The sequence below is a fragment of the Haliotis rufescens genome, unplaced genomic scaffold (genome assembly GCF_023055435.1).
Source record: "Haliotis rufescens isolate VD_foot unplaced genomic scaffold, xgHalRufe1.0.p SCAF_21, whole genome shotgun sequence".
NCBI lineage: Eukaryota > Metazoa > Mollusca > Gastropoda > Lepetellida > Haliotidae > Haliotis > Haliotis rufescens.
In genome coordinates, this window is record NW_025963902.1 from 12,497,076 (window position 1) to 12,569,164 (window position 72,089).

The 72,089-nt window shown below is 40.2% G+C and overlaps 2 protein-coding genes across 2 annotated transcripts; one reads left to right on the forward strand and one right to left on the reverse strand.

Annotated features, from left to right (window-relative positions):
- The first annotated feature begins 2,835 nt into the window (after positions 1 to 2,835).
- On the forward strand, positions 2,836 to 3,774 carry LOC124117341 (pheromone-regulated protein PRM7-like). Its single transcript, XM_048401343.1, has one exon. It carries the CDS (start codon positions 2,836 to 2,838, stop codon positions 3,772 to 3,774), a length of 939 nt encoding a protein of 312 aa, XP_048257300.1.
- A 5,605-nt stretch (positions 3,775 to 9,379) lies between these two features.
- Positions 9,380 to 9,964, reverse strand: LOC125382959 (ribosomally synthesized cyclic peptide ustiloxin B precursosr-like). The gene has a single exon (XM_048401344.1). The coding sequence runs from the start codon at positions 9,962 to 9,964 to the stop codon at positions 9,380 to 9,382; it is 585 nt and encodes a 194-aa protein (XP_048257301.1).
- Positions 9,965 to 72,089: the final 62,125 nt, after the last annotated feature.

Sequence of the window (72,089 nt, forward strand, 5' to 3'; positions counted from 1 at the left end):
TGGTTTTATTTGTTTTATTCATAACAAATGTAAATATCAGAACTTATTCCTGAATCAGCCGGTTGAGATTCCGGGTTAGAAAAGGTTTGTTTGTTTGCCGCTCTCGGCAATATTCCAGCTTTATGACGGTGGTCTGTATATAATCGAGTCTGGACCAGACAATCCAGTGATTGATGTGATGAGCATCGACCCACGCAATTGGAATACGATGACATACATCAACCAAGTCAGCGAGCCTGACCACCCGATCCCGTTAGTCGCCTCTTACGACAAGCATAGTCGCCTTTTACGGTAAGCATAGTCGCCTTTTACGGCAAGCATAGTCGCCTTTTACGGCAAGCATGGTTTTCTGAAGACCTATTCTACCCCAGATCTTCACAGGTCGGTTAGAATAGGTCAATTGCAACCCATGCTGGTCTTTAGAGGCGACCTAATGGATCGGGTGGTCAGGCTCAGCGACTTGGTTGATTGCGTGTCATCGTACCCCGACTGAATTGTCTTGTGAAGACTGTGCAGAATATATAGACAGCCGTCATAAAGCTGGGTGCGTCGTTGAACAAATATCAACAAACAAACATCTCGAAGTGAGATGTGTTTTGTACAACAATGCAATCTCTATTTGCCGATATCGTATCACCGAAACGTAACAATACCGAACAACTTCTAACAAAAAGATGCATTTAAAATAAAAAGTGATGGGAACGACCTGCGTTACAATTCGTCAGTTGCTATGAACAGTTGGAAATGTTGGCTAATTCTCTGATCTTGTCATTCTGTGTTGAGGGATCTGGCATTTGTCAGGGAGTCAAACATAATTATTACTGGGCTTCAGGAATGTTGCACTGAGCAATATATCTACATTGAAAGACCAAACACGTTGACATCCAGTCAACTGTGTCTTCATTGTCTGAGTGTGTGCGACCGTTACATATCACAATATTTGGGGAAATTCTGCACTTATCAACTTCATCTGGTATCTGACTGTTGCTCTAGATTACAAACTGGACCGAAGCGGAATCTAACAAATGTTATATTTGGGATAAAACTTTCTTAGTAAAGTACAGATTCTAGTACTTTTTTAGGTTGAGTCCCATCCGGGATTCGAACCCACCCAGATTGAGGCATCTAATCGCCAGCACACAAGGTCAGCGATCTAACCCACTCAGCCACTGAGTCTTCCACAAAAATGAAAGCCCGACAACTGTTAGTCTAGATCACGTACGTTGCGTACCCATCTGACAAATGTATATTGGCACGGCTCCTATGGCCGAAAGCTATGAACACACAATGCAATTTAGAAAGTGGTCAAGTGTGTTCATGTCTAAACGGAATCTTTCGGAAAATTCAAATTCACTTACTTTAACACTACTTCTGTATGCGTACATACACTTACGAGTCAGTTATATAGAAAGACATGTACAATATTTCATAAACTTTCACTTTGCCATCAGTACCATCAGACCAGCAGAACGTTGTATAAGTTATAGAAGTATTGTACCAATAGGTTACACCCCAGCATCTAAATGTTTTTCATTTGCATGTCTAGTAGACTCTAAGGTAAAATATATGTACCAATCCATTGGAATGATATTGGGACTCCCCGCCTTATTGGACTAATACATTTAATCAGTGTGGAAGAGTGGGACAGAGGGGTCAGGTGGCAAGAAGGAAAATCAATATCAACCAAGGTCCGCAGACCAAGTACTCAATGTCAGAGAAAAGGTGAGGTTATTGCTAGAACCCGGCCCCATAAGGCCTGCCACCTTTGGGCTATATCCATTGAGAGACCCATCAAGCTCCATCATCAGATCTCAATGGTTCCCCCAATATGAATGATCACTGGCGAACATTCTTGCTTACTGGGCATATATGTGGCGCCAGATCTTTTTGTGTTTCATAACACCTCTTTCCATCATATTATGAAATAACGCCCTTACTATCAGGCTCCTTACATCGGGTAAATGTCATCGGTTTTCTTCAAAGCTATTTTCTCATTTCCTTAAAGAGACAATTTCCTGACATGATAAGAAGGCCTATTAAGGAGCAGTGAAGGCTAATAAACGAACTCTTATTTGCTGGAAGTCCAAACTTGAGTTTGATTGTACAGCCCTGAGGTTTAAGGAGATAACGTCAAACACCTGTTAGTGGGAATTTCTATAGCAGTCAAGGACTGAATTCTTAAGAATTGTGTATTCTGTTATATACTGGCTTAGGATTGACTTGTTTTATGGCAATATACATTCTTGTACATGTCAAGAACATGATCAGTTTTATTGATAATTATTACATGCTGGTAGTTTAGATATAGTTTTTATGGTATGCTTAAACTAGTATATTAGGCTTGGGGTTGTTGTTAGATAATGTCAGGTTATATCATGGGGTTAGTTACAAGGAAGCGTGACCAGCTATGACTGAAAGATAGTGAGTTAATTGGTATAACAATGGGGAGGTTAGGGGTAACTTAGTTGATAGCTTCGTGCGGGGTCTTTAATTTGTCAGTTGAGTTCGTCGTATTAGTTATTTCGGATTTACGGATAGGTATTCGGGTTAAATTGCATGTTAAGGTACGGGAGAAGTTATAGAATATTAAACTTCCGAATTACCAGTCTCAACTTAATAAATTCCATTGGGCGTACAGGGCAAAAGTGCGGCGAAAATTGTATGAATGGACCTCTTTATGTTATGTTTATATAAACAAACGCTTAAAACGGGTATGTACAATACAAGCGACAAAACCCTATCCATCAAAGCAGAGTCCATTGTACGAACCCGACTATTTTATAAGCATGTGTTTATGAATCACCATCAAATAGTGATGGTACCAGTGTTTGCTAAATGGTGAACGTTTCCTGTCCCACCCTCGAAAATGGGTACCTATACGCGTTGACATACGCTGGAGTCCCCGTACCTGCAGAAAACGTTGAACTCGTATTTGCCAGCGCACATACAGAAAACAAGATCCCCGTTCTTGCCAGCACATATACAGGAAAAAAGGTCGCCGTCCTTGCCAGCACACATACAGGAAGCAAGGTCCCCGTCCTTGCCAGCACATATACAGAAAACGTGGACCCCGTTCTTGCCAGCACAAATACAGAAAACAAGGACCCCGTTCTTGCCAGCACCTATACAGAAAACAAGGTCCCCGTTCTTGCCAGCACATATACAGAAAACGTGGACCCCGTCCTTGCCAGCATATATACAGGAAACGTGGACCCCGTCCTTGCCAGCACACATACAGAAAACGTGGACCCCGTCCTTGCCAGCACATATACAGGAAACGAGGACCCCGTCCTTGCCAGCACCTATACAGAAAACAAGGTCCCCGTCCTTGCCAGCACACACACAGGAAACGTGGACCCCGTTCTTGCCAGCACACTAACAGAAAACGTGGACCCCGTCCTTGCCAGCATATATACAGGAAACGTGGACCCCGTCCTTGCCAGCACCTATACAGAAAACAAGGTCCCCGTTCTTGCCAGCACAAATACAGAAAACGTGGACCCCGTCCTTGCCAGCACATATACAGGAAACGTGGACCCCGTCCTTGCCAGCACATATACAGAAAACAAGGTCCCCGTCCTTGCCAGCACACACACAGGAAACGTGGACCCCGTTCTTGCCAGCACATATACAGAAAACGTGGACCCCGTCCTTGCCAGCACACTTACAGGAAACGTGGACCCCGTCCTTGCTAGCGCCTATACAGAAAACAAGGTCCCCGTCCTTGCCAGCACATATACAGAAAACAAGGTCCCCGTTCTTGCCAGCACATAGAGAGAAAACGTGGACCCCGTCCTTGCCAGCACACTTACAGGAAACGTGGACCCCGTCCTTGCTAGCGCCTATACAGAAAACAAGGTCCCCGTCCTTGCCAGCACCTATACAGAAAACAAGGTCCCCGTTCTTGCCAGCACATAGAGAGAAAACGTGGACCCCGTCCTTGCCAGCACACATACAGAAAACGTGGACCCCGTCCTTGCCAGCACACATACAGGAAACAAGGTCCCCGTCCTTGCCAGCACCTATACAGAAAACAAGGTGCCCATTCTTGCCAGCACATATACAGAAAACGTGGACCCCGTCCTTGCCAGCACACATACAGAAAACGTGGACCCCGTTCTTGCCAGCACATATACAGAAAACGTGGACCCCGTCCTTGCCAGCACAAATACAGAAAACGTGGACCCCGTCCTTGCCAGCACATATACAGGAAACGTGGACCCCGTCCTTGCCAGCACATATACAGGGAACATGGACCCCGTCCTTGCCAGCATATATACAGAAAATTTAGTCCCCGTAATTGCCAGCACATATTCAGGAAACGTGGTCCCCGTACTTGCCAATTCATTCAAATGAGGAGTGAGTGAGTTAGGTCTAACGCCGCTTTCAACAAACCTAGAAGCATACCCGGGGCGAACCGGGATTCGAACCCACACTCGTAGGGTTCTGGCGTGCCCAAGGGACGCAACTCTGCACAGCGAATTGTGGCGCCTTAGCCAACTGGGTCATCCGTTCCCCCTTCATGAAATGAAGTCCTTGTAATTGGCAATACCTGTCCCAAAGGCCATAATAGTACAGTGAGTGAGTGAGTGAGTGAGTGAGTGAGTGAGTTGGGGTTAACGTCGCTTTTAACAGTATTCCAGTTATATCGCGCCGTGTCAGCTTAATGTGGGAGGAAAGCCCGAAGTGATGCAGGTCTCAGACGTTTACCACTTCGGTGAAACCCACTAGCACGGGTATGGTGCTGACAAACCTACAAACAAAATCGTGGCGAACCGGGATTCGAACCCACAACCATAGGTTTCTGGCATGCCCAAGGGACGCACTCTGCACAGCAAATCGCGGCGCCTTAGACGACTGGGCAACCCGTGCCCCCATATGAGTACAGATAAAGACGTCGTTTGCAAAACAAAATATAGGACTCCTATATGGTAAAAGAGCTCGACCTTTGTCTTGTCCACATCCATACACGAAAAGTTGCCGTCACTCGACAACACCTAGAACTAACACATGAAGACGCTATCTTTCACATAATGGTGGTATAGAACTTGACACCGCGATCAACAAACGCGTCTATCACTATTCAATGTTGAAGTAAAGACGTTACGTGTGAGAGTTATAAGTGATAGATTCTGTCTGTTGCGGCATGATAAAGTGCTATGATATGTCAGTTACGAATCTCTTGGAGCATTGATTAGATCTACAAACGTGTTAATTCGGACAATCATCGAACCATCTGACGTAACTGGGTTATTCTCATTCATGAAGTACCATCAGCGCAATGTCGTATTTACACTGCAGAAGAAATCGTAGGATTTCAATACATACTTCATTGGATAACTGGCCTGCTTCCAATACACTGACTCCTCGGGAACCGGTGTAAGACATGTCCAACAACATATGTACTGGAGGCACATACGTCTAGATTTGTCTCTTGTTGTGTTTCATTGCCTTTTGTAATGAATATTATCGTGAGAATACATTGTGTTGTGACACTTGAAATTTGACGTCGCATCGGAAGTATCTAAGCCCCGGAGCGTGTAGTTGGCATGAGGGTTGGGGTTTGGTTTCAAGCCACTTTCATCAGCATCTCAGTTATATCACGGCGTGTCAACTTGATGTGGGAAGAGGGAAGAAGCCCGAAGTGATGCAGTTCTAGATGTTTTCACTGAAGTGAAGGCAACGAGCTGACAAACAATGAGACCTCAAGGGAGTCCACGATCATAGATTTCTGGCACTACTAGTGAGTGAGTATGGTTTTATGCCGCTTTTAGTAATATTCCAGCAATACCACAGCGGGGGACACCACAAATGGGCTTAAAACATTGTACTCCTTTCCGGAATCGAACCCGGATCTTCGGCGGAACGAGCGAATGCTTCAACCAATAGGCTACCCGATCGCCCCCTGGCGCTACTGAGGGACGAACAGAGAACAGAGAATTGCAACGCTTTAGGCAAATTGGCCACCCGAGTCCCCTACCTGTACCCTACGTTATGGGTATGATTACACCAATGATCCTACATTGTAACGAAGTACTTAAAGTGAGATTTACTTCAAAGAGCACTACCAGACACATACTTCTCCAACAAGAGTTTTACAAAGCCGAGCATCCGAACTTGTGTAATGAGATGGCTCTTAAAGTTCGGGGTAAAGAGTGTCCCGAAATGAGTGGTTGACAGGTTTGGACCCGCAAACATTGGACACTGTCAGTTTGTGATATCTATAGAAACCCATATAGTTGTTGTGGTCATCTTTCAGCGTGACCAAACCCAATCTCGGACTGCCCTCTGGTGATGCTTTGTAGGAAGAGTGACCCCAGGGAAGACATTCCAGTCTATTGACTTCCCTTGGATATTAAAACGGAGTTGCCGTAGGGCCACAGCAACAATGATCTCTGACCAACGAATGACACCGTCTGGTCATGATTAAGTAGTTCCAAACTTATATAAGTTCTTATTTTCCATTCTCGTACCGTTGTGGACAATAATTGTCGTGCATGGTGAAAGTGCATATTGCATACACAATCAATAACTTTATTTATTCAATATTGAAGGCCATGGGTTTGTGAGTCCTATCCAGTTGCATCCTTGAACTGCCATAATATTGCTTTTCAAAACCATAAACATTGCCAGTCATCTCTTGTTCTGATGTAGTCATACTGCTCTGCATTTCGTGGATAAACTAACATTTACGGGAACAGTTTCGTTTCTTCACCCATTGTATTCCTTGTCATCAATAAATGTCAAGCGGACACTTACTTCTCTTGCTACATGCATCGTCATCACCCCGCATCTGCACTCAGAACCGACCCTTCCCACCATGTGCTGTGTAGGAGTGACAACCATCAACCCCATCCAACCTTATCCACTTTGGCGGGCATCATGCATCTCTCCACAGTCTTTACAAGTTCCATGCCCGCCATCTCTTTATCCAAACAGGCCACTGTACAGACAAGCAATGGCAGTTTGTTCCAGCCTTTATGCTTAGTCGGAAGCGTGAAATCAAGAACTGGCAGCACAATGAATAGGCTTGTCCAAATTCAGGGCTATGACTTTCTCACATAACAGATCGATGAGAAATATATATCAGTTCTAAAGGCTTGAAAGTAGCATTTGAAAAAGAATGATTCCTCAGCACATAAAATGAACATTTGAATACAGCGAGGGGCATGACACCAAACATGTGCCATTAGTGGATGTCATACAAATACCTAAATTATTGCATCGTTGGGTCAACTTATAAAGTGCAATAGACATTTGAAAGGATTGCGTTTCTCACAACGGCATTCACTGTATATTTAATGGGAGATATAATGGATAGAGTACAATTGAATAAGGCGAAACATTCGAATGGCTCAATCTGTATAGACAATTTGTGATACATAGAGTTGAAAAACACGGACGTTCTGCATATCGTAAATAAACAAATATGATTGTTGCACGGTTAGGACACTACGGTGATATGAATACAGTAGGAATAGCTGCATAATGTTAAAATCGTTAACATTGACAACGCTTATGTCGATAAATACAAAACACCAGCCACATTTTCCAGGTTATATGTACAAGTCGTTTACATTTGGCAATATTGTGGCAGCTATTCATTCTCTGTTGTTTCACCAACAATCACACCAGTGTCCACATCCATCACACCAGAGTCCACATCCACAGCCGTATCCACATCCATGATCCGCTTCGACATCCACAAACACATACACATCTACACCGACACCGACATCAACACCAACACCGCTGCACGTATATAAACCCAAACCCGCATTGACGCCAACTTCCAAAGTCAAATACATCCACTCCTACACTTGACCACATCATATCCTCTCTTGACCAAACCAACACTTGTCCAAATCGACATCACACTTGTCCACCCCCACACCTGGCCACACCTGGCCACACTTGTCCGCATCCACATCCACATTCTCACTCACACTTGTCCACAAGTGTCCACTCCCACACTTGCCCACACCAACATCCACCCTCACATCAACACCAACATTTGTCCATGCCCACGCCTACATCACACTTGGTCACACCCACACCACCCTTGTCCATATTTGTGCTCCACACACACATGTGCACGCTTACGCTTTTGTACACACACACACACACACACGCACGCACGCACGAACGCACGCACACACGCACACAGACACACACACACACACTCGGCCACACCCACATCTACACACTTGTGCACATCCTCACAACCCATGTCCACACTCGCACCACACTAGTGTACACCCATACCACAACACTCACACCACACGTGTCCACACATCCACCACAATTATTCCACAACCACAACCACACGCATACCAACAGCCATACCACACTTGTGTACACCCACAGCCACATAATTGTGCACACACACACACACCACAATTAGCCACAACCACAACCACACCAACAACCAAACCACACCTGTCCACACTCACACACCCACCACAATTATCCACAACCACAACCACACGCATACCAACAGCCATACCACACTTGTGTACACCCACAGCCACATAATTGTGCACACACACACACACCACAATTAGCCACAACCACAACCACACCAACAACCAAACCACACCTGTCCACACTCACACACCCACCACAATTATCCACAACCACAACCACACGCATACCAACAGCCATACCACACTTGTGTACACCCACAGCCACATAATTGTGCACACACACACACACCACAATTAGCCACAACCACAACCACACCAACAACCAAACCACACCTGTCCACACTCACTAAACCCACCACAATTATCCACAACCACAACCACACGCATACCAACAGCCATACCACACTTGTGTACACCCACAGCCACATAATTGTGCACACACACACACACCACAATTAGCCACAACCACAACCACACCAACACCAACACCAACAACCAAACCACACCTGTCCACACTCACACCCACACCACAATTAGCCACAACCACAGCCACACCAATAACTACACCTACAACCACACACTTTTGCTCACCCACACCACAATTAGCCACAACCGCAACCTCACCCACACCAACAACCACACAACAATTGTGCACACCCACACCACAATTAGTCACAACCGCAGCCACATCACACTTGTCCAACAACCACACCACACTTGTCCACACCCACGACCACACCAACAACCACACCACACTTGTCCAAACCCACGACCACATCAACAACCATATCACACTTGTCCACACCCACGACCACACCAACAGCCATATCACACTTGTCCACACCCACACCACCAACCAAAATTATGATGCTCACCACACCGCAGTTAGCAACTACCACACCCATACCCACAACCATATCACACTTTACCACACCCACACCAACAACCACACACTAATTCTGCACACCCACACTACAATTAGTCACAACCACACCCACATCCACACCCACACCACACTTGTACACACCCACGACCACACCACGCTTGTCCACACCAACAACCACACCACACTTGTACACACCCACGACCACACCACACTTGTACACACCCACGACCACACCAACAACCACACAACACTTGTCCACACCAAAGACCACACCACACTTGTCCACACCCACGACCACACCAACAACCACACAACACTTGTCCACACCAACGACCACACCACACTTCTCCACACCAACAACCACACCACACTTGTCCACACCCACGACCACACCACACTTCTCCACACCAACAACCACACCACACTTGTCCACCCCCACGACCACACCACACTTGTCCACACCCACGACCACACCAACAACCACACCACACTTGTCCACACCCACGACCACACCAACAATCACACCACACTTGTCCACACCCACGACCACACCCACGACCACACCACCAACCACACAACACTCCAAGTTAGTTTGTTTCAGATCATGCGTATTATTTACAAAGGGAGAGATATGACAACTCACATCCCTCATCCAGTATCGATCATAACACTTCACAAAAGCAATCTTTAAAACGCTATCCTTGTTATACTCACTGGTACGGAATTGGAAAAAAATGGTTTTGCTAAAAAGAATTATGGCTTCCGATATGTATACACAAAACACAATGTATACGCTTTGATACATATTTAATCAAAGTCACTAATGTCCAGTACTAACTGTGAATAAAAAAGGAGGTGAGGTGAAATGGGATTTAACGTCGCGTCCAAGATTATTGCACTTATATAGCATGCACGTGTATGTGTGTGGCTACTTGTACTAGTCCGGACTGTTGCCGATTAATAGTGCTAGCACACTGAGATACCATGCCTCGGTTTAACATTAATACCCCACTCAGACACAGTATACTGACTCCGAGCCGACCAGTCCTTGTTTTAGCCCCTTAATGCCGAGCGCCAGACAGGGTTACAACAAGTACCATCTTTTAACGTATTTTGGTATGGCGCGGCGTGGGATCGAACCCCGGACCTTCCGCTCTCCGGGCGGACGCTCTTCCATTAGACTACGGAGGCGGTCGAATAAAAAAGGAACTGGTATCAAAGGTTCAAGAGGTACCGTAAGCCTGTTGTAAATGGTTATAAACCCAATTCATTAGACAGTTCCTTCTTACAAATGAAGCGTTTATGTAAAGTTTTAAGCAAAGAATGGGGCATTATTTACCGGGTCCGATGCGACCAGGTGTTCGCGAAAAGGACAAACACGTTCTGCTCTACCGGGAGCACCCACCACACATACAATTTGCACGTTCTCGTTAATGTCGTCCAGTTTGGACCAGTTCAGGCATTACAGTGATCAGTGGACCGCATGTAAGTGGATCTTGTGCTGGATGATAAAAGCTGGTGTCACGTCCCGGTAACCTTGAGTAAATATGGTGATTGTCATTTAGAGATCTCATAGATTGCACTGAATTCAGAGTAAACACAGGCAGAGAGAGCAGTGATTTAATGGAAGGAACAATTCTTGTCTCGTGATGGAGGCTGATCTACAGCAGTCTGGTGAGAACTGACTTTGAACTCAAATAAATTTCTCATATTCTGTTATATCAGATTTACAGTGGATATAATTATGTTACATGTTCATGGGAGACAAATAAGCATGCCTGATTACCACAATCAAGTAAACATATTCCCTTTATTGGCGTGATGAAATGTACATCAAACCAATTGAGCATTCGTTAGGACTGAACATCTTCTCATGTTTAAAAACACCCTATATTCTGAGTTAATTATGTGACCCCGAATGGTATATGTAGTGAAATAAAAATTGTTTAATTGCTGTGCTTTTATTAAGGCAATTAAACAATTGGAAGCTGGATTCTGCTGTTGGAAACACCATAGTGCAAATTTGTTTTGCAGGTGGTAGTTGTTATGGAACTGTCACTGAATGTTGAGATTTGAGAACACATACAATACAACTACACATATACATTAAAAAACACTACAGTTGTGTTAAGAAGGTTCCATATTGGTTGGTTGGTTGTTTAACGCCGCACTCAGCAATGTTCCAGCTATGTGACGGCGATCTGAAAATAATCGGGTCTGTACAGACAATCCAGGGATTAATATCATGAGCATCGATCCACGCAAATGGGATCGATGACATGAATCAACCAAGTCAGCGAGCCTGACCACCCGATCCCGTAGGTCGCCTTTTACGACAAGCATAGTCACCTTTTACGGCAAGCATGGGTTGCTGAAGAACTATTCTACCCTGGATTCTTCACGGGTCGGCTCCATATTGAAGACTGTCATGTCGAAATTTGGTCGACAGCGTGAAGTGAAAACTCCTTAGAACGTACAACGATGAAGTAATTGATGAAGGAATACGTTAATATAGACGTAAGGGGCGGTCGGGTAGCCTAGTGGTTAAAGCGTTAGCTCGTCACGCCGAAGACCCGGGTTCGATTCCCGACATGGGTACAATGTGTGAAGCCCATTTCTGGTGTCCCCCGCCGTGATATTGCTTGAATATTGCTAAAAGCGGCGTAAAACCATACTCACTCACTCACTAATATAGACGTTACATGTCCGAAGGCAGCAGCCAGCTTGTTTAGGCATATCATGTGAAGTGGTCGGTTCTCATACTATACTTTTGATTAAGTTATCATTACCCATGTGAACAAAACTCTAAACTCATATCAAAATTATACTGGAGCCATTTAATCAGTATGTCAGTGGATCTCCAAGCATGGGAGTATGTTATTGGAGGCATGTAACCAAACTTCAACACGTCCCTAAGGTGTGTAACGACGAGCAAAGGGCATTGTGAGGCTGTAGTGTCCTATGGGTGTAATTACATATTCTTAAAGACGTTGGATACCATTGTTCATGCGCATACCGGACGCGCATGTAAGGCCGAGTATTTGTAATGCGGTTACGTCCCTTTGACTCGCGGCTAATTGTACTTCCGCCAAAATAGAACTCATAGAAATGTAAATTTGGGCAAAAGTTACCTCCCCTGATTCATTATTTTAGGGGTATGCTGTGTTGATTGAAAATAATTTGAATATCCTCTGGTAACATGTTGTTTTTATTTTATAATTTTATTTCACAATGAATAAACATTAGAAATAAGTCAGTTGGAAAAATATCTTGATTTTGTAAAATGCTTTTTTGACTGATGAATCAATCTTTTGGGAAAATGTGTTTTTTTAAGTTAAATGATGTGTGAAATTAAAAATGTTTTGACTTGAATTTTCATTTTTCTGTTTAGTGTCATATCAATACTGTAATATGTCTATTTAAAAACACTCAATTAATAATCAAACTTTAAAATGACCATTTTATTGGCAAAATGATTTTATCATCCGGTGCCTCTAGATGGCGCCACTTAATCAAAAAATGTCGTGGTGACTCGGTTTTTTTATTGCGTAATTTGATTCAGGACATATTTTCCTACAAAATGATACCAAATATACCCATTTCTTGATTTTTTTTGTTTTTTGTATGCAACCTCTTTGATATAGCGTTATACAATATTAATACCTTACAATATTATACTGGGATACATGGCCAACATCTTCTTCATTAGGTTCGAATGTGCACAAACTGTACTTCCTCAATGATTCGTGTAACACGTTGGAGCTGATATCAAGAATGTCTTTGGACTATATGTGTAAATGTGCCTGCTCGAACAAAGGAAGCGAACGCCGTCATTTAATTTACACAAAAGTAATTCTAAGTTAATGCATTGTTTAAATTTTAACATAATTGGTGTACGATTTCTGCACGCTCAGTCGAATTGTGAGATTAGATATGCGCTTCTCAACGGACAGGTTGCTAAATCAAATTAAAGTAACGAATTAGATTACAGTTTGTGACATTAAAGAAATCTTACATTACGTTACGCAAACGAGGGAAGTTTATATCACGTAACCATGCAATCAATAATATGCCTATTTGCCATGTTTAAATATGGATCGTCGTGTTGGGAGTCTATAGTGCCCTTTCCTGCTGTTTCGTTTTGATAACAGTACATTCATCAATCTCACCGTCTGTGTGTAAGATTGCTCCTTTCTATCTTACATCTTCTTATCTTTTGCTGGCTGAATCCGAGACATTAGATACAACTTGCAAAACACGGAAATGATGTTTGATTTTCTTGTGGAAATTGCTTATTTACACATATTATATAAACATCAAAAGATGACCTGCTGTAGCAAGCACACATGTGTTATAACATAGGCATTACAACAACCAACGATCAAAGGGATGATAACAATGTTGAATGGCATGGGAAATCATATTGTCACATGTCTTTGAAGCGTCATATAAATCATTAGCAACTCTTATTGATTCTTCTGAGCGTTCACATCAATCTTGGCTGTGGCTGAGGTTTGTGCGGAAACATCTTAATGCTGAAGAACTTTTGTTTGTTTGTTGTTTAACGCCGCACTCGGCAATATTCCAGCTATATGACGGCGGTCTGTAAATAATCGAGTCTGGACCAGTCAATCCAGTAAATGTCATCATGAGCATCGATCCACGCAATTGGGATACGACAACATGCATCAACCAAGTCAGCGAGTCTGAGGTGAGGTGAGGTGAAATGGGGTTTAACGTCGCGTCCAAGATTTTGTACTTATATAGCGACGTGCATGTACGTGTATGTGTGTGTGTGGCTGCTTGTACTAGTCCGGACTCATGCCGATTTATAGTGCTAGCTCACTGAGATACCATGCCGCAGTTTAACATGAATACCCCACTCAGACACAGTACACTGACTCCGAGCCGACCATTCCTTGTTTTAGCCCCTTAATGTCGAGCGCCAGACAGGGTTACAACAACCATCTTTTAACGTCTTTTGGTATGACGCGGCCGGGGATCGAACCCCGGACCTTCAGCTCTCCGGGCGGACGCTCTACCATTAGACCACGGAGGCGGTCTCAGTGAGTCTGACCACCCGATCCCGTTAGTCGCCTGCTACGACAAGCATAGTCGCCTTTTACAGCAAGCATGGGTTTCTGAAGACCTATTCTACCCCGGATCTCCACTGCAGAGTAAGACGTGATCGTCATCTTCACAAAGACACATGTTTTTTGTATGTTTATGTGAGTTTGAATAAAACTAAGTAACCGATTCATCTTAGCAAGTTCAAAATAATCTGACAGACAATATATTTTTTACCATAGTTTACTCAATGGTAAAAAACAAAGCAAAAGATAGATGCATGAAATAATTGAAAAGATAAAAATCTCAACTAAATCATAATCTAAAATGACAGTCATACAGCATCCGATATTGGCAGGACAGCAGCACTATTGAAAAAAAAAACCCAAAAGAAGCTTTCAACGTAATGGGCAAAGGGCACACACATCTGAAATCGCTCAAGTTCATGGACACGTCAAGTTAATAGCGTGTGTGACTACCCCCCGCTGCAAGACACGCAAAAACTCGCACATAAAAGTCAGTCCTCTGATGACGTAACGTGGGATACGTCGCCATTCTTTCTTGGAGGACCTGGATCAGTTCTTGTCGGTTGGCTTGAGGACGTGGTCGCTGTCGAACACGATGAGGTATTCTCTGTGGGACATGTCTGGTGAGCGTGCAGGCAACGGTAACACGATGACGTTGTTGGCGGCAAGATAGTTCTGTATGAATCGGACTGATGGGGGTTTGGCGTCATTATCGTGCTAATAAAGGGCACCACGTGGCAAATGTTGTAGAAGTGGGAGGACTATCGGACGAAGAATGTCCTCCATGTAACGCTGAGCTGTCAGTTTCCGTAAACGGTGACCAGTGGTGTTCTCTCCTGCCCTCAAATTCCTTCCGGCACCATAACACCCCCTTCACCATACGGCACGAAGTCACGGCAGAAACATGCCGCCGTTCGTTCTCCCCTGTCTTTCATCAGCTCTGAGCAGACAGATCCAGCTTTCATCAGTGAAACGACGATCTGCAATTCACGCCGCTGCCAACGGTGTACAGTCCGCGCCCATGTCAATCTGTGAAGACGCTGGTACGCTTTCAGTAACTGTCTTCTGTAAGCCCTAATTTATTGAACCCTTCTATACCCTTATTGCACGTGTAGTTTCAGCTGCCCAAACGGCACTTGTTTTTCATTCTTTTCGCATTTTCTTCAAACACAAAACGTGTCGTGGAAATGAATCATTTTCTGCATAGAGTATTATTTTGTTAAGACGATGTGTTTAGTTTGAACATGTGTTTTTAATTTTGTGCATTTTTTTTTTAAAGTGGAAAAGTTTCGTTTGGCCGCCAGTTCAGATGATATAGTTAGTGACTGTATCAGTAAGTTTGATATTCAATATGAACACAGGAAAAACATTTTTTGCACAATGTTTGTGCAATATATGCATAGGTATTCTTTTTATTAACTATTATGTGTGTAACCATTGCGTACGCATATAGTATATGCATGTGCATGGGGTTCTCTGAAATTCTTGGTGCTTGAAATTGTGACGAAAACTCATATACAAGTTCATGTAACTTATTGCAAAAACCATAAACTTCTTATTTTTTTTGTCTGTCAAAACACAGTAATTAATCATATCTGAAACTATACAGTATCGGTACTGATTTCGTGTAAATTCATGCTCTAAAATCAATAATCTCATAATAATTGGTGTTGATAATGTTAAGACTCCCTTGAAACTATAACATTCATGCTCGGGGCACACATGAGAGGGTAAGATTTTTAGGCGATGTATCCGTCAATCATCTGCTGAAAAAAATCTGCAACTGATGATCTTCACTGAAGATCAACTTGTAGGAGTCCCTTTTGACGTTCATGAAACCGATGTGTAAATACCTGAACTGAAGTCAGAACAAACGCTTCATAGATTATATGACATCCGACACAGAGTCCCAAAGGCGAATAGGAAAGATGATTTAATATTTCCCGGATCAGAATGCCTTCAGTTTCAATACCGAATACCCTTTGACAGGCAATTTGGAGAGCTGCCGAAAATGTGGTCAGAGGTCTTTGCTAAACACGATTGCTGCCAAAGAACGCATGTATTTGTTTTAGGAGTTCCTCTGGCGTGACCAAACTTCATCTTCATCATTCTTTAGATGTGGAAAATGATCTTAAGTGAGACATCGCCTTAAATCTCCTGCCTCTTCCGTTGATGGATGCTGGACTTTAGAGATCCAAGAGCCAACATGCCTGAAGACTTGATGGATGCAGAATCTTTTCCACCCAAAATCCACACATATTTCAGTTGAAGCGTTCCACACAATTTGTTATGTTTTTTTCCTCTGGAGCAGTTCCAGCAACGGTATAGTTATCTGGTGGTTAAGGATGCAATAAATGTGAAATAAGCAGCATAGATTACAGCTGCAAACTAGATTGGATTGTACTGTATTCTAACTGCATAGAGTTGTCTCCTATATACCCAGCGGCGATGACCATCAGTCGGTTTAATCAGAGCGTTGCTGTGCTTCGAGACTTACAACCTCTCCGCGTTAAAACATCTGTGAGGAACCGACGACAATTCTCACTCGCGTACTGTCCGATCAATAGCCCACTCTTTACACTGATGCCGAAACACTTCACGGTAAATGCGGGGCTCCTTCGTTTACACCACCGTCTGGCACGATTGAGTATGCCCTTCGTGCATTAACTTCAGGGCGTGTTTTCAAAATGAATAGATTTCTAGTCCCCTAGGATTACGGTGATCGATCGCGACCATAATTATTTGACGTAGGAATGCTGAAATGTCAGGCCTATCCCATACCACTATTCGTGTAAATAAAACATTTGATAATCACAACTATTTGAATTGCTGGTTGAAGTTCAGATATATGTGCTTGTATCTGTATAGCTAGCCTTAGGGAACATAAAGTTTTCATATTTATCAATCTGGTGGAGATAGATAGCTATAGGAATGCCCTGTACCTTTTTTACAGAAGTTGTTGATCCCGCATAAACAGTTATCACAGAAATGATAGGAGTAGTGCACAATCTGAAACAGTTATCTGAGACGTTCAGTCCATGACTTCAGAACTCAATCGAAACATCGCGATTCCGTGTAACAGTCCATGTCACTGGTGATCCATAACTTAATACTTCCTCAAGTGTGCACATGGTATTTCAACCAATAATGCAAAGGACACCCGTTTGCAGCTTTAACATGTTATACATACGATAACCCGACGGGCGAATGTTCGATACTTGTGTTTAGATATGGCGCCACGTGGATGCCAAGAATGTAGTAAGCGTGGTCAATAATCTCTCGCATGGGAGAACCCCTTGATCTTTGATGACACAATGTGATATGGTTCTCTCGAGCCACTTCACACACTTGTCACTACATCATAGAGCATTTATACATCAGGGTTCATCGGCCTGATACAAATTCAATCATAACGCATTTGTTCCTCCATGAGCCTTCGAAGATGATGAACATGTCACACAGCTATGGAATATTGTAAGGGACATTATCGGTTTCTCGCGGGCGACTAATAAATACAAGTAACAAAACTCTTTCTATTATCTAAATGTAGAGGAGTCCTTTGCGCTAGTCTAACTATTTTATAAGCGTGTGTTTATGAATCGCTGATAAATAGTGATGAAAACAGGTTTCGCAAAAAGGGTTTCCGGTATTCTGATCCATCCGTGGCACCCGTCACAAACACATGCAAGGGAAAGTCAACTGTACACATGAAAGTGAAAATCCACGGCATGGAGACACATGACATGGGAGGAAAGTCGGAAGTGATGCAGGTCTTTAGATATTAACCACTTTGGTGAAACCCACAAGCTGGCAAACAATGAAACATTATCAGGGTGAGTCTTGGATGCCAACTGACTATCTGGCACGGCTAAGAGATGCGAACACCTCCGTGGTCAAGTGGTAGAACGTCCGCCTGGAGAGCGAAAAGTCCGGGGTCCGAATCCCGGCCACGTCTTACCAAAAGACGTCAAACGATTGTTGTTTTTCTGTCTGGTGCTCGTCATTTAGGGGCTAAACAAGGACTGGTAGGCTCGGAGTTGTGAACTGTGTCTAAGTGGGGTATTCATGATAAACTGCGGCATGTTATCTCAGTGGGTATATAATAGGTATTGGATCGGACAAGTACAAGCAGCCAAATATACACACAGACGTGCATGCACATCTCTATATAAGTGCAATAATCTTGGACGCGACGTTAAACCCTATTTCATCTCACCTCACTTGAGAGACGTAAATCTGCACAGCGCATTATTGCGCCTTAGAGGATTTAACCATCCGAGTGACCTTCTTGTACAGCAATGTATGGGCGTGCTCACACCTACGTGTTGGTGTTTCTTCAGAAAGAAAGGACATCTTGCTTTCCCTTGTCAGAGGCGGCGTTCCTGGTTCCTTTTTTTTACAAATATACCACACAAATCAATTTAATGCTCATCCGTCTCATTGACAAAGAACAATCTGACCAAGGCAACCGTTAGATCTACTAAGCCTCATATAGTTCCAAGAATAAAAGTTTATTTCATATTAATATGAACCTTAGTTCATCTATATTATTAATATTATATAAAAAATCCAGGAACATAATAACCTTTGTTTTGAGTATTAATCATGGCGATATTGCTTGGTTCTTCATATTTCAGCCGACTATTTCACATCCTCTAGAGGGTTATCTTTCGCCAAATGGCATTCATTATATGCAACTGAATAAAATATCACATTGAATGAACCAAACTCTAAATTTAAAGGGACTCCATGTGTAAATAGCCTTAAAAAAAGGTAGGGGATATAAGTGCAAAGATAAGTGTTGACGACAAACATCCAATGCAAGAACGTTTATGTCTGTAAAACTTAACACCAAAACATATGCGATAGTTTGCACGTGCAGCACGCAGTAGCGCCGCACACGTGTTAAGATGTTATTCCTGATTTTTCATCTTCAAGGAAGGTCGATTAATCTCGGTGTACCATTCGTTCCGTCAATCAGGTGTTTATGTATGAACTAGCGATGCGGTGTCTGCAACGCGCGGAACCTGGCAGAAGTCAGCATGCAGTGGTCAATACGTTCAATGTTTCACAGTCTGTGGTTAGCAGACTATGGATCAGGTACCTACACACCCCAAATATTGACGATCGACCACGTGCAGTCTGTCCCAGGTCAACAACAAGTGTACATGATCGATTGATCTGATACCAGGCTCTACGAAATCGAGGTCAAACGTCAAATCAAATTGCTGCAAACTTTCATCAGGCTACTGGAGTATATAATAATCGCTGATGCAGACTTGGTGGAAGATGTCAGTCGCTAACACAATACACTTAAACATATTACATACGCAGTTAATGGTAATGTTCTTTACTAACTGTTAATAACAAAGTCCTTTTATGATCACAAGTGGTATTAAAGTTGCAAGCTGCAGATTAAGCTGGAAGCAAAGTCATTTGTTCTGATTGTGCTTCTTACAAAATGAGAGATTATAGGTATAAAACCTGGAAAGTTAAGGTATTGAGGGTTTACCGGTAGGGCAGGGCATGCTTACTAGGCTATACCCTTTTCGCGAACACCTGGTGTTATCACCGTACCGTCTTCAGTTATCCATTCCTATCATATTTACAGCTAATTTGCCTTTAAAGCTCAATGGAATCTGTTTCGGCGGATTGGTTATTCTCTGGCGTTGACCATTTATGTTACCGAGGCCAATGACTTTGAAACCTGAAAAACTCACTCACTCACTCGGGTTTAAACGCTGGAGCTGATTCACATGCACTGTACATATAAAGGTGTTCGCTAGATCAAGGCACGAGCATGCAGTCAGTTAACTTAAATGTACGTCCAAACACAACCAAGATCATTTCTCACAAAATGCGATATTTTACTTTACAGTAATTGCTGCATGTGGTCTGTAGGCTCAGTCGAAAGGTCTGATTAGCTTGGTGTTTTTCAGCCTACGGTTTGTTAATCAAAATAAAGAAGCGATTAATTAGATTACAGTTTGTTGACATGGAAGAAGACACAGAGTACGCTACATAAACATTGTAGCCAATGAAGGAACGTTTATGTCATGTAACCTCGCAATCAATAATAAGTTTTTTCGCCATGTATATAAACAGATCGCCGTGTTGGGAATCTATATTCCCTTCTTCGGCTGCTGCTTCGTTCTGATTACATCCATCAATCTAACTGCCTATATTTAAGATTGCTTCTTTCTCCACCGCATCGTAAACGTTTTGCTCACTAAAAAGGATAATTCTTTAACTGTTTAGCTTAGGTTTAGAGACACCATCAGCCATTCAGTGTATGTAAACGGGTAACCGAAAGAAAATTTACCACTTTAAAAATGAAACTGCAAAAATTAGATTCAGACTAAATAAATGAAAAACACATCGTCTAAACACAACAATGCTCTAAACAGAATGTGATACACGGCCACGGCCACGGCCACGGTAAAATGCGTAAATGTGAGAAACACGTGCCGTGTGGACACCTGAAACACCACGTGCAATAGGGCTAAATAAATTATTCGGGCGGCGTGTCAGACACTAACACTGATAACAAACACCACATAAATGCCATGACTGACACTCGAACAACGCGAGCGGGCCCTGGGTATGATGCCGATGGAAGCCACCCATGCCCACATTGCTAGAACTTTTGCTTGGTTGTTCCCATGTTGATGTTACCAACCTGACCGCGCATACATCAGACAGACCAAGAACAGGCGGACCAAGGGTAACTACGCCCAATGAAGACTGGCACTTGCCTACTTTGCATCTCCGTAATCGATTTTGACATCAGCGACAAATCCCTTAGGGTATATGGGTAGTCGACAGACATTGGCCAGGCGACTCGGGTATGAAGGAATTAGGAGCTTACAGAGGACAGTTATTGACAGCACAACATGGTCGTCAGAGACTGAGATGGGCCTGGACTGTACGTCAGTTGCAGCGATTCGTCTGGAAGAGAGTCGTCTTCACTGATGCAAGCCGGTATTGTCTGTTCAGGGCTGATGGAAGACAGCGTGCTTACTGCCGAAGGTGGGGAACGAACTGCAGCATGTTGCGTTCAGGAGGTCGTGCCATATGGTGGAGGGAGTGTTATGGTGTGGGAAGGAATTTGACGGCAGGAGAGAACACCACTGGTCATCGTTTTCTGAAATGTGACAGCTCATCGTTACATGGATGGCATTCTTCGTCCGATACTCCTTCCATTTCTACAACAGCTGCCCCAGAGTCCTTTATAAGCATGAAAACGCCAGACCCCATACAGCCCGAATCGCCACAACTTCAACGTGTTGCCGTGGCCTGTACGCTCCTCAGACATTGCCCCATATAACACCTCTGGGGTGTCATGGATCGTCGTGATCGACAGCGACCACATACTCCAAGCCACCCGCAAGAACTGATCCAGGTCCTCCAAGAAGAATGCCGAAGTATCATCAGACGACTGACTTGTTCTTTGCGCCGGAGAGTTGTTGCTTGTCATGTGGTCACACACGCCGTCACCGTGACCTTTTATTGATCTTCAGAGATATTAGATGTGTGTGCCCTTTGTCCATTTCGTTGAAAGCTTGTTTATGCTACCTACCTTACCTCAGGTGTTACCGTCATGCCAATAGGGATGTATGGCTGTGATTTTGCATGTTGAATTCTTTGAGTTTTTTATCTTTTCAATAAAGTTTACTTCATGCATCTATCTTTTGTAGGTTTTAAACTAGAGTGATTTAAAACTGTGTTAACATTTATTTTAGCTGTCATATCATTTTGAATATACTCTTATAAATCGGTGACTTGATTTTATTCAAACTCGCATAAACATACAAAAAACATGTGTCTTTGTGAAAATGAAACTATGGTTCTTATGTGGTAATAAACTTGCAAAACACAGAAATTGTTATTGATTTATCTGTGTTTCACATCTTTTGAAAACCCGTGAAGATTCCGGGGTAGAATAGGTCTTCAGCAACCCATGCTTGCCGTAAAAGGCGACTATGCTTGTCGTAAAAGGCGACAAACAGGATCGGGTGGTCAGGCTCACTGACTTGGTTGATGCATGTCATCGATCCCAATTGCGTGGGTCGATGCCATTGATATTAATCACTGCATTGTCTGGTCCAGACTCGATTATTTACAGACCGCCGTCATACAGTTGGAATATTGCTGAGTGCGGCGTTAAACAACAAACCAACCAACCAACAACATCTTTTGAAAACATCGAAAGTTCAGCCTACATTGACCCTTGATGTAGTAAGCATACGCGTTATATAATTACAACAGTGGGCTATCAAAGTGATGATAACTATGTTTAATGGCATGGACACATCATATTGTGACATGTCTCTGAAGCGTCATAAAAATCATTAACAACTCTTATTGTTTCTTCAGAGCACAGCTGACGTTTGTACGGAAACATTTCAATGCTACAGCGGTAATGGTCATTTTCACAACGACAAATGTTCTTGTATGTTTATGTGAGTTAGCAGAGATTCTGTTATGAAAATGGAAAGAAGTTTGTTGTTCGTATTAATGTCTTATTCAAAATAGTATTACAGGTAGTGATTGTATCAATTCCTTTTGGTGTTCACAGCGTAAAGCAGCGTTTTACAAAGTGTGTTCGAATATGCATAAGTATTCATCTCAATTGGTATTTGTATAAAAGGCATGTGTATGATCCAACCTCAGTTTAGCGTTTGACGTATTTGTGTGAAATTAGGTACTTAATAATTGTGACCCTAACTCATATAATGTATTCTGGATTACTATTTTGATTTTTTTTCTGTTTCTTATATTTATGTATTTAGAATAAACTAATGATGAAACAGTAAATATGACAGTTGAAAAACCGTTATGCCATAAAACAATGCAAATCTATTGTAAAATGTCAAAAGCTTTCCCAGCTTCGCTCAGAAAAAATACCACTGTCTCTGTCTGAAAACTCTTGTCTCAAAAATGTTACAAAAACATAATACCTTATATCTGAGACAATGCCATATGATGTAAAATCGTGTTTCTGAAACCAGTGATATGTCAGTTTATGACAGTTAATCATGAGACATGCACGTTTCCCGCAAAAAGAACAACTCACATTTAGGTTCCCTTGAAGCAATACCGTTGAGATGAATGCAAACCCCTTGGGAAACACAGAAAATGGGAAGACATTTACAAGATGTATAAGTGTATTTCCGTCAATCATCTGCGGAAACAATCAGCAAGTGACGATCTGCTGGATGGACTCTTCCTAGGCGTCTGTGGAACCCGTGTGTAAAAGCCAGAACCAGTAACAGAACATACGCTCTGTATACCAGTATACCGTATCTCAAACAGTCACTGTGAAGATGGTTTAATTTTCTCGGGATCAGAATGTATCCAGTGTCAAGTAAACACCGCATATCACTTGAGAAGCAATTTGGAGACTTTTCGAAAATTGGGTCAAAGGTATTTGCTAAACATGATTGCTTCCATAGAAGCCATGTACTTGTTCAAGGACTTCCTCTGGCGTGACCAACCTTCATCTGTATCTTTCTGCGGATGTGAAAAATGACCCCGAAGGGAGACATCGTCTTAAATCTCCTGCCTGTTCCGCTGATGGATGCTGAACTTTAGTTATCCAAAGAGTTAACGTGCCTGAAGACTTGATGGATGTAGAAATGTTACACTCCCGGAAACTTCACATATTCAGTGGAAGCGTTTCCACACAATTTGTATTTTCTTCGACTGAAGCAATTGCAGCAACTGGTCTCATGGTTGGAGGATGTAATGAATGTGAAATAAAGCAGCATACTTTATAGTTGGGAAATAGCGTCAATTGTACATGTTCTATATACTTACTACATTGAATGTTTTCCTGTATGCCGTTGGGCGATGACCATCTGGCCGGTCAGCCAATTTAGTAATTATAAGAACATTAAAAGAATATTGTCGTCCTCAGACCTGTTCAGACTTCTGTGTTGAACTGACGACTATTCTCTGTCGCACACTTTCCGATCAATGGCATGGCCTACTGTTCACACTGACGCCCAAACACTTCACGGTAAATTCGGGTCTCCTTACTTTACAGCATCGCCCGGGACGAGTTAGTATGTTCTTCATGTATTAACATGGACACGGAAAAAAATGAACAGATTTTTAAATATGCCCTAGGCGTTCGGCGATCGATGGCTGGTATATATGACTAAAGAATGCTGATATGCCAGGCCCATCCTACACCAATTCTTGTATAAATACAGCTTTTAGCAATCTTAACTATTTTAATTGCAGGTTGAAGTTTATAAAGTAGCTTGTATAGGTGGCCTTGGCAGGATATGGTTGCGCACTGGTTTCCTTATTTATAAATCTGGTTGAGATGCAGTCGAACATCGTTGTGTCGAACTCGTGGGGACCTGGAAAATAGTTCGCGTTATCCAGGATTCGAGACAACCAGACATCTTGTGAGATAATATACCAGGTCCGGACCAATACCAAATTTCAGTGCCCAGGTTGCTGGTAGTGCAGGGGATGGCAACTCTGCAATTGATCTCACTGTTCCTGTCTAGACCGGCGTTATTGCATAAGTCATAGCTCGAATAAGAGATTCACTAACATAATACGTCAGTCAATTGTGTGGAGTTAGTAGAAAGTTGAAAGTATGGCTAATTTCGGTGTGTGAGTGTTATTTTTTATTTTGAACTGTTCGAGTCTTCAGGGGAATTTTATGCTAAATTTGGATACTTGGGACTCCCAAATGAGTTCGAGACAACCGGGATTTCAACATATCCAGTTCAACAGATCCGAGTATAATGATGATAAATATACATGGAATTAGCAGGGACCGGCAGGTAATCTCAAAACAACCGGGAATTCGACACATGCAAGTTCGTAACAAAAAGGTTCCACTTTAGATAGGAATGCGATTATATTATTATTGTTGTTTCTGTACGAACAGTTCCCACAACAATACAAATATGAGCAGTATAAAATCGGAAACACTGTTAGCAGTGTCATCATGCCCTTAAGTCCACCACGTTAGAACACAATCGAAACATCAAGACGTTGTTAAGCTATTCGACGGTTCACTTCATTGGTGTTCCATGATTTAATACTTGCTCATGTTTGCACACGGTATTAGAAACATTTATGCATATTCAGAAGACATCTGTGTGCAGCATTAACATTGTGCTAGGTTTCCATACACATTAATCCTTAGTTCTTTCCGGGAATAACTGTCTGAGTACTTGGCCATGCATATAAACCAGCATAAACGTAATAACAAACTCTCTTGGAATGTCAACGGATTGCATCCTAACGATATAAGGTTAGTAACATGAAAGTTGTGTTACTCCTCAAACTACACACAGTATGGCGCTCACATGATTCCAAATACAAGATTAAATTTTACATGAATACATCGAATAAAACAAATATTCGCCGAGTTATGCTATATAACTGGAACATTTAACATCGGAATATAGGTTTCTGCTAGGTTTCCATACACAAAGATCCTTACCTGATTAATAAAAAAGTTTATTTTCTTCTTAAAGAGTACCAATCTTGCGAAATGCAAAACAATTCCACTGAATAACTTTTTCTGCGATTTTCCAAGTCATTCTGATTCTGTGCGGTTCCTGTGCATCAGCATTTACTGTGTAACGTGATGTTGATTAAAACAGGCTATGACGTGTGTATACGTGCTTATCAGATAACCCGATGGGCGAATGTTCGATACCTGAGTTTAGATACGGCGCCACATGGTGCCTCATATGTAGTAAACGTCATCAATAATCTCTCGTATTGGAGAGCCTGTTGATATCTGATCACACAATGTGATGTGTTTCTCTCATATCACTTGTCTCACTCGTCACTACATCATAAGATTATTATTAAATCAGGGTTCGTTGGTCTGAAGTAAATTCAGTAATAACGCATGTGATGGGAAACATGTCACATGTCAAACCGCTATGGAACACTGTAAGGTCACTCTTTCTCTACTTTAGAATATAATTGACACAGCTCTTTCTATTATTATAAGACACTTCCTGGACATAGATGGGAAACATGTTACACAACTATAGGTTACCGCAAGGGACGTTCTCGCAGTCTCAACATTTGAATATATGAGACAAAACTAGGAAATATCTGATTCATTATACTCCAATAACAGTTGTGCATTACAACTGAAGTAGAAGGATCTGGCTTTGAATGTCAAAGGTAAAGGGTGTCCCGAAATGAGTGGCCAACAGTCTTTGAGCAGAACACAAGGGCAAACATTGAACAGCATGCCAACCTGTGACCAGATGTTAGATTGTGATTGCTATAGAAACCTATCAACTATACATGTACCTATCTAGCGTCATCTTCTGGACTGATTAACCTAATTGTTGACTGTCCTCAAGGGATAGGTTGTCAGAGGAGTGAGCGACAGGAACACCATTCCGTATATTGCCTTCTGTTCGATATTGGTCATTTTAGAACATGGGAGAACAAGACACTCCAAACGTATATGATATGTTTTAGTTCCAATTCTCATAATATTCTGACCTTCAACTGTGGTACATGATGAGAATGGCATATTTCATACACAACCAAAAACTTCTTTATTCTTTTAATATTACAAGTCAGTGGCCAGTGATTTCATGTCAGTTGGGTTCTGGAACTTTTCAATACATTGCCAATCACCTCTTGTTATCCATATCCATCAAATATCCTTACAAAATCTCGACTGTACTATTCCGACTATATTTTGAAATGTTATCCACATGTCTACCATAAAACACGTTGAAGTCCTGACTGAGGCCTTGATTGTTGTGACCTTGATAAAACAACTTCTGAGCAAGAGCCGAATGACGATATTTGAATACCTGGAAGACATCTGTAAACATCTGACCATGATCCAGTTATATTTCTCCTCATTAATGTAAGCCAAGCAGACCCTCACTTCTGTTGGTACATGCATCGTCCTCAATCCAAATCTGCACTTATGACCGGCCAATGTCCACCTAGTGCTATGTAGGAGTGACAGCCATCACCCATAACCAACTTTATCCATTCAGCCCAGCCACATAGATCTCTCCCGAGTCTTTATTAATTCCATGTCCTTCATTCTCTTTGTGCAAACACTCCAGTGCACAGACAATCCCTGGCTGCTTGTTCCAGACTCTATGCCGAGTCAGAGACATGACACCAATAACTGACAAACAAAATGAATGGGCTTGTCCAAATTTAGACCTGTGGTTTCCTCAGATAGATCGATGAGAAATGTATTTAAGTACTAAACACATGAAAGTAGTATAAGTTACCTTATACCTCAGCATATAAAGAACTTGAATACAGCTAGGGGTATTACATTTAAGTATATCAAACATGTGTCAGAAATGAATGCCTAAAGACGAACATCAATATCTGACTACTTTTATATACTTTGAATGACATTGTTTATATACTTGTAACAAGTGCTGCTCAATAAACAGTGATGTGGAATACATAGTTGTTTGTTTTCAGCGTATGTCTAAGTTGGTATTTCTGCTATCCAAAATGTCTTATTGTTGATATAAATGCGATGTTTAATAATGCGAGCAAAGCCCACTCGCATTTTTCGCATTTAATTCACGCTCGCGTTAATTTCAAGATTTACAGTAGTTCAAAAGAATCAATCACACTATAATGTCTAAAGACGCCTAACAACGTCTTATAACGACGGTACATATACCAATTTTTACAACTTATGTTTATAACAGACGTGGCATTGACACCATGCTAAGTTATCAATAACAACTTAAAACGTGCAAGTGGATATTTATTATTGTCCAAAGCTGCTATAGCGATCTACAGAAAGAGTGAGTGAGTGAGTTGGGTTTAACGCCGCTTTTAACAGTATTCCAGTTATATCGCGGCGTGTCAGCTTAATGTGGGAGGAAAGCCCGAAGTGATGCAGGTCTCAGACCTTTACCACTTCGGTGAAACCCACCAGCACGGGTATGGTGCTGACAAACCTAGAAACATAATCGGGGCGAACTGGGATTCGAACCCACAATCATAGGTTTCTGGCGTGCCCAAGGGACGCAACTCTGCACAGCGAATCGCGGCGCCTTAGACGACTTGGCCACCCTTGCCCCCATCTACAGAAAGAAGGAGACTCATCACCCTCACCATCTCCTTCCAGGGGCGGCGTTACCTCTTCGTTTACTTTCAGAAATATAGCACATAAATCAGTTGCAGTCCGCAGTGTGCCTAACCCTCTCATCGACGCGGAGCCATCTGTCCATGACACTGCCTGACTCACTAAGCCTTATATGTGGCCAAGAAACAAAGGTTTCTTGTATATAAAATGTACAAAATACAATTCACAAGCTAATGTGGTTTTAACTTTAAGGGGTCTTTTTCAAATTATTTCAGTAAGATAAAAACATTTGCCGTGTCCATATCACATCGTGACAATATACTATAATCAATAAACTACAATGGTTATCGAAAGTATTATGTTTCTCCCAGCGGCATTAACTATTATTTGACGGGATAAAATAAAACATGATTGACTGTAATAGAATATGGAAAATCATTCGAATGACCCAGTCTCTATTAGGATACTTTGTTACAGGTATAGTTGAAATACACACAGCTTATGGAGATCTTATGCACAAATTGAATGATTGATGCCGCAAGGCGATACCAATGTGAATTGATACGAATAATGTTAGTGTCAGTCGGTCACCTTGACATTGCGAATTTCGATAAATACAAAATAGGATACTATGCAGAAAAGTTGTTACTGATATAGTTATATCGAATGATCGATGCATGGTAACAACGGTACATCAATATAAATGGAATATGAATAATGTTAGTTATATCCTTAACCTTGACAATACAAACGTCGATAAATACAGCACACAAGCTATCGTACCCAGAATATATGACAAGTAACTTTTGACAATCTAATCTCTAAAGAAGAAAGATGGTCAGTTATGGGCCCAAAAGTGTTGGAATATTCATATCCCATTTCGCCATTTCTGGTGGCAAGTGGTTTAATATTTCTTACATCTGGCAATAATTTGGCAACTATTTATTCCTCGTTGGTTTCAAAATCCGAAAAGATTTCACCAACAACCAGACCTACCCTTTGCAATATCCATTGACCATACACACACCACATTTGTCGACATCCACGCTTGTCCGACCTGCTGTTCATAAAGAAATAAACGATGAGTGGGGATTGTTTATCGTACAATGAATCACTGCAGGGAGGATAAACCATGAGAGGCGCAGCCCCGAGTGGTTTATTCTCTCTCCAGTGTTTTATTTCTCATATGATATATCATCATGTACAGCCTCTTTGAGGATGATGATAAAATGTTCATGCTTCAAAAATCTTTACCCGTATTTAGATAATGATGACTCCCTCAATAGAATCCGACCTCGGCAATGTCGGAAGGTCCATTTTATGCACAGGTTCCCTCACATTCTCACAATCCTCACGTCCATTACCTTTTCTCCCAATACCGATTGAATTATCTCTCCCGCTTTCAGATGCAATCGTTCGGCCATCGCGGTTAGGTTACACACAACCAAATGTTTTCCCATAGACTTCTATAGTAACGTTATATTTCTTTTAAAAATAACTAAGCATTCAACAGCTATTACCTGTACGTGTATGCACAGTTTGGCCTTAGAGCAGCAATAAAAACAAAAAGATGACTAGCTTAGCCAGCTCCTTTACCGAGTACAGGAAGCTAAACACACCACCCCCAGTTTCGCACCAAATGTCACCTACTTGAAAATAGCTGTGGTCACATTCAGCATAAGTCATCATGTTGAAAAAGACAGTACTAAATATAGAAAAACATGGTCAGTTTTAATAACTGGATGGATGTACATTTAAAAGACATAAAAATCTTACAGAATATCCTCCAATCTCAGCCTGCAGATATCTCTCGATCTGCACTGGAGGCTCCCTACGGAAACCGCACTCTCCAAACTGGTTCTGTTTTGGTGTAGTAGAACATGTATCTGCTTTGCCGAGCTACATCTATGGGGAACAACTCACTAGAGACTCCCTTCTAAAAAATAACGTCGTCAAAAGTACAACGTCATCAAGTTGCGAGCGCATGTTCGAATCTCCAGAAATGACGTCACGATGGAACAACGTTTTCTCATGAAATAAAACATATTTCGTTCTTCATTGTTCTTGGTGTTTTATCGCGTAGCTGTCTTATATATAGTTATATATTATAACGAGTTGCGCAGGTTTCTTTAAATGTCATTATTCTTTGAGAAATCAACCTTGTATCACTTTTAGGAAATATACACTTCATATTCTACAGAATTCAACAGTTTTATATTGTATTATTCACATAATGTGATGCATAGCATGCCATACGTAGCTAAAAGCCCTTTTGAGATGGTGGGTGTTTCTTCAAAGATTAGATATGTGATCTTACTTTCCTAATCTTGTATAGATCATTACACGTCCTAACAACACGTGACCCCTTCAAACACAACGTTTTTAACAATCACTTATGCTTAATATTGTTTCACATGAATATCTTTAAAACAGAAAAAATCACCACTCTTCCGTGTCTCTCACAACACAAAGTACCAAAACATACTACACACTAGTTGTGAATAGGAGCAATTTTCTTTATTATCGTGTATCAACGTTTCAAGTGGTTATTTCAGCCTGTGGCAAATGATTGGAAAGTCAGATAGTTCTTCTTCAATATTGAAAGCTTGTTTATAAAACATTGACAGTTAAGTATAGGGTTTAGTTCGGATCATTTATAATAGGCACGTTCGTGTAAAGTTTCAGCAAAAGAATGATGCATTATAAACCGGTTTCATTGTGACAAACGTAAGCCTCTCCCAGAGACGTGATGAAACCGTAAAATGTGCATATTCTCATTAAAGTCGTTCTGTATGGACGAGTCCTATACTAAGTCTTCCACCAACCATCCAGGCATTACAGTAAGCAGGAAAATTGATCTCATGCTGGATGATTAAAGCTGATGTCACGTTTATGTTACATTGAGTAAATACGGTAATTGTCATTTAGAGGTCTCATAGATTCACTGGATGCAAAGAAAACACAGACACAAAAAGCAATTATTTAATGGAAGGAACAATTCCTGTCTCGTGATTGATGCTGATCTACAGTTGACTTCAAATCCTAAATACCATCCCTCTTATTGTGCCATATCAAATTTACCGTGAATGTAATTATGTTACATATTCATAGGAGACAAACTGGCATGCCTGATTTAAATGCAGACAAAGAAACAATTAAATGTTGGATTCTGCTGTTGGCAATACCTTGTAGCTAATTTGTTTAGCGCCTGAAAATCATCGTGACATTATCACTTTATGTTGACTAACTTGAGAATATTATCCATAACTTTATATTGTGTTAATATCAAGTTGAACTACTTTTCTTATTTACGATGTTTGACACAACGACTTTGTACCACAGTTAAGTATTTGATGTTTGCATATGCATGGTGATACATAATTTTATACCAAAAGGGTTTGGAAAGTTGTAAAACTTTTTAAAACTTTGGAGCTGATGTTCAGTATTTATGTGGATATATATGAATGTACACGCTACAACAAGGCAAGAGAATGCCATGGGAGAATGTAACTTAAAAACAACCTAGACAATTCAACTTTTACCATAACTGCTGCCCGTTATCTGTATTCTCAGTCGAAATCTCTGATTAGCTTGGTCTTTCTCACCCGGCGGTTATTTACATCAAATCAAAGCAGTGATTAATTAAATTACAGTTTGTTGACGTTGAAGAAGACGCATAAGCCACTACATAAAACTTGTAGCCAAAGAATGAGCGTTATATCATGTAACTCAACGATCAATAATGAGCCTTTCCGCAATTTCCATTTATAGATATCCTTCCCGGGAATCTATATCGTCTTTTCCAGTTGTTGTTTCGTTCTGATAACGTTGCATCCATCAATCTCCCTGCTTGTGTTGAAGATTGCCTCTCCGCCACATCATTGCCGCTTTGCTGACTAATACGGACTCAACTGTTCGCATGACACATGTCCATCCAGTCAGAGTATGCATATGGTAATAAACTTGCAAAACCCTGAAATTATTATTGAAGTCTGTTTTCACATCTTTTGAAAACATCAAAAGTTTAGCTGACATTGATCTTTGATGTAGCAAGCATAAACGTTATAAAACTACTACAGGAGACGATGAGAAACATGACCAGCCATTCCGTATATGTACATGGTAATAAACTGGCAAAACGCGGAAATTGTTATTGATTTCATATTGTGTGCATGTGTATGATCCAACCTAAGTTAAGCGTTTGACGTATTTGTGTGAAATAAGGTTCCCGATAACTTATTGTGGATTATTATTTTGATTTTGTTCTGTTTTCAATCTTTATGTATTTTACCACCATATGAAATGAAACAATAAATATGCAAGCTGACAAACAAGTTTCGCCATAGATAGTGCCAATCTATTGTAAAATAATCATAGTATCTTAAGGGACATGATGGAGTGGCTCGACCATTTTATTACCGTCTTCACCATGCGGTGGTTGTGACACAGAGGTCCACCCATGGTACGACCCGGAATATGGAGAGGGCGTCATGGAAAATGATAAATACAAACTTCTTTGGAATAGGCCTGTATACAGCCTCTGACGTATCCAGGCCAACAAACCTGATCTTGTCCTTTTTGATAGATCCAATGAAATCATTTATATTATTGAGTTTTCTGTCCCTTTTGATACTAATGTGATTGACAAGATTGAGGAAAAACATGGCAAATATGCAGACCTCGCTTTCGAAATGGCACGCTTGCATCCCTAGTACCAGGTTGTCCGACTCCCCAATGTTCTCGGTGCCTTAGGTTTGGTACCTCCCAATCTGTTGACTGACATTGGAAGAGAACCCGGGTTTGCTACCAGGAATACAGCCCTTTTGACAATCTGGGTAATGCAGAAGGTTGCAGTGTTTGGGAGTCGTCACATTCTCTGAAAAGTTCTGGGTGGGTTTGACTAGGTAGCGCTTCCTGGGATAAGTCCCATTCGCTGTCTGGGCTGCGTGTAAAGGGGGCAAGGGCCCTGAGCTGATGATGAGCCTTACCAGCCTGACTGTGCCAGGATCACCCAAATTAAACCCTCTTTGCTGCATTTTATATTTTAAACTGTAAATAATAACAATAAAAGCTGTTCCCGGCCTCATTGCTATCAGACTAAATATAACAGTTTGTGTCTGAAAATACTTACAAACACGTATTACCTTATATTTGAGACTATTGGTATCAAGTAAATCATGTTTTTGAAACAATGATGTAACACTGAAAGTTTAGTGTGATAGTAATGGGCGTTGCAGCGATAACGTTGAGGTGAATGCAATTGCCTAGAGAAACACATAAAGTGGGAAGAAATCTAGACAGTGGCGGGTGCTATCGGTAGAGCAGGACGTGCTAACCCTTTCGCGAAGACTTTGTGCCATCACTAATTTTCAGTGATTCATTCATATCATTTTCAAAGCTATTTTACCCTTTACGCAAAATGGAATCTGTTTCGGCAGATGATTATGGGATAGTTATTCTCTTTTATTGATATTTTATATTTACTTAAAATAGATAAATCATAAGCACACATCTCAATTGCACATCTGATCGACACGGCGCCAGTTGACAGTGACGCATGTCAGATCTACTGAGCCTTATATGGGCCCAAAACATCAAGTTTATTATATATTGATATGTTCAAAATCAAAATCACAGCCAAATGTTTAATTTGTTTTTAAATTATTGTAAACGCAAGAACATTTGTCGTGTCGATATCACATCAAGGCAATATCGTACGGATAATCATATTAAAACCTACATTTTCAAATACTTTATTTAATATATAAACTACACTGGACATCTTAAGGATTACCTTGCTCTCAACGGTATTATCTATATTGAATGGGATAAAAAAAACATTCATGATTGACTGCAATTAAATATGAATACTCATTCTAATGACTCTATACAGTCAATTTGTTATAGATAGTTGAAATACACACAGCAATGCATGGTTCAACGCTACATTAATATGAATGGAATATAAATAATGATAGTTGTATCATTAAACTTGACGGTGCAAACCAATAAATACAAAACATCCAGCTACCTTGCTATGTACAATTGACTTTGGGCCATCTCATCAATTCTAAAGAACAGTGATGATCAGTAATGGGCACGTAAGTGTTGCAAGAATTATGGTGATGGATAGAAGGCCTGATAATGAATGAATTGAATAACCAATGAGTCTGGACACGAATGAATCACAACTGTCTAGGTCTTCGTCTTTCGCTCTTTCCCGTGGCATGTGTTTTAATATTCCCTCCTTACATCTGTCAATATTTTGTTCTGCAAATATCACTTGTCCATCGCACACTTGTTCACACCACACTTGTCCTCACCAACACCCACACCACACTTGTGACTCCTCAGTGTGTACAGCTTCTCAGATCTCTACGCACAACTGTGTCCCTTATCCTTGCAAGGAGTCTTCGATCATGATTTCGAATTCATTTTTCGACTCGATCATAATGTTTGGTTTGTCAGCACCAAACACACATTCATGGGTTTCACAACAGCGATAAACTTCTACTAACCATCATCTTTCCTCCAACACCGAGCTTGCACGGGATAAAACTGGAATACAATTAAAAGAAGCTTTAAGCCTGAATTCAGCGTTTCCCAGCTGACGGTTTGTTAACTTAGCAAAGTAAAGAAGTGATTAATTACATTACAGCTTCAGTTTGTTGTCATAGAAGAATACGCACAATCCCCTTCATAATCATTGTTACCAATGACGGAACGTTATGTCATGTAACCTAGCAATCAATAATAAGCCTATTTGCCATGTACATTAATATAACGTCGTGTTGGGAATCATTCTCGCCTTCTTTGGTTATATCGTTCTGTTAACATTACATCTATCAATCTGACAGCCTGTTCAAGATTGTTTCTTTCTGCATAACATCGCTAACGTTTTGCTGACTAAAAGGGACTATTTAACTGTTTACGTGAGGCATGACCAGTGATTCACTGTATGATTACGGAAATAAATGTACCAAACCCAGAAACTATTATTGATTTCTCCTTTTTCACATCTTTTGAAAACATCACAAGTTTAGCTGACATTAACCGTTTAACCGTGTAGCTAGCATAAGCGTTATGAAATTACAAACGCTAACGATCAATGTGATGATAACAACGTTTAATGGTGTGGACAATCATTATCAAAACTTATTGTTCTTTTGAGCGTTATATGTATGTCTCGGGCAGAAATTACATTTGTACGAAAACTTCTTAATTCTACAATAGTAATGATGTGATCGTCATCTTAACAGAGAAATGGTCATGTATCTTTATATCAATTTGAATAACATGAAGTCACAAGTATTTCGTCAAACAAGATATTGCAGGAAGTGAACGCATCAATATATTTTTGATATGCATAAACCAACCAACCAACCATAAACTAGGTTCTTTGATAAGTGTGACCGAATTTCATATAATCGTGGAAGTAATAAACATATTATTCGATTAGTATTTCGATAGCTTCTGTCTCCTATCTTTATGTTTTTACAACACGCGTTTTGCCAAATCTATTGTTAATACCAATAGATATTCCCGGCTTCATTTCTATTTGAAACAATACAGTGATCTGTGTCTGAAAGCACGTGTCTCGAACTTGTTCGAAAAAGGTAATACCTTATATTTGAGACTAAACGATATGATGTAAAATCATGTTTCTGAAACCAATGATGTAATTATGAGAGTCAGTTGTGTAATATGCGTTACCCTAAAAACAATTCGTGTTAAAGCTCCTTTGTAGCGTTGAGATGGATGCAACTCCCTTGAGAACATATGAGATGGGAAGACATAAGGAAGATGTATCCCTTTATTTCCGTCAATCATCTCCTGAAACAATCTACAACTGGAGATCTTCACTGACAATCTGCTGGAAGGACTCTCCTTCGGACTTAACGTGTAAATACCTGAAACAAGAGGCAAAACCCTTCTCTCACATACAGTCACTGTGAAGATAGTTTTATTTTTCCGAGATCGGACAGCCTTCAGTGTCCCCTAAACACCGAATAGTCCTTGACAGGCAATTTGGCGAGCTTTTGAAAATATAGTCAGAGGTCTTTGCTGAACTGATAGCTACCAAAGAAACCATGTATTTGTTTAAGGCAATCCTCTGGTCTGATCAAACTTCATCAACATGTGTATAAAGATGTGGAAAATGACCTTACGGCAGACATCATCTTAAATCTCTTGCATCTTCCGATGATGGATGCTAGACTTCAGAGGCACAAAGAGCCAACGTGTCTGAAAACTTGGTGGATGTAGAACCTTTCACTCTCCCGACAACACACATATTTCAGTTAAAGCGTTTCACACAATTTGTAATGTTTTCTTTACTCTTCTTCACCCAGGAAGCAACTCATCCAGTGGTTTGATGGTGTAATGGATGTGAAATAAAGCAGCATAGCGTATAGTTGCAAATTAAAGTGGATTGAACTGTATTTCATCTGCATCTGATGGTCTTAAATCTCCCCACCTTGGCGGATCAGCCAGTTTAGTCCGAGCCTTGTCATATATTCAGACCTACAGCCTCTCTGTGCAGAACTGCCAACGATTCTTTGTCTAGTTTTTGCCGATCAATGTCCAACTATTTACACTGATGCCAAAAAAGTCACGGTAAATGCGGGACTCATTCGTTTATACAGTGTCTGGGATGAATTAGTATATCCTTTGTGTGATAACTTCGGGGCCGGTAATCAAAACGAATAGATTTCTACGAGCGCCCAAGGCTTACGTGAATCGATTGTTAGTATATTTGACTAGCAGCCTTGGGAAACATATAGTTGTCGACTTTGATTTCCATATTTATCAATATGGTTGAGATAGATAGCTACAGGAAGCTGTTGACCCTTCACGAAAAGTTATCATGGGAAGAAAATATGAGTAGTGCACAATCTGAAACGCACAGTTACCAGGGACATCAATGCAGAGAAGTCCATCACATCAGAACGCAATAGAAACATCGAGACGTCACGACGCCACTCCAAAGTACAATTCACTGGCATTCCATGATTTGATCCTTGCACATCTATGCACACGCTATTAAAACCATTGATGTATATACAGAAGACACCTGTATGCAGCCTTAGCATTGCACTATATCCTAGGTTTTGATATACATAAATCTTTTTTGGTAGTTACCTGATTAAAAGTCAATGTATATTTTCTTCATAAAGAATAATAATATTGCCCAAATGCAACACATTTCCATTGAAACGTTTTTTGTGTGATTCTTCCAACTCGTCGTGGTTCTGTACGTAGCTACATTTGTGCACTACCATTTACCCAGTAACGTGATTTTAATTAAAACAGGCTATCGCGTGTGTATACATACTTGTGAGATAACCCGACGGGCGAATGTTCGATACTTGTGTTTAGATATGGCGCCATGTGGGTGCCAAATATGCAATAAACGTCATCAATAATCTCTCGTATCGGAGAACCCTTTGATCTTGATCACACAATGTGATATGCTTTTTGCGAATCACTTGACTTGTCACTTCATCATAAAGAGTATTTATAAATCAGGGTCCATTGGCCTGAGATAGATTCAGTGATAACGTATTACTTCCCCCATGACACTTCGAGGATAGATGGGAAACATGTCACATGTCAAACCACTATGGAATACTGTAAGGGTCACTCTCGCACCACTTTAGAATGTAAGTGAAACATCTCTTTCTATTATTATAAGAACTCTCTGTTGAGGGCAGAGTCCGTTGTACTATTCCAACTTTATACATGTGCTTGTTATGCATTAACCCATGCTCATTATTTAGTCGACTCTCGACTTATTATTATCGACTTTCTATTGGATGGAAAAGGTTTTGTCACTTTATTTATTTGAATCAACATCAAATATTCATAAACATATATGTTAGTACAAAGGTGAGCATATCATAAGTCAAATAGTGAACTGCATCCAACATGCGTTTTGTCACTTATACGTTAAATTTAGAAATGTATTCCACATGTCTACCTTTCGAAGGTGTTTATAAGGCCTTACATTTTGTAACCCTGATAAAGCAATTTATGAGGTAACATCGTTTGAAACCTTGCAAACAGAGCATGCTCGATTGCACCTCGAACTTTGTGAAATGTAGACACCAAAAGCTGGAGCTGCTGGAAATACGGCTAGACATAAAAAGGAAAGTTATTGGAAAGTTGAAGCAATACAGTCGTGTGGATAGATTGTTGACACCAAGCATAGATCTGAAAATGAAACAGATGGGGAAATTTCACTGGTTTCTTTTATTCCTGGTTCAGTTGGGTAAATGAGTGGAATGAGCTTCATCAGCATAGATGTTGTCAGTATGATGAGGAATGTCGGAAGTGATACGGGTGATGCGGGTCTTAAGATATTTATCACTTTGGTGAAACCCACGAGCTGACAAACAATAACACGAAATCAAGGCGAATCTGGAATTCAAACTCACTATCATACGTTCCTTGCACGCTCGAGGGACGCAACTCCGCTTAGTGAATTATGCGCCTGAAAGGACTGGGCCATCCAAGTGCCCTACTTGTACCTCAAACTACAGGTGTGATAAAATGTGTTCTTCTAACTTAGTAAAAGAATATAATGTGACCTTAAGCTAGTATCTAGTAGGTATATGCAAAATGTGACGAAGTACTCAAAGGATTAACCTCAACAGGGGCTACTATATGCGTGATAACCAAACAACAATGGTGTAATTCCGAACAGTATGCATGATTAAAGCTGGTACTGTTTATTCAAGGTAGAGCGTGTCCTGAAATGAGTGGCCAACAACCTTGGACCAGCACTGAAGGACTAACATTGAACAGCATGCTTAAAATGGATAAATGTCACTTTGTGATCGCCACAGAAATCCCTATGCTGTACCTGTCTAGAGTCATCCTCTGGTGCGATTAAAGTAATTGTTAACTGTCCTCGGGGGATGGGTTGTCAGAGGAGTGACCCTCCGGAAAACCATCCAGTATATTGCCTTCTGTTCGATATTGGTCATTGGAGAGAAGGAAGTAGATTTGCCGCAAGGCCAGGGCAGCACTGACCTGTAACACAAGCATGATACACTCTGATCTGTGCTCAGTCACTCCAAACATATTATGTGTTTTTAGTGTTTTTAGATTCCAATACCATTCTCTCCTATAACTGTGGTGCAAGATGGGAATGGCATATTACATTCACAATCAATAACTTCTATAAAAATATATTTAATATCGAGGGGCACGGGTGGCCCAGTCGTCTAAGGCGTGGTGGCACGTGGTCCTGGTCACAGCGCACAGATTACGAATCAGGTGAAGTAAGGCAACGTCGGTCTCGGAGAGTTCTTGGATGGGTGACCACGTTCAGCAGCTTTACTCCTGAGAGTTTCTAGGGCTTCGGTCCTGCCCCACACTGAAGCACATGTACCACATGTGGTGTCTCCTTAGGCAAGTGACTTCGCTCGAAATGTGCCTCTGTTCACCCAGCAGAGAGTGGGTACCCGGTAGGATGAGATGGTAATGTATATCCTTGCATTATTATGAGTTCCCGACTAGACATAAGTACAATATTTTAATGTCATCTACCAACCCATTTACTGTTAAGAAACTAGCCATGTATATTCTGAAAGCTATGAATCTAAGGCAAAGTCTGTTGGGATCTCCAACTCCCATTACCACACTGTAACCATTGTATCATGGGCCTATGGCCTACAATACATCTGAATAAAAGTGAATGGAGATGGTAATGTGGCTGTTAACCTTCTGGCGCCTCACAGGCACCATGGGTTGTATACTCCCCAGGGAGATGAGAATGAAAATCGAGTGCTCACTGATCCATTGACCGGGGTAATAATAGTGTAGCGCTTTGAGCATCCACTTGGTGAATTGAATCTGGCGCAATATAAATGCACTTATTATTTTTATTTATTATCAATTCGCTGTGCAGAGTTGCGTCCCTTGGGCACGCCAGAAACCTATGACGGTGGGCTCGAATCCCGGTTCGCCCCGATTATGTTTCTAGGTTTGTCAGCACCATACCCGTGCTCGTGGGTTTCACCGAAGTGGTAAATGTCTGAGACCTGCATCACTTCGGGCTTTCCTCCCACATTAAGCTGACACGTCGTCATATGACTGGATACTGTTAAAAGCGGCGTTAAACACAACTCACTAACTCACTATTTAATATTGCAGTACATGGACCCGTCATGCCAAGTCAGTTGGCTTTTCAATAACATACACCTCGCCAACCGTCTCATTTTCTAAAGGAGCATCAAGCTCCAGGAATAATTTCTGTTCTTAAACCCAAAACCTTTTTGAGAATTGGAAGCAATTGTATTCCTTCTCATCAAGCAGGCTCTCACTTCTCTTGATGCATGCATCGTCCTCACGTTGCATCCCCACTTGAAAAAGATAGTAGCGTCGTCCAAATTCAGGCCTGTCGTTTTCTCACATAACAGATCGATGAGAAATGTATTTAAGTATGATACATTATGATTAAGTAAATACAGCAAGGGGTATTACACTTCAGTGTTTCAAACATGTACCAGTAATGGATGTCTGAACACAACTATGCATGATTCTATATCAATTTATGAGTGTATGTATATTTCTAAAGAATAAATCCCTATAACTGACGCCTCATATCATTATATGATGGTTCATGTACATCTTCTACAACACATGTTTACCACAGAAGTGACAGTGACATACAAAACGCTAAATTACCAATAACATCTTCAAACGTGCTAGCTGAATTTAATGATTGTCCATAGCTGCTTGAAAGGAAGGAGGAGACCCTTCACCCCCATCACCCTCGTCGTCGCCTTTCAGGGGCAACGTTCCCATTTCCCATCAGGCACATAAATCAATTTTAAAGCCACACTATCGGACAATGTCACCCGACCGATCCAGAGTTTTTAACAGTTTTTTAATAATATTAAGATGTACAAAAACGTTTACTTTGGGTATTTTCAAGTAATTATTTCAGTAATAAAAGAACATTTGTCATGAGAATATGGCATCATGGCAAAATCGCATGGTTGTTGATATTGCAACTACATTTCCTTTAGACAATATATAAACTACACTGGACATCAAATAATTATGTTTCTCCCAACGGTATTAACTGTATTGAATGTGATAAAATATACATGATTGACTGCAATTGAATAATCATACGAATGACCCAATCTCTGAAGATATAATGTTACAGATATAGTTGACATACACACAGGTTATGGAGATCGTGTACACACATTACATAATTGCTACACCATAGCAAGGCTATAGCAATGTGAATAATATATGAATAATGTTTCAGTCGTTCACTTTGACAATGCAAGTGTCGATAAATACAAACCACCAGATTAAATGCCCAGGATATATGTATTCTAAAGAACAATGATGATCAGTAATGGGCACGAAAGTGTTTCAAGATTGATATTCCAGCTGGTGATGGATAGAAGACACGATGATGAATGAATTGAATAACCAATGAGCCTGAACATGAACGAATTCAGAGCTTGCAGGTTCAATAGCCAGATCCCGCATCCAGACTCACACCAACATCAATGCCCAAATTTATTTTCAAACCAACACCCACACCCACACCCACACCCACACCCACAACCACAATGAAATCCATCCAAGGCCACATGTGTCCACACCGACACCCACACCCTAACCCTCTGTTCATTACTGTAACGTGTTGTACAGGCTCCTTAAATGGCATTATGTTTTGCGGAAACGACCCTCTATCATTTTGTGCTGCTATAAACTTCAAATACTCAATTCAAAATAATACATGTTCATGATGTAGTGTATGGCGTGTCGAGATGTAGACAGAAATTCTTTTGAGTCCCTTTGTGTTTCTGCCAAGACATAGACATGACAACTTACTTTCCGAATCTTGAATAGATCATAACACGTTCGAAAAGCCTTTGATCTCTTAAAACGCTACCTTTATAATTGTTGGTGTAGAATTGGCAAAAATGTATTGCTTCAAACCAAAATGATAAGTCGCTCATCTGTCGTATCTCGCACAACACGATACATCAAACCATAAACAAAATGCATACGCAGCTAATGGTAAAGTAGCAGTTAAAGCCTGTAGCAGTGCTTCTTACAAAATGAAGCTCAGGCATTAACCCTGTTATGAACAGTTAGATATTACGAACAGGATATGCCTACCCTTTCACACGAACACCTGGTATCATTTCAGACTTTTAGTGATCCATCCATAAACCTTTCATCAATATTGGCCTCTTACGCCAAATGGAATTTATTTCGACAGATTATCGCGACTGATTATTCTCGGACATTGACGTAGTACATTTAGTTAATAAAGCGACAAAACCCTTTAGAAATCTCTGCTTAAACCAGTGTCGATTGTACAATACCGACTATATCATGAGCATGTGTTTATGAATCACTGTCAAATAGTAATAATACCAGGTCTTCGCCAAAAGATGAGCGTAACCTGAACCACCGGAGGCACGCGTAACAAACACATGCAAAGGCAAGTCAACTGTTCACCCGAAAAAGAACATTGGAACATATGGTACAAGTCAGAATAGGGAATTGCATCGGACATCAGTTTCGTCACTGATGCGTCAAATTTGAAAATGTCCTCCACATGTTTATCATGACACTTTTCGAAAGCTTTACTGAGGCCATGAATGTTGTAACCTTGATCAACAAACTTCTGAGCAAGAGTCGTATGACGCTCTTTGAAATCTTGGTAGAAAGAGCATGCTCGATTGTGTCTCAAAGGTTGCGAAATGTAAACACCAAAATCATTTATAATAGGGACGTTCATGTAAAGTTTCAGCAAAAGAATGATGCATTATAAACTGGGTTCAATGTGACAAAGGTAAGCCTGTTCCAGAGACGTAATCAAACCATGAAATGTACATGTTCCTTTTAATGTCGCTCTGGATGAATTTGTCCTGTACTAAGTCTTGCGCCAACCATGCTCGTATTACAGTAATCAGTAGACCGCAGGAAAATAGATCTTGTGCTTGGTGATTAAAGGTAATGTCACGTTCCCGTAAGATCGAGTAAATACGGTTAATGTCATTTAGAGGTCTCATAGATTGCACTGAATTCAGAGTAAACACAGACACAGAAAGCAGTGATTTAAAAGAAGGAACAATTCTTGTCTCGTGATGGAGTCTGATCTACAGCAGTCGAGCGGCTGCATGTTTGAAGCTGACTTTCAACTCCTAAATAATTTTCCTCATATTCTGTTATATCTGATTTATAGTTGACTTAATTCTGTTACATGTTCACGGGAGATGAAGTAGAAGTTCTGATTGCCACTATCATGTTAACGTATCCTTTTATCGCCGTGCTAAAATGCACATCAAACCATTGGAGTATTCGGTAGCACTAAACATATTACCTTATATATAATCAGCTTCTTGTGCGTTAATAATGTGGCATCTGTAGTGAAATAACAAGCATCCTGCTGTGCTTTTGTTCAGACATGTCAACAATAAGATGTTGGATTCTGCTGCTGGCAGTACCAAATTACACATTTCTTTAGCGTCTGGCCCATGGTAGTCATCATGAAGTAGCCACTGAATTATGACTAATGTGAGAATAATTTCAAAATATAAACACCATAATGAGTGTGAGGTTTAAGGACAAAATAATATGGTTTGTGTCAAGATTAATTAGATTACAGTTTGTTGAGATTGACGAATATTAAATCGAATATGCGTTACCACTGAAGGAACGTTTATGTCATGTACCTCGGCAATCAATAAAAAGCCTATTTTCAATGATGAGATTTTCATATTCCTACTCTGGTTGTTGTATCGTTATTATTGATTTTCCTGTGCAAATCTTTTGAAAACAACTAGTTTAGCTGAGCTTGACCTTTCATGTGGCAAGCATAAGCGTTTTAAACCACTACAGGAGATGATACAAGTGATGATAACTATGTTGATGGTATTAAAAATCATATTGTCAGATGTCTCTGAAGCGTCATACAAATCATCTTATTGTTTCCTAAGAGCGTCTGTGTACATCTCATGAAGAGTTAATGTACGGCAACATCTTAATGCTACATCAACAATGACGTTATTGTCATCTTCACGAAAAGCAACTGTTCTTGTGGGTTTATATGAATTTGAATAACATCATCAGTCACCGATTCATTCGTGTTGTATTCAAAATAGACATTACAGTTAATGATTGTATCAATTCCTTTTGATGTCAGGTAAAACGTTACAGCATAAAACAGTGGTGTGCAGAGTTTGAGCAAACATGTATAGGAACGTCTATTCAACGGAATACGTGTATTTACAGGGCTGTGTCGCATTTATTTATGGATGTGAATAAGCCAACGTCAGTTTGTCTTTAAGAAACTACATGTATGTACTTGCTAATTGTAACCGAAACTTATTTCATGTATAACGGAACTCATACATATTATTGGATAATTATTTTGATAATTTCTGTTTTAAAATCGTTTTGTATTTACAACCCGTTAATAATGTACTCGTAACAGTTTTTATATAATACAGTAAATATGCATGTTGAAAAACGCCATTTTGCCGTGTGAAATCATGTTCTAAAACCAGTGATGTAATTATGACAGTTTATTGTGAGAGTATGCATGTTCAACTCATGTTAAAGCTCCCTTGTAGCGATAACGTTAAGAAGATGGGACTTCCAGGAGAAATATAAGTGATGGAAAGGCATTTACAAGACATATACCTTTATGTCCGCCAATCAGGTGCTTATACAATCTGCAACTAACGATCTGGTGGTATGACTCTTCCTTAACGTCTGTTGGATCAATGAGTAAATAGATGAACCAGAGCCAGAATAACCGCTCCATAAATCCCATGTCTCATACAAAGTCTGTGAGCGTAGTTTAATTTTCTCGGGATTAGAATGCCTTCAGTGTCGACTAAACACCGAATACCCTTGATGGGCAATTTGGAGGGGTTCGAAAATATCGTCAGAGGTCTTTCGTAAACATGCTTGCTCCCAAAGAAGTCATCCATTTGTTTGAAGCATACCTCTTGGTTGACCAGACTTCATCTTCCTCAGATTTGGAAAATGACCTGAAGGGAGACATCGTCTTAAATTTCCTGCCTCTTTCATTGACTTTAGGGATCAAAGAGCCAATGTACCTGAAGACTTGATGGATGTGGAACCTTTTACTCTCCCAAAGACAACACATATTTCAGTAGAAGCATGCCACATAATTTGTATTGTTTTTTTTCACTGAAGTAATTCCAACAACTGTGTATTTATCGGGTGGTTTAAGAATGTAATGAAAGTGAAATATAGCCTCATAGTTTGTATAGATGTTAATTAGAATGAATTGCACTCTGCTCTAATTGCAGTGAGTTGCTTCATGTATACCCAGGAGCGACGGCCACCAGTTGGTTTAATCAGAGCCTTGCCATCTTTTCAGACCTACAGTCTCTCCGTGTTGAAACCTCTGTGCAGAACCGACGAATTCTCTGTCTCATACGGTCCGATCAATGGCCCACTATTTACACTGATGTCCGTACACTTCACAGTAAATGCGGGTCTTCATTGTTTGCATCACCGTCTGGGACGAATTAGTATGTCCTTCGTGCATTAACTTCGGGGCGTGTAATCAAAATGAATAGATTTACACGAGTGCCCCAGGCGTACGATGATCGATCGCCAGTATAATTATTTGACTTTGGAACGGTGAAGTGTCAGCCCTATCCTATACCAATTTTCGTGTAAATAGAACAATTGGCAATCATAACTATTTGACTTGCAGGTTGAAGTTCATACAGCAACTTGCATCGGTACAGATGGCCTTGGTAAGATATGGTTGTAGATATTGGTTTCCATATTTATCAATCTGGTTGACGTAGATAGGAATGTGAAGAACCTATTTATTACAGAAGTTGTTGATTCTGTACGAAAGTTCGCACAGCAAATAAGATATGAGTAGTGTACAATCTGAAACGCAGTAATAAGTCCACGACGTAAGAACTCATTCGAGACGTGTCTAAGCTATTCAACAGTACACGCTTCCTAAGAAGTTGTTTGATGAAGGTTACAACATAAAAGGCCTCGGTAAAGCTTTCGATAAGTTTTACGGTAGACACGTGGTGGACATTTCCAAATTTGACGCATCAGTGACAACAATTATGTCCGATGTACTATTTTGACTTGTACCATACTTTCCGGTGTTTTTTTTCAGGTGAACATTTGACTTGCCTTTGCATCTGTTTGTGACGGCTGCCACCGGTGGGGCCGGGTACGCTCACCTTTTGGCGAACACCTAGCTAGTATCATTACTATTTGATAGTGGTTCATAAACACATGCTCGTGATAATATTATAGTCGGAATCGTACAATCGACTCTGCTTTATGGGTTTCTATTGGATATGGAAAGGGTTTTGTCGCTTCATATCCATGATTTGATACACGATATTAGAACTCGTTCTTGCTGTGCAGAAGACATCTGTATCTAGCTTTATTTCTTACTGGTAAAAATTGCCTGAGCACGTCATCCTAAACATAACAGCCTCATATAATCTCATCGAATGGAATCCTAAATATTTTACGGTGGTATATATCCTGAAGGTTGTTTTATTCCACTGACTAGACACGGCTTGGCCTTCACAGGAGTCCGAATGCGAACATTCGCCGATTTATGCTATACAACTGAGGTATTGTATGCTATTTTTTCACCTACATAAATGCTTACCGGATTAAAAGTAGAAGCTTTATTTCGTCATAAAAACTAACAATTTTGCCAAATTCAAGACATTTCAAATGAATATTTCTATATTCCTTCCCGACATGGTGATTATGTGAGCCGTTACATTTGTGCATTATCATGTACTCTGTAACTTAATGTTTATTTAACCAAGCTAGCATGTGTCTATACATATTCATCAAGATGACCCAACGGGCGAATGTTCGATATCTGTGTTTAGATATGGCGCCACGTTGATGCTAAATATGCAGTAAACGACAAAACGTCGTCAATAATCTCTCGAATCGGAGAACCCGGGGATTTTGGTCACACAATATGACATGTTCCTCTCGAATCATTTGACTCACATGTCACTAAATCATAAGAGTATTAATAAATCAGGGTTCATAAATTCTGTAATAACGCATTACTTCCCTCATGACTCTTCGAGGATATTGATCGGAAACATATCCCACAACTATGGGATACTGTAAGAGACATTCTGGTGTTTTCGCGATCTTGACAAAACACTTCCCATAATCATGAAACAACCTCTGCCAAAAGCATTTTACGATTCTGACTATGTCATAAGCACGGTGCTTTTAATCATTATCTGATACTAGGTTTTTGCGTATCCTGCCTTACTGGTTGCTCCCGTCACAGGCACATGCAAAGTTGAGTGTTCACCTGGACAAATAGGACAACTATTGTGCAAGTGAACTTAGGAATTGCACTGGACATCATTTTGGTCACTGATGCATCACATTTGGAAATGTATTAAAAATGCCTATTTAAGGCCAAGGCTGCTGTTTGCCTGATCAAGAGTTGTATGACGCTCTTTGAAGTCGTCGTAGTAAGATCATGCTCGACTGTACCTTAAACTTTGTTAAATGTAGACACCAAAGGCAGGAGCTGCTGGAATATTGCTCGTCGCAAAGGGAAGGTTGATTTTTGTCAAGTTGAAGTTATCCCTCTTATTATACAGTCTTCTGACCCGTAAAGATCCGGGGTGGAATAGGTCTTCAGCAACCCATGCTTGCCGTAAAAGGCTACTAACGTGATCGGGTGGTCAGGCTCGCTGACTTGGTTGATGCATGTCATCGATCCCAATTGCGCGGATCGATGCTCATGATATTAATCACTGGATTGTCTGGTCCAGACTCGATTATTTACAGACCGCCGTCATATAGTGGAATAATGCTGAGTGTGGCGTTAACAACAAGCAAACAAACAGTCTTGTAGATGGTCTCTTGGCACCCTCAATCTTTCTGCATTGGTCAAGATTTGAAACAGATGAGGTCGATTCATTAGTTTCTCTTATTTCTAGTTCATGTTATTGAACGACATCAGATAATCGATATACTTAAGTCTTAAGCATAAACATGTATGTCTTGGCCACATCCCGCGTTTTGAGTTTGCCAATCCGAGGAGATGCCTAGTTCTTGCCTAAATGCCTCATCCCTACATTTTACATTAAAGTGTATCTCTGAGGAACAATCATTCCTCATATGTTTTCTCATTAAACTTCGGAAAACAACTGCTTTCCTGTTTCACAGATTGTCCTTGAATTGGCTAGATATAGTAAAAGTGAGAGAATTGACATTTGAACGATCTCGCATTTTCCCACTGTTAGCTTATTTTGCAATGTTACCAAAGGTCGAGATCTAGTGAACGCTCAAACGGGGCTCGATTCTTATCTATTGACGCCACCCACACTCTTTAATCGACCCTATGACGACAGCACTACAGCATATAGGTCCCTCTTTACTCGTCAGAATACTGACATATGAAAGGGACGATAAGACTAAAGCATTTCCATTCATTTGAGTGGAATTTTCACGTATTGCTAAAACAACGTAAACTGCTTGGAATTACTGATCACCATTGAATACACACGAAAGTCAGATTGTCATTCTCAATCTAGATGTGTGTAAATCTTCTTTATATATTCCAAATACAGTTGCCGCCTCCATGGTCTGGTGGTAGAGCGTCCGCCCGGAGAGCGGAAGGTCCGGGGTTCGATCACCAGCCGCGCCATACCCAAAGACGTTAAAAGATGGTAGATGTTGTTACCCTGTCTGACGCTCGCCATTAAGGGGCTGAACAAGGACTGGTCGCTCGGAGTCGGTATACTATGTGGGTGGGGTATTCATGTTAAACTGCAGCATGGTATCTCAGTGGGCTAGCACTACAAATCGGCATCGGTCCGGACTAGTACCAGCAGCCACACACACACACACACACACACGCACACGCACACACACACACACACACACACACACACACGTGGTCGCTAAATAAGTGCAATAATCATGGACGCGAAGTTAAAACGCATTTCACATCACCTGACCTCCAAATACAATCAGTTTACGCTCCGTAAGAATCCTTCATATATATATATATATATATATATATATATATATATATATATATATATATATATGTCATACTAGATTTTGTTTATATATTATTTCGTTTTGAGTTCTGATGGACAAATCAACGGAATGTGACTGCTAACTTACTGTATCAACAGAATGAATGTTACACTTGGCCACATGTAAGTTCTTGTTCTGAACCGGGTGATTTGAACATTCTTATTCATATTCATAAAGAAACAGGCTGACAAAATGTGATGTTAAAATGCCATATGCGCTGTAAGAATCTTGCCCCTGTCCCTCACAATCATGTAAATGCATGTATTGATAATCATACTTTTATTATTGTCAGTTTTTTTTCTAAATGACTCTTGTCTAACATTTATCGTATGTGGCCAATTATATTCTAGTGACAGTTCTCAAAGATGACAGTATGTAATCAGTTTCATGGAAATCTTTTGTGTTTCTCAGTGATGCTGATACCGTCATCATTCACTATCATATTTAGGAATTCCAATAGCAAACCTTTGAAATAACTTCAAACTAAAAAATAACTAAAAAACTGATTATGATTAACTGGGATATAGACGTGCTTTTTTTCGAATCATATTTTTAATTTCTTTGATTTTTGGTATGAATGGACACTTCATAGATTACAAAAGTAAGCAGCTCTCGTTTATGTACATATTATCCTTATCATTCATAAAAAATACAGCACCAGGGCGCATCATTTCAAATGTGAAATAAATGTTTCATGGGGTGAGGTGAATTTACTATTTTGTCAATTATATAACGACGTACTACCAGGCGGGTAACAACAAGTACCATCTGTTAACGTCTTTACTATCCACAAAGCTGTACGACAAGAGGGATGACTTCAACTATGTAGTCAACTTTCCTTTTATGTCGAGCAATATTCCAGCGGCTGCAGCATTTAGTGTCAACATTTAACAACGACTCTTGCTAAAAGTGAGTGAGTTAAAGTTTAACGTCACATCGGCAATATTTCAGCCATATCGTGACGAAACAAAATTTGACATCAACAATATGACTCTTGCTAAAAAGTAGACCAGGGATACAACATTCCAAGACTTAGTTAAGCTTTTAAAATGTTTTCAGACAGACATTTAGAATACATTCAAAATGTGATGCATCGGTGATCATTATACTGTCCAATGCAATTCACTATTTGATTACAACCATAATTTCCAGTTTTTGTTCAGGTGAATATTCGACTTTGCATGTGAAGGTTGCCCCCGGTGGAGTAGCATACGCTCTCCTTTTCCCCCAAATCCTGGTATTACCACCACTGGATAGTGAATACAAAACACATGCTTATAATGTGGTCTTAATCGTAAAATGAACTCTGCTTTCACTGAAAATTTCTTATGATAATGGAAAGAGTTTCGACGAGATCGTGAAACGAGAGAATGTCCGTGACAATATTCAATAGCGGTTTGAGATGTTCCCTACTTATATCCTCGAATTGTCATGAGAGGGGTATCAAGCGTTATTATAGAATTTATATCAGACCGATGAACCCTGATGTATAAATACTCTTATGATGTAGTGACAAGTGAGTGAAGTGACCCGAGAGAAACATATCACATTGTGTCATCAAAGATCAAGGGGTTCTTCGATACGATAGTTAATTGACCACGTTCACTGCATGTTTGGCATCCACGTGGCGCCATATCTATACACAAGTATCGAACATTCGCCTGCCGGGTTATCTCATAAGCACATGTACGTACACACCCATGACAGCTTAAATCAACATCATGTTACACTGTAAATGGCAATGCACAAATGTAGCAGCGCACAGATCCAAAATACCTTGGAAGAATCATAAAAATGTATTCATTTGAAATGTCTTGTTTTTTTACGACGAAAACAAACTTCGACTTTTCATCAGATAAGGATTTATATATATGTACTCCGAAGTTGATGTACGAAGGACATACCAACTCGTCACAGACTGGTGTAAACGATATAACCATGCATTTACCGTGAAGTGTTTTAGAATCAATGTAAAGAGTGGACCATTGATCGAACAGTACGAGACAGAGATTTGTCGTGGGTTCTACACAGGTTTGACTCGCAGAGGCTGAAGGCCTGAAAGGATGCACCTCAAAGCAGTTTGAATTGAGAAAATCCAATCTAGTTAGCAACTACAAACTATGCTGCTATATACACATTCCTTACGACTCTTGCTCAGAACTTGTTTGATAGGCATTACTTAGAAGTTGGCGGATGACAAGATAGACACAATTTTATGGATAACAGCTTTTTACAGTATTAAAGAAGTTGTTATCCATAAAATTGTGTCTATCTTGTCTTGCTCAGAAGTTGTTTGATCAAGGTTACAACATTCCACGCCTCAGTAAAGCTTTCAAAAAGTTTTATGGTAGACATGTGGAGGACATTTCCAAATTTGACGCATCAGTGACAAATATTATGTCCGATGCAAGTCCCTATTTTGACTTGTATCATATGTTACCTTGTTTTTTTCAGGCGAACAATTGACTTTGCATGTGTTTGTGACGGGTGCCACCGGTGGGACAGGATACGCTAACCTTTTCGCGAACACCTGGTATCATTCCTAATTGATAGTGATTCATAAACACATGCTCATGATAAAGTCAGAATTGTAGAATCGACTGTGCTTTATGCTGAGATTTCTGTTGGATATGGAAAGGCACGGGTGTTGTTGCTTTATTTACATACCTTAAAACAACCGGATAACTACATGTATACAGTGGTTGGAATTGCTTCAATGAAAAGGACAATACACATTATGAGGACCATTTAATCTGAAATATGTCTTCGGAAGAGTGAAAGGTTCTGCATCCATCAAGTCTTCAGGCACATCAGGTCTACGGGTCTCTGAAGTCTAGCATCCATCAGCGGAAGAAGCAGGAGATTTAATACAATGTCTCCTTTGAGGTCATTGACCACATCTAAAGAATGGTGAAGATGAAGTTTAGTCACGCCAAAGTAATTCCTTGAACAAATACATGAATTCTTTGGCAGCAATCATGTTTAAGAAAGACCTCTGACCATATTTTCGAAAGCTCTCCAAATTAGCTGTCAACGGGTATTCGGTGTTTAATTAGTTGACGCTGAATGCGTTCTGATCCTGATAATATTATACAGTGACACTGTGTGGGATACGGGATCTATGGGGCGTTTGTCCTGGTTCTTTTTCAGGTGCACTTTGATTCCACAAACGACAAGCGAGAGTCCGTTTAGCAGATCGCCAGTGAAGATCATCTATTACAGATGGTTGACGGAAATATAGTTATTAATCTTTCTGTAGGCCATGTGTTTGTATAGGCAGTCACGTTCATCTTATCATTATCGCTATATGGACTTATAACATGAATTGTTGTTTTAGGGTACCGCGCATTACTCTCTCATATTTACATTATTGGTCTCAGAAATATGATTTGACATGATACCGTATAGTCTCAAGAATAAAAAAGGTATAAATACTTTTAACATGTTTAAGGCAAGTGTTTATGGAAACTGACTTTTCGAGTTTTACTTATCCCAATCCAGACGGGAAAAGCTATTGACATTGACAAAGCACTAGAGTTTTGTTGTTGTTTTTATTTATGGCAAAGCGTCTTTGTCAGCTTTCGTGTTTACTGTATTATATAATAACTGTTAGATTATTAACGTTTTGTAAATATATAAAGATTGGAAACAAAACTTATCGAGACAATAACCCTAAAATATGTGAATTAGTTTCCATAATAGATATAGTTTTGGTCATAGTTATCAAATACCTAGTTTCTCAGAGACACGTCAATGAAGTTGGTTCATACACATGCATACATACATCTATATGCGTATACAAATGCTTTCACATAATATCATTTGAGATGAAAATAAGTTCTAATGCATATTTGCACAAACTCTGCATATCACTGTGTTATGCTGGGGGGCACGGGTGGCCCAGTCGTCTAAGGCGCCGCGATTCGCCGTGCAGAGTTGCGTCCCTTGGGCACGCCAGAAACCTATGATTGTTGGTTCGAATCCCGGTTCGCCCCGATTATGTTTCTAGGTTTGTCAGCACCATACCCGTGCTCGTAGGTTTCACCGAAGTGTTAAACGTCTGAGACCTGCATCACTTCGGGCTTTTCTCCCATATTAAGCTGACGCCGCGATATCACTGGAATACTGTTAAAAGCGGCGTTAAACCGAACTCACTCACTTACTCACTGTGTTATGCTGTATACTTTAACCTGACATCAATCACTAACTGTAATGTCTATTTTAAATGAATCGTTGACGTCATGTTATGCAAACTCATCCCAACATACAAGAACATTTGTCTTTGTGAAGATGACCATCACGCCATTACCGTTGTAGCATTAAGATGTTTCCGTGCCTGAGATGTGCACAAACGCTCTAAAGAATCAATACGAGTTGCTAATGACTTTTATGACGCTTCAGAGACATGTCACAATATGATGTGTCCATGCCATTATACATAGTTATCATCACTTTGATAGCCCACTGTAGTAATTATATAAAGCTTATGCTTTCTACATGAAAAACTGTTTTCAAAGAATGTGAAGGAAAAGAGAAATCAATAATAAGTTCAGGGTTGTTCAAGTTTATAACCATACATGTCTCGCGTGAACAGCTAAAGAGCCAAACGATGGGGTGAAATAAGAACCAATAATAAGCATTGACAGGGAGATTAATGGATGCACTGTTATCAGAAAGAAACAACAACCGGAGAAGTCAATATAGATTCACAACACAAGGATCTATAAATATGCATTGCAAATAGGCTTAGTATTGATTACCCGGTTACATGACATTAACGTTCCTTCATTGGCCTAATTTTTTATGTGGTGCACTATGCTTTTTCTTCTTCAGTGTCAACAAACTGTAATCTTATGCATCGCTTCTTTATTTAGATTTAACAAACCGTCGGATGCGAAACGCCAAGTTAATCAGACATTTCGACTGAGCCTGAACACGTGTAGCAATTATGGTGAAGTAAAATAAATCGCTTTTTGTGAGAAATGATCTTGGTTGTTTTTGGACGTACGTTAACTGACTGCATGCTCTTGCCTTGATCTTGCGAACACCTTGATATGTACAGTGCATGTGAATCAGCTCCAGGGTTTTAACCCGAGTAAGTGAGTGAGGGAGTGAGTTTTTCAGGTTTAAAAGTTTTTGGCCTCGTTAACATAAATGGTCAACGCCAGAGAATAACCGATCCGCCGAAATGATATAATTAGATAACTGAAAACCAGTGATGGCACCAGGTGTTCACGAAAAGGGTAAGCATGTCCTTTTCTACCGGGAAACCCTCAATACCCAACTATCCAGCTTTTATACCTAAGCTCTTATTTTGTGAGAAGCACAATCTGACGAAATGACTTCGCCACCAGCTTAAACTGCCACTTGCAACTGTAATATCTCTTGTGATCATAAGATGACTTTGTTATCAACAGTAAGTAATGGACATTAATATTAACTGCGTTGGTAATATGTTTTGGTGCATCGTGTTATGAGAGATTTACAACTATGTTTTGAAGACATTCTTGTGAAACACATTCTCTATTATTTCTGCATCATCGATTATTATGTAAGTAGCGTTTAAAGGGATCAAGTGCCTTTCAAACGTGTGTGATCAAACATGTTTACTGAGTCTACAGACCACACGAAACAATTATGGTAAATGCATTTCAAACGTGTTATGATCTATATAAGATTCAGAAAGTAGGTTGTCATATCGTTATCTTGACACGAAAGCATCACGACTGAAGAGGATGTAGTTTTGGTCCGTCGTCATTTCCAGTGCAAGGGGCTAAAGGTTCGCTCCTATTTATTCCCGTTGCCACATCCATACCCACACTAACATCCGTTCTCAAATTCGAATTCAAACCCACACCCTACCCCCAATCTACATCTTATGGTAAATGCATTTCAAACGTGTTATGATCCATATAACATTCGGAAAGTAGGTTGCCATATACATATACAACTTATTATCCTCCTGACAAGGTAATATGCTAAACTTAACAAATATTGAACCTTGAGCAACATATGGTCCTTTGTGAAGCTTCACTATAAACAGTAAAAACAACAAACGCAATATTTGTGTGGAATAGAATATGGGCGCAGTTTATTACAACATTTGTGACGAAACCCTGGGGGGAGAGGTTTAAGACTAATAATAAAATAATAACTGAGCGCCGATATATCAGACGTGAGCAGCTCAGAGCATAAACAGGAGAGGCTTGTCTCACTGGGGTCGCCACAGATGAGTGCTAGTGTGTCAGGCATAGACTCTGTGATACTAGAAACCAACCCTTCTATTTTCTTACTTAAGTCTACACCACTATCCTTCACTAGGTCATTTGATCCAAGATGTAATGCTGGTAGCTGCACCAATGCGAAAAGAGTAAGACTTGTATTTATTGTGCTCCAGACCAACAAACCCTAACGCTTTTGATTACATTGAAGAAAACTGATATCTTGTAACTGGAAGACCATCAATATGTATGAAAAAAGTCTCTTGGAATGATGAATGGGGTCTGATATCCAAATACAATCTCAGCAATGCCACTGGGCAAATTGAAACATCAGCATGGGCTCCAACGTGCAGTTGAGCTGCTCTCAAATCGGTTTTTGACATGCGAATTGTCATAACAATACTTGATGAATTTAATATGACATCAGATAGCAGCAGTCCCTGATACGCTGGGCCTCTGTTACTCACTAGTTCACCTACACGCAAGAATCCAAAGAATGCCAAGGAGAACATACTCTGAAACAGAATAGTCTCGTACACCGACTTTGAATCAGATCGCAAGGCTTCCGTTAACTGTTTTAACAATGGTAAGGTGATAGGAGCTCTTGGATCGGCTTCTGAGCATCTCTTCTTATTCCTACTTCTTGATGACACTATTCTCTGTAGGGTCTGATAATGAGCCTTATTTATGATATCTACTGATAGCTGAGATATGTTGATAAGCTGTTGCTGGAGACTTACCCTCCAATGATAGCTTGGCTATGTAATGAGCAATCTGCGAAACTGGAACCGGCCAGGTCTGATCTAGGTTATTGCTGAAACGAAGCTCTTGAAATCCATGCAACGCATACTTGTATGCCTTATTGGTGTTTTGAGATACTGACATACTTAATAGCCTGTTAGCTTCGTCTTCCATATCTGCCATAGGGAATCTGGTACTGGGGTTGGCTGCGGACAATCCTGGGGTGCTATAATCCGAAACTGCTGCATCTGAAAGCGGGATAAAGAATCTGCTATGCTGTTGTAGCACCCTGGAATATATTGAGATTTCATGATTATGTTAAGCTTCAAGCATTTGAGTGTAAACAAACGGACTAAAACCATTACTCTCGGTGATGACGATGTTAACCTATTCAGTATATGAACTACTGCCTGGTTATCAGAATTATATATCACTTTCTTGTTTGTGAGATGTTCCCCCCAAATATGAACTGCCACAAATATTGGGATAAACTCCATGAATTTGATGTCTAAGGTGTAACCTTGGAGTCTCCATTCCTTGGGCCATAATTCAGCTGCCTTTGAAGTACAAACCAAATCCACAATGCTCTCCACCCGCACTATCTCTAAATATTAGAGAGTCACTTGACATCCAGTATTGGTATGAGAACACTGTAATACCATTATGACAGCTTAAAAATTCCAGCCATGTATTAATATCTCCCTTCATCCCTCTAGTCAGCCTGATATGATGATATGCTCTCTTTATATTTCTTGTTGAATCTATAAATCGTCTTGAAAATGGGCGTCCAATGGGAATTGCTCGGCAGATAAATTTCAACAAACCTATGAGTGACTGCATTTCCCTCAATTTCACTTTATTACGATCTGCAAACCCGTGAAGTAAGTTTTTACATTGATTGATTTTGTCTGTGGGTATTCTCAATTCCATTGTTACTGTATCAATTTCAATTCCAAGGAATGTCAAACAAGTACATGGAAGTACTGTCTTCTCACTAGCAATAGGAACTCCCAACTTCTGACATAGCAACAAAAAGGTGTCAAGAGCGTCTTGGCAATGATTAGGGTTAGGTGAGCTACCAAAATGAAAGTCATCCAAATAGTAAAAGTAATGCCCCTTGTTTCAACCTGCATTGAGTAGCCCAGTGCATAAAACTTGCTACTTTTTCAAAAACTGCACAGCGGGTGCGGCATCCCACTGGGAGGCACATATGTACATAATAGTTATCCTGAAGAAATATACCTAAGAGATCAAAATCTTGCTTATTGATTGGACATAATCGAAATGCACTTTTAATGTCTGCTTTTGCTAACATTGCCCCTTTGCCAAATTGGTGGTCTAAGTAAACTGCTTCGTCAAAATTTTGTAAGAAACTGAGGCATACTCATGATCATCATCAATATAATCATTGACTGATGTACCCTCTGGGTATGACAAATGGTGAATTAACCGATATTCTCCTGGTTCTTTCTTTGGGACAAGCCCAATAGGCGACACCCTTAAATTATGGAAGTGGTGGGAAACAAAATGGCCCTGCCATCCTACCTGATATAATTTCTTTCTGTAATTTCTGCCTGACTACTTCTGGTAGTTCTGTACATGATTTCAAGTTATGGGAATAACATGATTCCCTTGGACCTGTATAATTCAAAATAAAACAAAAACAAACCACCACCACCCCACCCCATAGGTATTCAGCCGTGTCTCGGTCTGGGTAATTTTTTAACAAAGCTGATAAATATTCCAGATTGACTGGTGATTTACCTTTATCAGGCAAAACTAGGTTGGTTTCCCATTTGGGGAGTTTACATGTGCCAACTTTGACATATTCTTACAAAGGCGGGAAGGGTGAGGCTTACTGCAACTGGTACACAGATGTGCATATCTGCCCACACTGCGGCTACATTTCGTCAGATTGAAGTCATGGCACGGAAGCTGGCCGATTTGTCCGCATGTTTGGCTTAACATCTTGGCCTTGGCCTTGACCTTGCCTGTAGTATGGATTGATACTGACACTTGATGATGGGGTTGCAAACATAAGCCAGAGTTCATTATTGATGACAGACCATGGTTTGTGAGGATTGTGAGCATGGCGAAGTCGAAACTGCTGATCATAGGAATGCCAATCATAACCCTTCATCCTTGTAGCTGCCATGCGTACAATATTCATGTATTTGAGCATGTGCTGTGTTTTGCCCCCAAATTTCTCCAGATAAATGCTGACAAATATCAAGAATGCATCTGTCCATTCCTCGATTGTGTTGATTCTGGGATAATTGCGCCTTATAACCTCAATACCCCCTTGTGCATTGAGGCCCATGAGTCCTACTGGTTTGTTGTCATAGGTCTCCTGTCTGAGCCCTTTAGTTAAGATCCCTAATTCCACATACTCATTTTTCCAAATTTTCTCCTTGATATTTTGAGATATATTGGAACCTAAGTTATCTTGGGAGAGAACGATAGGCTGAGGAGCAATAAACTGTGAGAAATCATGCACACCAAGCCCCTGTGACTGACTAATGCCGGTTGCCTTAGCAACCGTACCCCTGTCGCTGCTATCAAGCTCAATAGGCCTATCGCCTACTGGTTGGAATCTAACTGTAGCTGTACTACTATCAGTATTACTAGACCTACCACTTGTAATATTTATGCTGCTGTCAGACCTGCTACACGAATCTCAACTAAGGGGGATAACTCACCTGTAGTTGAGACGAAACTGGCGGGCGCAATCATTGTCTGCTTGGCCGACGTCGCTACCTCGCTGTCCGCTCGCTGAACAAGTTTCCTCTTTCTTCCAGCCCCCCTAGACTTAACAAACGCCCTGCCTGTCGACCCTAAGGATCTTGAGACATCTTTTTTCCGTGGCATAGCGAGCTGGAAAGCTGTTACTCTTGATAGAATACTTAATGTGCAGAGCGAGCAAAAATTGTTGTTGCTGTTTATAGCGCAACATGAGCGGAAAGGATTAACACTTGACAACTGCACGTGAATCAGACAGAGTAACCTCCCTTTCCCTATAAAATGAAACCCGCAGTTAATAATTGAATTGTATTATTATACTGAAGATATAATAAAATTATTTATCGCTATGAATACAAGTGGGGTACAAGTTGGGGTGTAGAGTGAGTGAGTACGTGAGTATAGTTTTACGCCGCCTTGAGCAATAATACAGCAACGTCACGGTTTGGAACACCAGACAGGGGCTTCACACATTTTACCAATGTAGAGAATCGAACCCGGGTTTCGACGTGACGAGCGCACGCTTTAACCGCAAGGCTACCTCCACGGCCCCGTGGTGTGATGGAGACAAGTGTAGTGTGGGAGCGGATGTGGATGTGGATGTTGATGTGGATGAAGATGTAGATTGAGGGTAAGGTGTGGGTTTGAATTTGAATTCAGGCACGGATGTTAGTGTGGGTATGGATGTGACAACGGGGAATATATATGAGCGAACCTTTAGCCACTTGCACTGGAAATGGCGATAGATCAAAACTACAATCTCTTCAGGCGTGATGCTTTCGTGTCCAGAATCATCAGTTATTTAATTCTTTCATTATCGAGTCTTCTATCCATCACCAGCCGGGATATAAATCTCCCAACACTTTCATGCTCATTACTGGCCATCTTTGTTCTTTAGAATTGATGAGATGGTTCAATGTCCCTTGTACATATATCCTGAGCAAGGTGGCTGGTGTTTTGTATTTATCGATATTTGCATTGTCAAGGTAAACGCTTGAAACTAACATCTTTCGTATTCCATTCCTTTTGATATAGCGTTGTTATGGTGCATCAATTATTCGCTTTGTGAATACGATATCAATAGCGTGTGTGTATTTCAACTATATCTGTAACAAATTGTCTGTATAAAGTTTGCATCATTCGAATAATTATCCGTATTCAATTGCAGATGAAGTCGGTCATGTTTTATTGCTCCCATTAAATAGAGTTAATGTCTTTGGGAGAAAAATAATCATCTAGATGTCCATTGTCCATTATATATTGACTGAGGATACGAAAATGTAGATTTTAATACGTATAACCATCGGATAATGCCATGATGTGATATAGACATGAGAAATGTTCTTATCTTACTGAAATAGTTTAAAATACTTTAAGTAAGAAAACACAAACAATTGTGAAATTGATTAACTATAAAGTTACACTTTTTTCTCAGGACAATACAAGTTTTTTTTGGCTGGTTGGTTGGTTTGTGTAACGCCGCACTCAGCAATATTCCAGTTATTTGACGGCGGTCTGTAAATAATCGAGTCTGGACCAGACAATCCAGTGATTGATATCATAAGCATCGATCCACGCAATTGGGACACGATGACATGCATCAACCAATTCAGCGAGCCTGACCACCCGATACAGTTAGTCGCCTTTTACGACAAGCATAGTCGCCTTTACGGCAAGCATGTGTTGCTGAAGACCTATTCTACCCCGGATCTTCACGGATCGACAATACAAGTGGATCTGACGTATGCCATCATCCGGTGACCCTGTGTCAACGAGAGGGTTTAGCATGACGTGCTTTACGATGTATCTCTGTACTTTATTTTGGTAACCAAAGGAAAATGGAACGCAGCCTGTAAAAGGATGCCGAAGATGGTGACGTCTCGCTTTCTTTCTATAGATCGCTACAGCAGGAACGTTTTCAAGATTGTATCTGTAACTGAGCACGGTGTCAATATCACGTCTGTTATAAACATTAATGTGCCATCAGGGAAAGTCATAACATTGCGGTGATGTACCCTGTCTATACAGACATATACACAATTATATAGAATTATTCAGATATTGTTGTATGGGTTTATACATCCATTACTGGTGTATGTTTGATAATTTAAGTGTTACACTTACTACTACTTACTTTATAATACTACTTCAGATGGTCGGGATATAAGATCATTCAAACGCTACTTTCTGGCGTTTTGTACTTAAATAAATTTCTCATCGATCTGTTATGTGAGACAGTCATAGGCCCGAATTGGGACAAGAATTCATTTTGCTGGACAGTTATTGGTGGCCTCTGACTAGCCAGGGATTGTATGTACAATGGGGTGTTTGGACAAGGAGTGAGTGAGTGAGTGAGTGAGTGAGTGACTGACTTGGGTTTAACGCCGCTTTTAATATTATTCCGCTTGGACAAAGAGAATGAGTGAGTGAGTGAGTGAGTATGGTTTTACGCCGCTTTTAGCAATATTCCAGCAATATCACGGCGTGGGACACCAGAAATGGGCTTCACACATTGTACCCATGTCGGGAATCGAACCCGGGTCTTCGGCGTGACGAGCGAACGCTTTAACCACTAGGCTACCCGACCGCCCGACAAAGAGAATGAAGGACATGCAACTTGTGAAGACTCTGGAGGGATGTAATATCCAGGCCTAAGTGTATAAAGTAGGTTTGGTTGGATGGTTATCGCACTCCCACAAAGCCCAAGGGGGCATGTGTCGGTTCTAGATGCAGATGTGGAGGGGAAACTGTGCATGTACTAAGCGAAGTAAGAGTCTGCTTGATATGCATTGATGAGTAAGAATATCATTAGTTCCAATTTTAAAATGTTTATAGGAGTTAAGAACAGATATTATTCCTGGTCACTGGTATGTTTAGCCACCAATAAATGCATACCTGAATTCCTCCTTTAGAACAAGAGACAATAGTATTGAAAAGTAATATTATGGCCACAACTGAATTGGAATCAAGGGCTGATGGCCTGCAATATACTGAATGACCACACTTTTAGGCCAGAATGGTATGAGAATCGAAACGAAAAACATATATAAGGTTAGAGCGATGGAATCAAGATCAGATGGCATCTGGATTGTGCTAAATGTAGGTGTGATTGTTTTCTTGGACTTCCGGCGAATCTACTCCCATGCTCTGAAATAACAGAACTTATATTAGGGCAATATACTGGAATGTTTTCCCTTTGGGCAACTCCTGTGACAACGCATTACCTGCGGACAGTCAACAATTAGGTTGATCACGCCAGAGGAAGACCCCAGACATATGTGTTTCTATAGCAATCACAATAGCCTTAATGACGCAGGGCACTAATACTTTTGATCACTGCACGGCAGGATGGGGCTCAAGGTTATACCGTGTTTTAAGGAAGGCCATGTGACCCTTTGTCAACCAAAGAAAATAAAGATATAATTTGTAAATGTAATATATACATTTGTACACCATTATAGGCAAGTGTAATACTAAAAGGAAGTAAGAGTCATCACATCAGCTAAGGTAAAATTATGAATTGTTTGTTCCCTAATTAAAGACGACACCATAAGTATTTTACATAACGTAAATAGTTAAGATACTTGTGGAATCTAACCATGGTATTAAACATCAAAGTTCTGAAGCCACCGAGTAGTTTCAAATCGATAACGATAAAAAAAGGTTTCCCATCCTCATGTATGCACGCATCGATTCAGAATAAAACAAATATTCGTTATAAGCGGAAATTATTAAATCCTATTACTGTTGCCCCACCCTATATATGCCGCAATGCATCCCCAAAGCAGATAATCGTTGCCATTAGGCATTAAACATTGCCTTGAGAGGTATTCAGACCGGAGAGATTCAGTTCTATTAAAGGGAGATATATTTAATGTTATGAGATCCGTGCTTAGTAAGGCCGGAGGGAGTGACTGCTTTTGGTTGAGTATGATTTAGTTGTGTTTTTTATGCTTCAGGACTCTGCCCAAATGTTTATATGGCAAACCATTGCGTTGAAATAAAACTTACTTGAATTTTCAGAATTTTCCAAGTGGTTCTAAACAAGTATTAATTGTATGACTAACTGTTCGATTGACATTCAAGACGATGGCAAAATATGTACGAAAAAATGGAAAACAACTTCTTGTTTATTGCATATATATACCGACGTTCCGATGTAGATTCTTACACCGTTATCAAGCTGGAATGACACTAGCAAGCTGGAATGACACTAGCCAAGTGATGAGAAGTATATATGCATGACCTGTTGCGATAAGCAGCATATATACTTCTCATCACTTGGCTGTCATTCCAGATTGATAACGGTGTAAGAATCTACATCGAAACGTCGCTATATGCAATAAACCAGAAGTTATTATCCATAAAGTTGTACGTTTTTCTTACTTAATGGTATTTGATTTTACTGAAGGTCCCAGTAAACTCATTGGAATTCCAACCGGCTGAAGGGATGAGTATGAAGCACAATAGATATTCTTAAGTGTTCCCGATCTCCACTTTCAATATCAGGCACAAAACTAATTCTATAATCATATGCGATCTCTGCTGAAAGTAGAGTCCATTGTATGATTCGGACCATATTATAACCAAATTACAAGTATGTGTTTGTCAATCACTATCTAACAGTGATAAGACCAGAGATTTGGACAAAGTAGAGCGCATCCTATTCCACCGGTTGCCCCCGTCACAAACCCATGCAAAGTTGAGTGTTCACCTGAACAAACACTGAGAAATATGCTTCAAATCAGACAGGGATATATAATGAATATGTGTTAATGAATCACTGTTAAGTAGTGATGATACCAGGTGAGTGCATTCTGTCCCATCGCTGGTATCCGTCACGAACACATGCAAAGGCATGTTAACTGTTCAACTGAACAAAACACCGTTACACATAGTTCAAGCCAAAATAGGGAATTGCATCACTTTTTTCACTGATGTTTAAAATTTGAAAATGTTTTCCATAAAATTCTTTGAAGGGTTTTACCGAGGCCTTGATTGTTGTAACCCTGATAAAAAACATATGTATGATGCTCTTTGAATCTTCCTAAAAGGAGCATGCTCGATTGCTGCAGCTGCTGGAATTATTGCTCGACATGAAGTGAAAGTTGACTGTTGGAACTTTGAAGTACGGTCTTGTGGAGAGTGTTTTGTCACTCTCAATCATTATGGATAGATCTAAATACGAAACAGATGAGGCGGTCTCACCGGTGTCCTCTATTTCTAGTTCAGGTGGGTAAATCAGTGGAAGGGAATTGGCTATCTGATGATTATTGAACGATATCAGATCATATCGATGTACCTGAAGCTTAATTTAAACTTCTTGGCCCAAGTAACTTGTTTGACTTTGCCAATCCGAACAGCAATTCCGATTTCTATGTAGAAAGAAACAGGTCTGCAAGAAAGGGGGCCCAATCCGTGCCCATGGGGGATGCCTACTTCTTCCGAGTTGTCTTACTCCGAAGTTTTACACAAATGTTATCACTGAAGAAGTCCTGCATTTCCCTTATTGTTTTTTCAGTGAGCTTCAGATGGCATTTGATTTCAAATTGTCCTGAACCTCTGAATATAGATGTGTAACTGAATGTCAGTTCACCACCTTATGTAACAAAAAGCCATATGAATCAAGGAATGAAGGATTTCCTTAAGTTTGTCATGTTGGGTAGTGGTGTACAAAGTTGAAAAAAATGTTTTGAGCGATCTTGGTTCTTTTTAATTAAGATTGCAAAAAGTCAAGCAAATCCTTTGACTTTATGAAAATGTACATGGTACTAATTATACTTGTCTCAAAACATTTGTGTGAATATAAAGAAAGTCCTTCCTTGATTGTACGAAGGATTATGGTCAGCCTTTGAGAGAGGGATTTGGTGGTACATGTGCTGGACCAAGCACTTAATATCTCTTTGTACTTGTGGAAAGTTTTTTTTCCCTCAGAATCTTTTACCAAGATCTAAATATAACGCAGATGAGGCGGTTTCCCTGGTGTCTTTTATTTCTTGTTCTTGAGGGTAAATAAGTGGAAGGGAATGGCTGTTCGACCATTACTGAGTGACATTAGCTCATCAAAATATCTAAAGCTTAATTTCAACGTCTTGGCCGAAATCCGGGCAGAAATTCCGATTCATATGCATAAAGAAATAGATCAACAAGAAGGGGATGCCTAGGTCTTGCCAAAATGTCTTAACCTACATTTCACGTATATTACAAGATGGACATAACCGAAAAATGATTAACAAAGAAGGAATACATAGGATCAAGCTTTTACTTTGAGACAACCGTACGTTCGACACATTAACGTTCGACACAACGATGTGGGACTGTAACTTTATCTGTGGTCAGCACGTTGTGTGACAAATGCCCCATAGTTCTTTGAATGAAGTTTGTTGTGTGTGATAGTTGTGAAAGCTTGCGTACCAATCTGGTGCTGAGCTTCATGCTCATGATCTCAACCGGTTGGGAGAAGGTGAACAGACGGACAGGCGGTGAACAATGTGCAATTCCAAGGGACGACTTGCAGTGAAGTGTGAAATAGATTTAATACTTGCATAAGACCACCTTGGAAAAAACAACTCTCATGAGTATGCACATAAGCACTTTATCAACAAAATTGGTTTGACATAGAAGCCTTTGAAAGAATAACCATTATCGTTAAAGGCACTTAAATTGCTCTGATGGGGGACATTCATGGACGCAGCTGGGATAGAGAGCTGGCGTCTCAAGGACACCACAAAAGCGTTTACGATCCGACGCAGTCACTCCTACAGGCTATGGTGAACAAGGATCACATGATATCAGAAATATCACCCTCTCACAGACACAATAGTCTCGATCTCCTGTCAGAATAGTTATCAAGTAGATCTTCAATACACACCGTCCAGCGCTATTTACCTAATGGCAATGCTTTTTTGTCATATATCGGGTGAGGTAACAGTATTTGGACCGAATATACCCTGCATATTCCAAAGATCTGGATTGGTGCTTACATACACGTGAATGGGAAACTAAAAGATGAAAATATGGTCGTTATTGATTTGAAAAGGTATAATCGCAACATAACTTTGATGTTTGATTAATATCGGGGTTTTATTCAACAAGTATAATACATATGTACGTTTAGTAAAATACTATTGGTTTCTTGCAATTGGAAACTAATAAATGAAGGAGAAAACAAGTTTCGAAACTTAATCTGAGCTGATATGATTCCTCTGACTTCTGTGTAGTGTTATTGGTTGTCTCGTTGAATTAATGCGTTGTATAACTGTATATTCTTCCCAGACGTATACAACACACTTTCAACACAAACATGCAGTTATTATATATTGCCAATGCGAAAGAATAAATAACCAGTCCAGATTATCCATCGAAACAGATTCCATCTGGCGCAAAGGACAAAACAGCTTTGAATGCCATATGAATAGACCGCTGAAAATGGTGGCGGGTGCTGCCGGTGGGGCAGGTCTTCGCGAAAAGGGCACGCTTGTCCTGCCCCACCGGCAGCACCCGCCACCCACACAATTTGCACAAAACAGTGAGTACCTATTGCCTGACGTCACGTAGCAGATCTCCTGTCGTCAGCGTCGTGGGTACATCTTGGAATTCGCATGTCACTGGCGATCACAGGTTGGCCCCACTACAACATAATAGTGGGCATGTCTGCATTTCATGCCGAAACGAAATGTCTCCTCAACGTTTTGTAGCTGAAGTTTGGTTTACGACACAAAAATTGATTTTAATGTTGAGTGGTATATTTTGGGTTTCTGTACAATGTAGTATATATAGCATGGTCGATATCAATTTGAAAACGCACGGTCGATACATAACTATTACAATGATATTTGGTTTAGCTCAGGGTTTCTGTATCAAATATTAGAAACATGTTTGTCAGATTATCATACCATAATTTATTATATACTTCAGTGTGAAAGACTGAGTTTTCCGAAGTTCAGAAAAGGGACATTTTCACTGCAGTGAACATAACAATTGATATTTCCTTGCAGTGAACATGACATTTAATATTTAACTGCTGTGAACATGACACTTTGACGTCATAACTATTGTCATACAAGAGTTACCTCCCTTTAAATTGTATCCCTTTATCGTAAGTGTCTACCCTGTACACAAACTGTTGACGTTCTTTCTTCGTTAGGTCCACATTGACAAGGAAAAATAATGAGAGATGTTCATTTATAGAGTTAATATCACTTCTAGCCGTTTGCATTTCTCTTGAAAATATTTCGCTATAAACTGTTAATATCTCATTTAACGCGACAATCGAGACTTTTCGCTTCGCAAAACGCATTTTTTGTTACTTGACCAGGGTGTATTCTTTCGCTTCCAACAGCGGTCTCCTAGTTTTCGAAAATATTTTGGTTAAAGTTGATTTTTGTATATTATCATATCTTAATGTATGATAAAGAAATTTCGTGACCCAAAATATTTTTTAATACTTTTTTATATATTTTTTTAAGATATTGCATGGAACTACTTTTTAGGTCACAAAAACAAGGGTGGTGAACCGTCCCTGTGTGTTAGGCAGGGAGAATTTACGTTTCAAGGTTTTACATTTGTAATGAAATAATTTCATTTTCCTGTAGACACTTACACAAATGTTTATGATAAATAGGATATTCCTCGTGTCTCGTGAAATATCATGTATCTCTCATCTCGTGGGGAAAAGGAGAAGTCCCCCACCTCCACGTCACTCAATGAGAGAAAACATGATATTTCACTCGACACATGAAATATCCTCTATGACTTTTTATGAATAAACAAAATTAAGATTGTACTTGTCACCAAAACATGCCTGCAGTAAATACGTGGATCAGTTATTTCATGCCATATGTTTTAGGCCATGGATCTTACGCCTCAATATGTGATAATGGTGTGTTTAGCTCATCTGGTGTAGCTTGAAGAAAACGATGAGGTCCTCCTCTACTTCGTCCTTCTCTTTAGGCTGGGGGCACGGGTGGCCCATTCGTCTAAGGCGCCGCGATTCGCTGTGCAGAGTTGCGTCCCTTGGGCATGCCAGAAACCTATGATTGTGGGTTCGAATCCTGGTTCGCCTCGATTATGTTTCTAGGTTTGTCATCACCATACCCGTGCTCGTGGGTTTCACCGAAGAGGTAAACGTCTAAAACCTGCATCACTTCGGGCTTTCCTCCCACATTAAGCTGACACGCCGCAATATGACTGGAATAATGTTAAAAGCGGAGTTAAACCCAACTCACTCACTCACTCACTCACTCACTTTTGAGCTGATTTATAGATGGAAAACGATTTAACGTTCAATGTGTGGCATTCCGAAACATTGTAATTTTAACAGGACAGTGTACCTTAATCAGCATCTGAACAACAAATTTCTTGAATTTCTATCACTATCATTATACCTAATATACGACTTCTGGAGATACTTCATCTACAAGAACACTATGTATTCAAAAGCGAGTTGCGGGCGGATCTTAGCAATATTGTTATTGACATGACAGGATCGGGTGGTCAGACTCGCTGACTTGGTTGATGCATGTCATCGTATCCCAACTGTGTGGATCTATTCTCATGATGTCAATCACTGGATTGTCTTGTCCAGGCTCGTTTATTTACAGACCGCCGTCATATAGCTGGAATATGGCTGAGAGCAGCGGTAAACAACAAACAAACAAACAAACATTATAGTTAGTTAAATAAACGACATGAATAACAAACGAGATATTACTTTTTTTCGGGACGAATTTAAGTATGAGGGTTAAAGTAAAACATGTGATTAGATTTAGTTACCACGATATATTTAGATGTTAATCTCTGTAAAGAGTTTATGAAGATTTTGTAAGGGTAATACACAAAGAGGGAAACTGTCATATCATAATTGTCTTCGTATTGCGTCATATTATGTACCAAATGTGTTAAGATTCAAACCCTGCGTCGAAATGGCATTTTGAAACTATTTTTGATCATCCACTGCCCACACGATTTACAGAGCATCCAGTTTTGTATCTTTCTGTGGTAATCATGTTGTGATCATAAATCTCAAATACAAGAAACCTTCTTTCATAAACATCTTCAGCATATCCCAAAGACTTTTCTTTAATGATCACTTTAACTGTAGGGTTCAATTCAAATTATGTTATATATAATACTGATATCACTTTGAATAATTTAAACTCTATTGCGCGAACTATGACAATGTGCGTATAAACCAGGTCATTCTGTGTATAGTTTGATTATGTTAATGTCAGACGGCGATGATAAATGACAAAGTCTCTGGCACATCTGAATCAGCATTAACCTCATTTACTTTTTCGAGTTAGTGTCAATGTAAACAATAAGATAATGTTGTCGGCTGCGATATAACTGAACAAATATCGCTCATTTTAATGTTAAATTTACCTTACTTTCGTATGTGTCGGAGACACACACTTAATACGTCGTTCACAAGTGTCATTTGGGAGACGCACTTCCCATACAGAGGCTCAGTCAAAATTTATATTGGACTTGCAAAACTCGAATTGTGGGCATAAATACTAACGTAATATCTTCCTGGACATTTTACTAGTTTTGAATGTATCTCTTATCAACAAACTCTGACACTTTTGGCTCTCAGGGATAGCTGAGCCTTAATGAGATTGTATGTTCATAATACAACAAATTTCAGAAGGTTGCATCATGCACGATTCTGGGAGAAAGGTTTCAAGGGTTTCATGTTGATGTTGTTGGCTACACATATCTTAATCGAATGATCAAATCACTGAGTGTGAATATTGCTGTGATTGGTAATCGCCATCTTAGACTTACTATAATCCTTTTGTCTGTAGTGGTGCATCAATCTAGGGGCCCGGTCATTTTACTCCTTGTTTGAAATGGAGGATGCTAAAACCATAACATTTTTGCCAAGATCAAATATCATTTTGTATGTCTAAAACAAAACAAAAACATCGAAGGGAAACTTTATTGCTAAAATTGATTTTCAGCGTCAGATAATCTGATTTTGTTCTTGCTGTCTGCTTTATTTGTGCTATGTTGATCCAGCTAGACTGTGGGTTCAAAAAGAAGTATATGTAAGGAATGGATTTGTTTTGTTATATCAATTCAAACAGAAGAATGATTACGGAAAGATTTCTAGCGCTATATTCCTGCTTTGTCAAACATTACCAGCATTGATTCTCACAGTTGGCAATCAGCTCGAATTTGCCTTCAGCTCCCAAGAGGAAATATTGCTTCAGACAGCATCGTTAATACGTGTAACATGCGGGAAGGATATATTTTGTCTCCATTTCATTTTAACATTTCACATTAAAATGTCATTGCCATTATGCACATTATTCTGCCTTCCATTTGATTATGTTCAAAATACATACCAAAGACATTTAGATATAATTAAATTTTAGTTGTGACATTTAAAGATTGATGACTTGTACTAACTTCCTGAATATAGCTCTTTACGAGATGACACAGAACATTACATCACGCTTAAACAAAAGAGTCGTAGCTAAAAGATAGAAATCAATTGCATCTTCTCACTCTGAAATACATGCGTATCTTCAAGACATATGATTTCTACCATATATAAAAGATCACCTCATTCATTCTGTGGAGCACAATAGCCCGAAATCATATGAAATGACAAATGGAATATCAGATCCATATTTGAATATGTGTCCGTTGCATGTGCATACATCATTATCAGAGTCAAATGTGTCGGACAGAGAGAAATGTGCATATGAATTATATTGACATAAGTGATACTGAATACTGTGACGTTTTGTTGGGGTATAATCAAACAGTCAACTAATTGCTTGAACCGTAAAACTCCCCTCGATCATGATCAGGAGGATTAACACGTTGGAACAATTCCGTTAGATCGGGAGCGTATACATTTACACGGTAAGAGTATTGTAGTCGGGAGATTGTACATTGACACGGTCGAAATATATTTCACATCAGAATGCTTGTATTTGTGTTCAGTCGAGTATAATTAAAAGATGTATGTCACGCATGTGGTAGACATTTCCAAATTCGATGCATAATTGACCAAGATTGATGCCATTCGACCTGTACTGTGTGTTCACGTGTTTTGTGAGTGGCGGTTGCTACTGGTAGAGAAGGACTTAGGTACCCTTTTTACCAACGCCTGGTGTCATCACTGATTTCAGTGGTCCATTCATATACTTGTCACAGCTATTTTGACCTTTACGTTAAATTGTAATGTGTTTCGGATGATAATCTGGACTGTTTATTCTCTTGCAGACAATTAATATTTTAGTGAACATCTGACTTGCCTTTGCATGCGTTTGTGACGGGTGCACGTGCCATCAGTTGTGCAGGATACGCTCACCTTTTCGCGAACACTGGTTTCGCTATTATCATCACTATGTGATAGTAATTCAAGGACACAAGTCCATGATATACTCGACTCGGAATCGTAATTGGTCTCTGCATTTTACGATTATAGAAAGGGTTGTGTCGCTTTTATTTAAATGACCTTGACCGATTCTGACTTGCGATAGATTACAAGAGAAAGAGAGAACATATTCTCAATTTACTATATACAATTTACAAATGCGATTTGGGGTGATATGTCATTCAGGTAGAGGTTTGTAATTGTTAATATAGATTACAAATAGTATGTCAACAGTGGTAGATTACATGTATCAAGCAACCAGTAGTGACAGAACTTACATGTCCAGTTGAGTAGCAGATGGTGATGGGGGGACGTACAGCGCATGATCCGTATTGGGACACCTTGTCGCCAGTAGATATATTACGAATATTAAGCCATCAGTTGTGACCGTAGGTGGT

Excerpts from the sequence above, each read along its gene's own strand:
- LOC124117341 (XM_048401343.1), top strand. The coding sequence starts at position 2,836 with ATGGTGAACGTTTCCTGTCCCACCCTCGAAAATGGGTACCTATACGCG.
- LOC125382959 (XM_048401344.1), bottom strand. The coding sequence starts at position 9,964 with ATGAGGGATGTGAGTTGTCATATCTCTCCCTTTGTAAATAATACGCAT.